Here is a 72,089-nt window from a genome sequence, read left to right on the forward strand (position 1 = left end):
AGCATAGAGACAACCCTTAAAAAATGTTGGATGAACATGTGGATTGAAACTAACTTTGAGGCAGCAACGATAACTTTTGAAACTGGAGATGTTCCTTGGATGCTGCAACCTAGATGGATAACATGCACAGAGAGACTACATAGGTGGAAAATTACAACCATCTGGAGGGAATGAAACTTCACGGCAGATTTGCTTGCCAAACAGGGTGTAACTTTGAATGAAAATGAATAGTGTATCACTGTTGGTAGGCCAATCTGGCTGCACAAATGGGAAGCTCCGTTCCAAATCTTTTTCAGATTTGTATGAGTTTGTAATAGAGTATGATACATCCATGACTTGTATAAAAGGAAATAAGGGGGTCGTATGTCGCCCACCCTATACAACACCACTTTTTTACTTTTGTTAACGTTTTAATAAATTCAAACTTGCCAAAAAAAAATGATATTTTACATTATATTGGGGCATCTGTATATATATAAAAAAAATAAAAAATATCACATTATTTATAATATTTCTTGATATATCGTGATATATAATTTATATTAATTTTAAGGTGCCAACTAGCAAAGTTGGTAAAACCTTTTGGTGATAATACCAAAGGTCTGGATTCAAACCCCGCCGCATCAATGAGTTACTGATCTCATTTGAAAACAAGTTTTCCAATAAAAACAAAAAACAAAAAATGTAATGGTAAATAGTAAATTAAATTGTTACTATCAACCAAAACCAGTGATTATCATCAATATATCACCATATATCTTCAAATATCTCCAATGTCAAGATATTTGTGGATATACCCACGATATTCACCATATATTTTGTTTTCTAATTTCTCATCAGTGATATTTTGTTCTATGGTACAGGTGTTGGTCTTACTTTTGAAGTTCTTATGCACATATCTAAACAGAGATTACGACCCAAGAACAAAGCCCAATAATAATTTCGCAATAAGTCCACCTTGATTTTTCATTTCGCCATAAGTCCCAAACTGGGCTTACGTTAGGGGTGGAACTTTGGTCGAGCTAGCCCAAGCCCGATGGACTAAAACCCGACTTTTGTTGGTCCTGGGCTAACATGTCAGACCCGTGGTCCGGACTTGGTTTTGTAAAATAAAAACCCGACTCGGTTTTGTGTTGGGCTCGATCGAGTTAGAATATCAAAAAACCGAAAAACTCGAGCCTGTGTGCATATCTATATCTTAATATTAAAGCTCTCACAAGGGGTATTTTTCTAGCTCTCTTAAAATTCCACCTCATCAACTCCTATTAAAACGGGAATTCCTCTTCTATTGAAAAGATAAATTTTAGCACTTATAATTAAAACCAGAATCTTTCTCCTATTATAATGGAAATTCCTCCTCTATAGAAAAAGAAAAATTTAACACTTTTAATTAAAACGGAAATCATTCTCATATTAAAAACGGGAATCACACTTTTAAATTAAAACGAGATCCCTCCCCCAATTAAAAAATGGGTTTTTAAAACTTAATTAAACCAATTTGTTAGGAAATTAAAACGGGTTAGCGACAAAAATATGAATCATGATTTGTTAGAAAATTTATATATGTATAGTTATGATTATTGAGCAAATTTTTAAAAGAGCCGGTGCATATCACTACAACAGAAAGGCTCAATTGCATCGCCATCTGGTGTCGCTACAAGTATGAAACAAAGACGCCAATGATCGAGAGTAACGCCAAATGTGGGCGTCGCAAAGTTACTGCAAAAAAAAATTCACAAAAAACTAAATTAAGACGCAACAATTGGCGTCGCAAAAGCCTGAAGGTTATTGCAACACCTTGTTCCGTTGCTATTACTTTATTAGTGTTGCTAAAGTATTTTCCCAAACTAAAATAATTTTTAAAATATTTAAACTATTTGCAATAGTTGGCATTGCAAAAAGTTCATTTTAGCTGCACTTGCTAGCGTTGCAAAAGGGTTACTTTTAGTTGCACCCTTTGGCGTCACAAAAGAAGCAAAACATTAGCTGTAGCGGTCTTTGTCGCAAAAGGTTTAAACCATTAGTTGCACCGTCTTTGTCACAAAAGATTTAAACCATTAGCTGCACCAAGGGCGTTGCCAAAAGTGTGCTTTTAGCTGCCCCACTGCTGGTGGTTTTAGCCACACCAAATGTGTTGGTAATGTGTGCTTTTAGCTACCACACTGTTGGTGGTTTTAGCCGCACCAAATGTGTTAGTAATTGTTTAAAGACATTTGCAGCACTGATTCTTTTACAACGAGCTTGGCATTGCAAATGGGTTTACTCATATATATAATAGGTACTACACATTATTTGAATAATTTCAATTTTTATAAATTTGCCCAATACAATTTATGATTAAACTAAAAACCCCAATTAGAGATGTATTCATTCACAATAAATCATAGCAAAATATATTTCATTAATTAAGATCATCCAAAAAAACTATTTGAGCATCCACACAATTAGTCTCTACCAATATACCGAATTACATAATCTTCAAAGCCATCAACTAAATAAGATTAGTTCTTCAAAAAATAAGATTTTGGCCAAATTCCCATAATCTGCCGATTCGAACAATATCCGATCCTCCCAAGTTTTCCTTATCAATATATAGCCAACCAATTGACCAATCTGGTACAAACAACAAATTGGAAAATAAAAGTGACATTAGTATACTTATCCAAATTAAAAGAAGATTAAAGCAAAAATGCAAGTAAGCAATGCATGTGAAGAAGCACTCTTTCCACAAAATTCATGAAAATTGTATAATGTTCAACTGTCGGTGGGAAAGGTAACATATATACTTATTGAAGTAAAGAGAGTGTACCGAAGTCCAAAGATACGTCCACCTTGTCGATACTCGAGGTTTTCGAAGTGGTAGGCTTAGAGTCAGCAATAAAGCTAGAAAAGTATGCCGCGAGCGAGGTTGACCGGAGGGAAGGAAGTAAGAAACAGCCAATCCGCTTGGATATCTATTTCTGAAAACGGCTTCTGTCTATGTTGTTCTTACACTTGTACTCGACTACCCCTACTAGAGCTAGAACTACCACTACTTGAACTGGAGCCTATTATCGGTGTGGTTTTCTCTTATTTGTAATCGTAGAATAGAGATAGATCAGTAGCTAAGGTCTTAAGGACTAAAAACCAATGGAGAGCTGCACCTAAGAAGCGTTGGTATCGGTTGTACACTGGGCTTGTCGCTTACCCTTGATAAGTAAGCAAGGCTAACGCAACTGTTTAAAGACAGGTGGTTTCCAATTTATATGAACCTGAGATAGAGATTGTGGTTCTGCAATTGGTTCATTAGCCCTATGGACGTGAGGGGTAGGAAGCTATAGGATTCTAGGATCAAGATCTATACGGAGTTGAGGCCCTCTTAGAATCAGGGATCCAAAAGGAGAGCTACTTTGATTGGTTCACAGATGGGAACCATAAGACTAGTTTTATCTGACTAGACACTCAACTTTGACAATTGAGACTACATCACAATTTCTAGAGTGGGATTTATGGAACCAGTATATGAACAGTCCGTATGGGCGTTCCCATATTTGATGAATGACAATGCAAAATGACTTCCAACAATTTCATGCCGTATGGATCCGGTCGTATGGTATCTTCTTCGGCGATGGCATTAGATTAAAGTCTCGATGGTCAACCCTTGGGACAATGAGCAGTATCAAAGGTCGAACCCACGAATCTTGCGTCCGAAAGGGAAGCGCTAATAAAAGTGGATGTCTGAGAACCGGAGGCGAAACGGATGTACACCTAATTTCACAGCTGAATGCCGCAAGCCAATTTTCGCCCCCCTCTAACTATATTAGTTAGACCTTACTTTATGAGTTCCTAGAATACCTGGTCAAGAGCAAATCTGATCCAATTGATGTCAGTGACTTTATTAGCGGAAAATTTATTTCATTGAAAAAGAAGGTCTTTATGTTTATGAAATTATTCGACTAGAAGTACCTCTATTGAAAGAAGGGGAATCGGAATCGGTTAATATAAATAGGCTGGACAAGCGCTTTCAGTCCTTTCACTTTCCATTTCTTCTCTTACGATCTTATTAACTAATCATCAATAGGCAAGTCCTTTGCTCCCAATATTTTCCCAAAGGGGAAGAGGCTTGTAGGGGTGCTCTGAAGTGAAGCTGCCCCTAAGAATTTGGATCACTCACGTGAGATTTGCTTTGACCGTGTTCTCATCGATAGCACAAGATATGTCTCTGCCAGAATAAGGTGTTATCACATCAGCTTTTAATGCTAACTATTAACTATCCCCGGGTTACTGACTTGCCTAAAATCTACGGCCGATGGGAAAGGATCAAGACCAACCAACAACGAATCAAGCATGTACTTAACCGAAATGATAAATGATATATATAAGATAAGCTTTTCGATCTGAGTCCGCGACCGACATGATTGGCAAGAGAAGACCAGAAATGATGGGGAATGCACTATCGATCCGAGATTTTAGCTTGATACCCGGAGGGGTTCCCTATTTCAAATTGAGATTGTGGAGTATTTAGATATTAGCGTAGAAAAGAACGAAAAGGCTTTAGTTCTCCCTTCCCTTGGTTTTACAACCGGGACTTGCTATTCTATTCTTATTTTGTAGAGATAGAGAGCCCATAGCATAGGGCAAGCTATAGATCGAGACTATGAAAGGAATCGAGAACGCTAGCTATATGCTTACCACATCAAATTCCATTTTTCTTTTTTTCACCTTACTTAATCTGTAATATTCTATTATATAGCATAATACCAATGAAGCAAGCAACCACAGCGATCGCTAAAGCTTTGACTCCCACCCTAACATTGATCTTACTCCCATCCCCGAACCTACGTCTATATAACTTATATGCTACCTTATCGTACGTCTGTACCTCTCCGTAGTTAGTATCTATAAGAATCTTCCTTATTGTACATATGTACCTAAACCAGAACAAGAAGAGGTATCTCACTCTTACTATTCCCTAACGTACATCTGTACATTCCTCCTATGTCCACCCTTCAACTACGAGAGTCGAATAGTATGATTCATATAATCAAGTCTTTGCCAAAGGAGATGCGGGAGTAGCGGGAGTGGGATCGAATCCTAATCTAATCCTAAAGTAAAGCCTATTGGAAGCGAGTTCTGTACCTCAAGTCGGCTAAAAGTTTCATCAAAATTAGGCATTGTGAACTACCTTTTGGGCCTTTCTGTTAGGTAGGCCTATGAATTCTGAAAACTAGCTAATATTTGTTATTAGTTCGAGAACTCTACTCGAGCCATGCCTCTCTGACTTTTAGCGGATCATATATTTTGTAGGGAGTAAAGAGTCTCATAACCATCATCACTGTCTGAAACTAGGCTTTACTCTCTTTAGAGCAGCTAGACCTATATGCACTTCATAAAGAGTCACCATCTCTCGATACTGTCTATGCCAGAGGACTGCTTGCATGTATCATGTATGAAGAAGTATTCTTTTATGTAGGGAACCAATGACAGCACACTCTTAATAGCATTAACAATAGAGTTGCTACTTAAGTTTGATTCGCACAGGTGAGATAAATTCAACTAGTAAAAGCAGATCTAACTAAAACAAATGAGCATGTAATTTGGCCCCTTATCCTACTGATAAGTACATTATTAAAACAACTTACCAAGTACTAAGAGCTAGATTGATGGACTGACATTGTCTAGAATGAACTTACAATACCAAGACATCCCCCCTTATCTCATTTTCTTGTTTATTTTTCTTTTTCTCGTTAGTATCCTCCTCACCCTCTCTTCACTGCCTGGTAGTCCCTATCTCTCCCACTAACCAAGGCTTGTTAATAAGTAGGTGGTGTCAAGTTATTTCTGGTGAGTGGAAGACAGATTACGAGGTAATACAGAAAAAGTCCGAGGAAAAAAGATGCACATACAGTTCTCGCAAACAAGTATAAATCACACTCAAGATATGTCCAACTTCCCCTCTTCCCCATAAATCTATAAAGGACATTATTTGGGTCTGGAAATACTCATAGAAACAAAGCAATCATGTAACCAGCAAATCCAACAATATAACCCAGGCACTTGAAACTGTAATAACTTACCAAAGTTGTGACGACTAACACAAAATATCTCAAAAGGAGTTACTCTATCAGGCATGCAACCAATCAATTTAATACAAACAGTTCATAATGCACCAAGAAGAACCAAAGCATTGACTTGCAACATCCAAGCCTCAAACCTAGCTTGAAGAACCGCCATCTCCTCTATTTTACTTCTTTGAGATATCATTTCAACAGTGAGCTCCTCGTTACGCTTTTCAGCTTCCTCAGCCCTCCTCCTTTGCACTTCCTCCTCGTCCCTCCTCCTTTCCACTTCCTCCTCTAAATGAAGGGATGCTAGCCTTCTAGATGACTCTGGCAAGACCCCATCCCAAGGCCATTGGAGTATCCAGACCTTACACCCAATACTATAATAAAAATTTCATCCTCAGTCTTTGGCTCAGCACCTTCTACTTCAGACTCAACTTTAAGTTGTCGCATTCGGTCCTATAAGTTTAAATTGGGCATAAATATATCGAACTATAAGTACCATGGTAAAAGCTATGTACAAGTAAATTTACTTACATAGTTTTGTTCAGCAACGAGACTAGTCCATCCTTTACTACTGCTAAAGTGGGTTCGACGATAGAATTCGATCTTTCCAATAGGTTCCCTGAAGTCTCAGAGAGTCAATAAAAAGATTTGAAAACATATCCCTTTATAATTTACTTCAAATAATATCAAATTGCGAAAAAGCAACCCAATGTTTGTAAATAAAAAAAAGTTACAGATTCCTCCAAGTATCCTAGGAATGACTTTGAACCACCACAATGGTTTGTTTCGAGCTTTTGCCGATTATTTGAATTTTGCTTGCTAATTTTCTGCAATAAAATGAATAGAATATCAAAAGCAATGCCAACAAAAATGAATACATGAGTGATTAGTGATTAATGTATAAATGAAAGGTCACTATCTAACAATTGAACTCATTCAAAATCCAATAAATTAAGTACTCCCTACATCATCCAAATAGAAAGACATACCAAACTAAAACATAAAATTACAACGAGTATGTCATTTTTCTTTAAGAAGTCAACACAACCCTTAAGTATAATTCAATACATAGCAGTTTCCTAATTAGCACAATAAAGTATATTACCTTGAAATCTTCTCTTCTAAACCAATCACAACATGCATTCCATTTTTCTTGTGTCAAGCCACTATAAGGGTTTGATCGTGCGACTCCATTGATAAGTGCTCAAAAAGTGCAATTTAACCCTCGATTATGCCTCTTGTTTAGCCATCTTAGTGGACTAATAGTGTTTGTAAGTTATGTTTTAAGATTCTACAGGTGAGAAAGAGATTTTTGTAGAATATTAGAGAAAAAGGGATAAAATGGAGCAATTCGGAGCATTAAAGATCACATGGGAAGCCCGTGGACAATCATGGAGAACGTCAAGGAATTGAAGCTATTAAAGATGCGACTTGGACCTATTCTAAAGCCTATTTGGAAGCCCAAGGCCAAAGGACTCGTTGCTTGGACCAAAGCCCGCAAAAGAGGAAAGAAAAATGGACCAAAGGTGCAGTGGAAAAATAGAGTTTCGCGTTTGGGACGCGACTGTCGTGTGTCCAGACGCGACCCATGCATTTGGGACGCATAGATCGAGCTTCCAGACGCATTGATTAAGTCTGAGACGCATGGATAATGAGTCCAGACGCATGAATCGACACTGTAGCCAATTCCTTTTCAGTTTTGGACATGAAGTTGGACTCTGAAATAAGTCTATTTGTATTAGGAAACAAATGACGGTTTGGAATGCTTCTAGAGCTCATTGTAACCCCTATAAATAGAGGACCTAAGTGCCTCATGTAATGGGCCAATTCACTTATATTCTTGTCTCCAAAACTTGAGGCAGAGAGAGATTAATAATAAAAGATCGGTTTTAACTAGGAGTCTTAATAAATTAGTCTTTCTAGTCTTATGTTCTTCTTGACTCTTCTTCTTCTCGTTCTTCGTGTTCTTCCTTCTATATGGAAGGCTAATCTTCTCCTTCAAGGGAGGAGATGAAGCCGGTGCTTAAGGTTTAATGATTCTTCTGGTTTATGATGTTCTTCAATCAGGTTAGTTCTTTATGTTTTTAGTTATTAGTTCCATTGCCCACACCAGGGGATGGAAGTATAGATTAAGGTTTTTATTTATTACAATTGAATATCATGCTAGTTTAGGGTTTTATTTATTGCAATTGAATATTTGCTAGTAACATGCTTTTATTTATTACAATTGAATATAATACTAGAATAGAGTTTTATTTATTGTAATTGAATATTATACTATTATTCTCTACTTTTCTTCTAATTGTGTAGTGTTTTAGAGTAAGGAAAGTATTCCTTATGTTTGCCTTAGATGGTGATTCATTGAATAGCTGCCCAAGCTCACATAAAAAGAAAGAAGATACTAGTAACATGAATATAGGAACAACCTTAAGTAGAGTTAATTGTTTAACGATGTTTCATCCAAAAAGGCATCGGCACTCGCTCGATTGCCCGATTGTAGTCTACTTAGAGAACAACATGAAGCAAAAAGTCATTGAATCAAAAGCATTGGTGGATTTGAATCTCTTGAATCTATCTCTCATATTCTCTCCCTATTTCCAATTCTTAGCTTTAGTATAAGTTTAGTTAGTTTAGTTTAGTTTAGCATTAGAATCTAAAATCTCTACAATTATAGTTTTTAATCCCTCAAACCCCCTTTCCAGTCCTGTCCTTCATATAAACATACACTTAAAAGTTGAACGATACCCTACTCATCCTTTACTTATTTAGGGATAATTAGGTTTTGATACGCTTCTTTTTGTTCAACGACCATCATCAATCTACATCATCCATATACCACATCTCACACACAAAAAGAGGCAGGTTATCCATCATTTCTGAAACTCCTATAATGCTTGTGAAGATTACACCTAAATCCTCTTAAACGTGTCCCTAATATTGCGTCCACAGCGTACTTCACATGTGGAAGGTGCATATCCACATCCAATTTTTCCTACAAGAAATGTTGTTTAAAGTTACATAAAATAATTATGGTATATCATACACCTAAAACATAAAACTCCATTACCATAATACGGTCACGTAATGGTTTTCTCACTTCCTCTCCCACTTTACTCCAATCATGGCCAGTAAGAGGACCGTGTCGACGCGCAACTAGGCCAATCTCCCTGACAAATTGAGCATTCCACTTCCCCACAGGTCTAGTATTACCTGGTTGAATTTCTATCCTCTGTTTCTGACCAGTAACGTCATTGTAGTCTATGACTTTTTGATTCACAGCCTTGCCTCTTTTCTTCTTAAATGGAGCTGTTAAATAAAAAAGTATGAGCTTCCACGACATTTTATTTGAAGTAACCAATGAATTACACAAAACCATTAATTATAATCTTACCGACACTCGAACCATTCACCTTGTTAACCACAGACTGAGGTTGTGAAATAGATTGTGCCCTCGAGGGTCGATTTAGACCAGGTACCATAACTATAGAAACAGATATAGCATGAATATGAAAGAAAGAATTCATGAATGATAAAAATCAAGTTTAATATAGTATGCAACATATCCAAAAATGAAACACATGCTAGAAAAATAAGGTTTAATATAGTATTTCTACTCAATGGAAAAGAAGATAAAATCTAAGATAAAGCTCTCCATTCAATAACAAAATGGATAATGAAGTTACTAAAAAAATATTCAATCTTCGTCTATGTCATCATCACTCGATATGACAGCTTCTTCCTCTGAACAATAATCCATTAATGTATCATCATCCTCTTCATCAGTTTCCTCATCAACAATGGTATTGTCATGAAAGCAACTTTCCATATCAGTCACGACCTCATTGGCATCAACTTCATTTGGGTCCATATCGTCTCTATTTAGTTGTATCAGTGTTATAGGTTCATTTTGGATTCTGCTGCTACTAGCTTCATTTGTTTCATCATGTTGGACATTATCCAAATCCATCCCAATATGCTCCTCTTGTTGATATGCCTCATCAGTGCCTCCTGCTTCAATCTCTTCTTCCCTCTCTGGAACATCAAACACATTTCTAGGCTTTGTATTTTACACAACTTGCCAACTACTACCCAATTTGGTATCATCAACGTAAAAAACTTGACATGCTTGTGTGGCTAAGACAAACTGGTCATCTTTATACCACGTCTTGGAGGTATTAATACTAGTGAAAAAACCATCCGTTTGTATCTATGTCCTTCTATTACCAACATCATACCAATCACATCTAAAAAGATAAACTCTCTTCCCGAATAGATAACTGACTTCAAAAACATCGGTCAAAATACCGTAAAAGTCAGTCTCTTTTCCTTGGTGTTCTCCTTTTACAGTAACACCACTATTTTGGGTTCGAAGATTTTTCTCTCGATCTTTGGTGTGAAACCTAATCTCATTAACAATGCAACCACTATAACGTTTCACACGTGTATCAGGTCCACATGCCAATGAATACAATTCATCGGTAGCTTCAAAAGAGTTCTCACTGCGTAATATTTGCATCTATTCATAAAAATGTACACCAAATCAGTCAAGCATAATTAGCATATTATTCCGATTCATAACAATAACACTAAAATAAACAATACGAACACTTACACGTTTTTCAAACCAACTAGGAAACAACATTTCTTGTCTCTCAGGCAAGTTGCATGAGCTTTCCATTTGAAGCTCTGTCATGTGTTGACTACATGCATATCAAAGTAATCAAACACATAAGCTTAACAACTTAAAGTGGCTTAAGATGTATAAAACAGAATTAATAAGTTAAATGCAGTAGAACTTACTCTAAATAAGTTGATAACTCCTCTGTATTATTCAACACATAGTAATGAGCCTTGTCTCGATCCTTTGGTTCGAGAATGATATTTGTATAAGCTCCAAATGGCCGAACATTCTGTGTGAAAACATCAAATCCTGTCTTTTGATTCTCATTACCACCATCATAATTTCTTTCTTCATGATTGAACCGAGTTTCAATTCCTTGAAGATACATGGAGCAAAACGTGAGACATTCATTGTCAACGTATACTTCAGCAATTGAACCTTCGGGGCGAGCCTTATTTCAAACGTATTGTTTTAGCGTGTGTAGATACATGTTTACAAATCACACATATATAATTAATGTATAATAAAAAAATTAACTTTAAAATGCTAATTTCACATTAAATGAATTGCAAGTCATATGTCTTACCTTTCAATAGGATACATCCACCTATACTGCACCGGTCCTCCAAGTATCGCCTCACGGGGCAAGTGGACATCCAAATGAACCATTACATCGAAAAATGCAGGAGGAAATATTTTCTTGAGCTTACAAAGTATAACTGCAATGTCTTTTTCCATCTTCTCCAGTACTTCCAATTTTAGCGTCTTGCAACATAACTCTTTGAAGAACAGGCCCAACTCAACCAATGCAATGGCTACATCCTTCGACAAGAAACCACGTATTGCAATCGGGAGAAGTTGTTGCAAGAGCACATGACGACTTTTCATTCCTGTTATCTTACCATCTTTAGCATTTGCACATCGAGAAATGTTAGAAGCATAGCCATCAGGAAACTTCACCGACTTCAGCCACTCGCAAAAAGATTTTTTCTCTGAAGATGACAATGTGTAACATGTCAGGGGCATTACAAACTTATCACCTCTTGGGATTAGATGCAACTCTTTTCTTATACCAAATGCGGCCAAATCTAATCAAGCTTTTACTGAATCTTTTGTTTTGCTATCTAGGTCTAGCAATGTCCCCACAACATTGTCACAAATGTTCTTCTCAACATGCATAACATCAAGGTTGTGTCGCAGCTTAAGAGTACGCTTTCTCTTTTTTTTAGATTTTCCAAATTTTCTGAAGGGGTTCTACATAGTTCACTTGTGATAACAATTCATCCCTAGACAACTCTTTAAGTGGCAACCTGCTCTCCCTATTTCCATCAAATAATTGTTTGCCACGAATTCTCCAAGCATGCCTTAGCGGCAGAAAACGACGATTTGCCATATAACACAACTTTCGTCCATTCTTCAAATACATGGAAACTGTATCCTTGTTACAATTAGGGCAAGCTAGTTTGCCCTTGGTACTCCAACCAGATAAATTACCGTATGCGAGAAAATCATTTATAGTCCATAACATTGCAGCATGCAACCGAAATGTTTTCTTTGCCACTGCATCATAAGTCTCTACCCCATCTTTCCACAACTCTTTAAGTTCATCAATCAAAGGTCGTAAATAGACATTGATATCATTTCCAGGTGATGAAGGTCCTAGAATAAGTAACGTCATGAAGATGAACGGTTCTTTCATACACTTCCACGGTGGTAAATTATATGGTATCACCATTACAGGCCACATACTGTATTGACTACTCATATTGCCAAATGGGTTAAATCCATCAGTTGCAAGACCCAAGCGAATATTGCGAGGATCATTGGCAAACCACTCATGTTCCTTATCAAAATTGCCCCAAGCTTGAGAATCTGATGGGTGCCTGAGTATATTCTCCTCCCGATCATGTTTTTCTTTATGCCATCTCATATCTGCAGCAGTAACCCTCGACATAAACAACCTCTTGAGCCTTGGTTTAAGTGGAAAGTAGCACAACACTTTTTGTGGTATTTTTTTAGTCTTGCCTTCACAAACTTTATACCTTGGCTCCCCACATTCGAGACAATTTTGAAGACTGTCATTTTCTTTCCAAAACAACATGCAATCATTCTTGCATGCATGTATTGCGATATAACCAAGTCCCAAGTTACGCATTAATGACTTCGCCTCGTAATGAGACTTTGGTAGTGTCTCACCTTCAGGCAATCCAATTTTAATCAACTGGAGAATCATAGCGAACGATTTGTTACTCCAGCGATTGATTATCTTTAAGTGAAGCAATTTCACAAGATAATCTAACTTAGAAATCTTACAACTTGGATACAAAGGTTGGCGTGCTTCCCTCAAAAGGTCATCATATGGATCTACATTTCCTCCATTGTTGTTAAAGCCACATTCACCTTTTGTTGCATTCAATGCATCATCATCTCTGGATTCCCCATGTTCCACGTGAGGCTCCAAATTATCAATATGTGTTGAAGCTTGTAAATCTTCAATCATGTCATCTAACCCATCAAAATTTACCATTTGAACACCATTGCCATCATCATCGTCGTCGTTATCATCATCACTTAATTCCTCATATTCTTCTCCATGAAACACCTAACGAGTGTACTTCTTGTCCATGCCTAACCTCTCCAGATCATCATTTACCTCATTGATGTGTTTGTAATTCCTATTTTTGCACTCTTTGCATGGACACCTAGTCATGCCCGCACTGTCTACATGACCACGAGCAATATCAATAAAATCTCCAATTCCTTTTTTGTACGTTGGCCAAAACCTATTTGGCAATTGTATCCAACTCTTATCCATTTCCGTGTTTCCTACTATAAGATAATAATTGTACAATCAGTTTTGACATCAAAAACGAAAATAGTACTCATGCCACACCAACTTATCAGATTTGTTTATGAGAACTTAAACTTTCACTTATACAACAACTAATAAACTTTCAAACCCTTAAACTTATAGTGAAAGTCACTTAATGAAGGTTACTTTTGACATTCACTTCAAGAAAAGACAAACTGCAATATAAGACATCTCACTTTTAATTTGTCAACTTTACCCCTAATCTTTTACATAGTTTAATTAGCTGTTGTATGTGACGTCACAGAAAAACCTATAGACGTCATTACCTTTAATTAGCTACCAACAACTAATAAACTTTCAAGGTTGTATTACATTGCCTTTACTAGTTGTACTCCCCGTTCTACTAGGCAAGTTACGGCTTATGACCCTAAGATTTGGTACGTTAGTTAATTAGTAGGTTTATGCTTTTTGGTCTTATTGAATGTCTTTTATTTACTAAATTTGGTCTATTGAATTGTTCAACTAATGCTCAATGGACAGAGATGCTCAGAATGACATTGACATTGAATACTTTTTACATAGTCCTGCTGTTTTACACCCTATAATCAGTGTGTGATCAAATCATGCATTTTTCAAAAAAAAAAATAATAACAATGCAAAATCATGAGGAGCGAGTCTATATGAATAAGCAAGACCTATATATTCTTGTGGTGAGACAAAAACTATACTGTCCAAGCACTAGTTCATTTTTTAACCGATACAATGAAACTGACCGATACAATGAAACTGAAACAACATACTAATCCAAGTATAAAACCATATCTAGGCAAGGTAAAACAAACTCCTCTAAACAAAAGAAACAAACATTCAATCCATGTACGTATATAATATCATAAAGGCTTGTATATAGTGCTCATTAAGCCTGCAAAACAAATAAAAGAAACCAAGTTCTACCAATCCAAATAAGTCTCAAGAGACAAAACATCATGCAACTAATTATAAGTTTTCTCCTAAGTTAAGAAACTTAGTTTTGTAATATCGCTAAAGAAAGGCTACCACAAGCCTCCACCAGCCTCGAATGTTCGAAAAGCTTTACTGGAACTTAGCTGGTGAGTTATTCCAAAGACAGGGAATGCCTAGATTGGGTCTTGTTCAATTAAGATCTCCCGTAGAGAAACTACTAGAGAAATATATCAGGCCTTGCCTTTAGATAATCTACAACTACTAAAAAAAACTCGAGACCTTTCTTAAAGATAGCTATCAATTGTTCAAAAGTTCAATTCTAAAATATAGCTATCAATTGTTCAAAACTACTTAAATTGCATTACAGCAAACAAAAGTTCAATTTTAATCTAAAAAATATACAAGCTAGAGAACATGAAAAGGCTACCTAAAATAAGTTTACAGCTTCAACCTATTTTTCTTGTTGCAAGTGTTTAAGTTGAGGACCTGAACCAAGTTTTCAAACACACTCTATTAAATTACCGTCACTCTATTACATTAAGTTGCAAAGATCGAGGAACCAACAAAATTAGGCAAAATAAAAAAAGACAAAAACTACCATGTTTTAGGAGTATAAACACTTGTATGCACACCTGCAAACTCATATATAATATTGTCTAACAATAATAATAAAGAACTCCCTCAAACACATAAACCATTGTTGCATTCACTAAAGCAACAATAAAAACTACAATAATCTTGAAAACATTCAAAATCCTGGTTGACCTATCTACACTAAAACTGTCATAACTTTATTTGTATAACTCGGATTAATACAAGGTAAATTGGGTATGAAACTAAACTAAATTGTCTACAACTAACTTTCAGGCCATGAAAGGAGTTTCCTAACATAAAATGCACAGAACGCCACCAAACACAGAACTTCGTCAGAAAAATCCAGGCTGACCATTATGTACTAAAACAGTCGTAGCTTACTGTGCAGATATCGAAACAAGATGAATCCAATTTTATTGGAAAGCAGACTCGCAGATCTAAAAATCTTATTCAAGCCCCGAGACCAAATTCTCAAGCACGATTTTTCAAGAATCTTGTGAACCAACACCAGAAACTAAACCAAATATAGATCAATAAATGTGGTGGAACTTCCACTGATAGATGGTGAATCTTAGAGTTGGACCATAGAAGAACTTGACGAAGCTGGATAAAAATATGAAGGATCAGTTTGCGTGAAACAAGTCTGTGAAGTATCTACATACAATACATGACTTGAGATGACTCCAGGACTCCATGATAAGGTCAGATATTCCTAGCTTACTATTAGTTTGTGTCATCTTAAAATCTTGGAGGTGTGACCGAACCATCTTTGCAAATTAACTAGTGAAATCCATGCATAAATTAGTCATGTGTCATACTATCATTCGATTTGGTATTTATTTTTCTCAGCTCGTGAAAAATATTAATTGTAGATAACATTAAAAACTACCTATCTTTTTAGTTGCTAATGTAATCTAAAATCAGTGATAACTGATAAGCATACTCTCCACACGCATGCATAAAATAATTTTAGCACAACTTTATCATACGAAATAGAGATAACATTTAAAGATAGATACTCACAATTGTTCTTTCTAAACCAAGAAAAAAGCATATGTTTATTGTTTAATTCACCCACTACTGCTGCTGCTGATCTACAGTACTATTATATTTCCTTCTAGAGTTTAGAGAGAGATGAGTGCTTCAAGGTTCATAAAATGTGTAACAGTTGTAGATGGAGCAGTTGGAAAGACATGTATGCTCATTTCTTACACCAGTAACAGATTCCCAACTGATTATGTACCAACTGTGTTTGATAATTTCAGTGCTAATGTGTATGTGGATGGGAACATTGTCAATTTGGGATTATGGGATACTGCAGGACAAGAAGATTATAGCAGGTTGAGGCCACTAAGCTATAGAGGAGCAGACATATTTGTCTTGGCCTTTTCTTTACTCAGCAGGGCAAGCTATGAGAATGTTTTCAAGAAGTGGATGCCTGAACTTCACTAATTTGCGCCTAATGTGCCAATTGTTCTTGTTGGTACAAAGTTGGATCTTCGCGACAGCAAAGGATCTTTGGTTGATCAAATGATTTCTGGTGTTATAACATCTGCGCAAGTATATTTTTAACTTCCATCAATGTATTATTCTCCGGAGTCTTGTGTTATTTAGGTCTAAAGAAAACTAAATGCCTAATTAACTGATAGGAGTTTTGTCATATAGGGTGAGGAGTTGAGGAACCAAATTGGTGTTGCAGCTTATATTGAGTGCAGCTCAAAAACTCAGTAGGTGATCAGGAGTTAGAGAATATTTGGTTCTCGTTAACTATTGCACATATTATTTTCCTTCAATTTTGTCTCTCAGTCAATATGGACTGACTTTATCCGATCGTTGGTAGAATGTCAAGGCTGTTTTTGATACTACCATCAAAGTTGTTCTTCAACCACTAAGGAGGAAGGATATGATGATGAAGAAACGGCGGAGGTCGGGTTGCTCAGTGATGTAAGTGGTTTGACATCTATTGGTTGAATATCCCTAGTAAAGACGTAAAGGTTAAATTACATAAAAATAATGTTACAAGTACGGAATACCATCCTTGCTCTATGTCTCTATATGACCTTCTCTAGGCAAAGATACGACACCGTTGATAGTTGAAACTCTCAAGTGCTTTGTTGTTTGCTCTACTACGTTGCAGAGCCCCTATTATATTGAGCTCAGACGCGTGTAACTTTCACTCCAAAACAGTGATTTCAAGAAGCTTAAATTTATAGCTCTTGAAAATCACTTTTATTTGAGCAACCGCAACTTGCATGTCCTGCTTTTAATAATAGAGGTAGTGCAAGTTCAGAGTAGAAGGCGATAACACTAGGGAATTCCAAAGACGAAAAATCAAAGTTTACAAGATGGTGCTCGGGTAAGTCCGTAAGACCATCACCTTGGGATGGAACCAATAGTCCAAAACCATATCTCACAAAATTTAGTATTCATAACGACCTTGTGATTTACATAATTCCCTGAACGCGTCCATTTATGATGCACTAGTATAGGTAAGGTCATCTATACACTAGGGAATTCCAAAGACGAAAAATCAAAGTTTACAAGATAGTGCTCGGGTAAGTCCAGAAGACCATCCATCACCTTGGGACGGAACCAATAGTCCAAAACTATATCTCACAAAATTTAGTATTCATACGACCTTGTGATTTATATAATTCCCCTGAACGTCCATTTATGATGCACTAGTATAGGTAAGGTCATCTATACACTCTCGTTATACTCCCCACCCCACCCCACCCCACGTAAGCTCTGAATCTCGTTGCTAGCCGATGTAGTTGATGGATGATTTCATCTAAGGCTTTCTTGTAAATTTCGTTGTTAGATAGTATAGTTGAGCATCAATATTTTCACTGACTTAGGTCTACTTTCGTGTGTTAATATTTCGCAATACAAAAAGTTCTCTAATTTTCACCAGCTTGGGTCTATCTTTGCATTTTTACTATATCCTTACTACAAAGTGCTCTACTTCGTTTCATCTGGGATGACAACACATCTAACACATTTCATGTTACTAACTGCCAATATCTCTGTTTTCTCCCAGGAATGTAATGTGTGGAGGAGGATGTGTTACTTAGGAACGCGGTTGGGTTTGATGAATAGTCGGCAATCACTTCCAAATATGCTTCAGGGGTTCCTAGCAAGCTCCATGTTTCCAATTGCCTCTCTTTAATTGTCTATTGTGGTAGCGGTATTAGGGATTTCACCAGTAGTCCCTAAAATGGCAGAGGGAAATTTTCATTCCCTAAATGCTCTAGTACTAATTGTCTTTAGTCTTTCTTCTTGTGAAATTCACGATTTCCTTACTTTGTATGTTAAGTTTTAATCTCTCGAGTAATCTATGATCGGTACGTTTTAATTTTTAAAAAAAAATTTAAAGATAAAATATATTATTCTCAATTGACAAGCAGTGTATTACATTATTTACAATTGGCACTCAAAGGGTCGATGCTAGTTAGGCAAAAAAATAAAAGTTTTCATTGGCATTATGTTGAAATATAAAGATTTGTTCTTTATATCACAAATCAAAAACAAAAACAAAATACCCAAAATCAAAAGCAAAGCAATATATCTTACCCACTGTAGAGAACCCCAATTCGAAAGGGTTCTACACGCTCCACAAATCAATCGCAAAAGAATATCAAAAATCTCACTTTAAAGCTAAAACAATCAATCAAGACGAGAAAAGAAAAAAAAAACAAAAAAAGAAAAAAAAAAAACGATTTCAACTAGGGCAGGGAACAAAAAAACGAAGCTTTTGATTTTGTTGTAGCTTCAATGGCTTTTCAATTCTTCTCACCTCAGTAAAGTCAAAAACAGTGGAGGTTGAGGGTGGAGGAGAGATAAGCTTAGAAGATGTGGAGAGAAAGAGGATGAGTTTTGGAGATGGAGGAAAGAAGTTTCGGTTTAGATGGAGAGAGATGGCAATCTAGGGTTTTAATATGTGTTTTTTTTTATGGTATTTCTAATTCTATTATGACTTGCAGCGGGAACATGAAAACTGTAGCGCGAAAAATATTTGCAGCCAAAAAGAATATATCCGCCCAAACCAAAGCCCATTGGCAACACCGAAAACGTCGCAACAAGTCATACACATAGTCTATCCCAAAATTACCAGTGACGGCAAGGGGGTTGCAATAGATATTTAATCTATAGCAGCACCACACTCGTTGCCAACAACAAACATTTTCAATTTAATTATTTTTCTTATTTATTGTAAATTTAAGCGAATACTTTTGCAACGCTCAAGGCGTCGCTCTAGGTATTTCCCAAAATGAAAATTCTATTAAGACGGATGACCTTTAACAACGCCACACGGTGCTATAAAAGATGACTTGTTGCAACAAATTTTAGGCGTGACGAAAGAGTGAGTTGCAACAGACCCCTTTTGTTGTAGTGATATGCACGGGTTTACTTTCTAGTATGTACGTATATCTTTCAATCATTCTATTTTTGTAAAAAATAAAGTTGAGAATCTCTATTTTAGATAGAATAATGTAATCAACAATGTTAGTTTCATTTTCAATCAAATCTCTTTGATTTCATTAGAAAATTTTAATTTTAGTGTTTTTTATCTTATAATTCCAAAAAAACCCGACAAGTTTGACCAACCCGACCCAACCCGAATTGATCGGGTTAGGGCATGGGCTAAAAATTTAAAGACTGACTAGGGCTCGGGTTGAAGCATTTGAAACTCGGGTTGGGCTCAGGTTATGCCTCAACCCGACCCAACCCGCCCAAGTTCCACCCCTAGCTGACGTCATCATTTTTTACTTATAATTTTGGCTCAAGGATACATTTTTAATTTTATTTTCACCGTAAGTCCTATGAAAATATAAATTTACATAATTTCATTTTCATATGCAAATTTAAATTTGCGTATGACTTATGGCGAAATTAAAATTAAAGTGGACTTAGGGCGAAAATATTTAGGAAAATTAGGCTCTCACACCAATTACTTGATATCTAAATTCGTCCTAAATGTTAAGCCCAATCCAGCGAGGAATTTCTAGTCCTACCATTAGGGCTGCAAACGGATAGGTTCGGATTCGGATATGTCTCTATTCGAATCCGAATCCGAATCCGAAAATTTATACTGATATCCGAATCCGAAAATTTATAATGATATCCGAATCCGAAAGATATTAAAAGTTCTATCTGAATCCGATTTCGGATATCCGATTCGAAAATTAATATTAATTAAAATTTTATTTGTTTTGAATAATTCATTTTACCACTATAAAAACTAGTATATATATATAGTGTGTCATTTATTATTATAGTTTTGTTATTATTAGTTTATGATTTTATATAATAAAAAATGAATAAATTAATTATATATAATAACTATTAGTTTTTTAAATCGGATCGGATATTATCGGATGCGAATATGCCAGTATCCGTATCCGAAACCAGTTCGAACATAGAAAATTATCCAAATCCGAATCTAATATCCAAAATTTTCAGATAATATCCAATTTTTTGAATACAAATTCGAATCGGAATCGAATATTTGGATATCCACTTGCACCCCTACCCATAGTACAAAATATCAGGATATGGGTGTTTATCAATACTTAATTTCTTTATATGTATTGTGGATATATCCCCTTCTTTATTTGGAGATATTTTATATTGTTTGATATGCAAATATCGTGGATATATCTAAAACATCTAAAATATCATAGATATTGTAGATATTTCTTGATATATCACGATATATTATTTGTATTTATTTGAAATATAATAGTAAATATTAAATAAAATTGTTATCTAAACAAAATATCTCCAAATATCATAAATATCATCGAAATTTCACCGATATTTGCAAGTGTATATATTAGGGGGTGTGCAAAGATCCGACATAACTGATAAAACCGACGGACCTGACCCGAACCGAGACATATGGGTTGGTTATCTATTTAGTTCGGTTCGGATCAGCTTGATATCTTGCAAAACCAACTATGTCGGTTCAGATGTCGGTTTATATATGTAAAACCCGAGAATACCCAACCCGACACACTGTGTTGGATATACACATGTAATCTAATCCGATCAGTTTCAAAATTCAAACAGATCTACGATATCTCTAGATCTATAATGCCCCACATGTAGCAACCCTAATGACTAATCCTTATCACTTTTTTACTTCTTTGTAATAGCAGCCGCCACCCCACCCCCTGCCATAACCGGTCCTCCATTTTTTACCACCACCACCAATCCTCCACTACTCCAGTCATCATTTCTCATATATAATTTTTTTGTATTTCTTTGATTTCATATATATAAACATTATTTTTTTATTTTTATTTTTTTCTTTGTTTTGTATAGTTGGATCTGCCTTTCATCTTCTTTTTTTATTTTTATTTTTTCTTTGTTTTGTAACTGAAAAACCATCTTCTTCCCTTAAAACGATCCGATATTTTGGTTCGGTTTCGGATCAGTTTTTGCCTAATTTCGGTTCGGTTTCGGTTATGTATATGTGCAAACCAAGAACGTTGGTTCGATAGTTGGTTTGGCTTTAAAACCAACCCAAACCGACCTGTGCACACCTAGTATATATCTTTAAACTTATCGCGATATTTATATATGTTTTGCTGAAATCTTAATATTTATCACAAAATATCGCGATATTTTGTACTATGCCCCTACTAACCATGCCCAGAGCAAACAAAAGCTCAAAGCCTCAGTCGTGATTTCGAACGGAATTACGAAATTGCGACGGATATTTCAATTTTCTAGAAAACCAAAACGGAATCGAATCGAAACCTCACCTCCCGGTATGTACCACCAAGGGTATTTTGAGTAAATACATGGAATATCGTTGGAATTTCACGAAATTGTTGAAATGAGCGAAACTGCATCGGAATTGGAACAAAAAATTCAATAAATAATATTAGAAATCACTCAAAACCATAATTAAAGGTTATTAGAATTTTTTGTAGCCGCCATTAATGGCTTTTTCCGAGCTCTTTTTTCATTAATTTGTAATTTCAGTAACTTTAAAGAAGAACTAAAAAAGTGAATATGCATAAGAAAATTAAAAAAGGAAATGAGAAAATGAGAATTGGTAGGAGAGTTTGTAAAGATTTGGGGAGAAGAATGAAGGTGTTGGAGAAAGTGAGTGAAGATGTGTTTGAGAAGATGAGAGAAATGACAAGCTGGAGAAGTATTGTGTTTCTAACCATTAGATCTATATCTATGGTTAGGATTGAATTTCAAGGGTCTAGGTTAAAATGTTTTGGACCTTGCAAATTTCGACACGAATCCGGTATTCCGAACGGAATTCAGGTTTTTCAAGTAATCGGAATTCCGTCCATTTCGAAATCAGCATACAATTTTGGACATTAATCCTTCTAGCAATTATCTAAATTTATATGCTCTGTTTGGTTCAATGCAAGCAAGTGCAAATAGCAAATAGGTGCAATTACATCGTAATGTACAACAAGGAATTGCAATGACAATTCACTTCACCTGTTTGGTTAGAGTAGTGCAAAAGCACCCTACGTCATCTTTTATATGTTTTTATTTTTTAATTTTTAATTTTTTTTCATCTTCTTTTCAAATACATAACTAAATAACCATATGATTTTCTCCTCTCCATAATTCCAAATTCTAAATACTCACTTTAAGATTAAAACAAGTCTTTAAATACTTAACAGTTTATTTTCAAATCTCATCCATAAAAACTATCTAAAATCTTTTTTTTTCCTCAATTTTTTCCTTCAATTTTTTATCTAATTTCGACGGAGATTCAACAAAATTAGTTGATTTGAGTTGGTTTAAATCTTCATAGAAAGGAGATTAAGATTCAACAAAATTAGTTAATTTGAGATGGTTTATTCTTCATGGTGAGGAGAAATTGAGATGAAAAAACTAAACTTTTATTTTCCTTGCTGGTGGCAGCTACAAAAGAGGAGGAAGTTACCAAAAAAAGATAAGAGAGAGAGAGAGAGAGAGAGAGAGAGGAATTGCAAATAGTTACACTGCTTTTTTGGCTGCAACAAATTGTCTCCTAACCTATTTATATGGTGCACATGAATGCAACTTATTTGCATAACTCCCACTTTGCATTAGTGGACCAAACACCAGTAAATGGGTAGTTAGTAGGAAATGGGTGCAAATGCATCCCATTACAGTGAACCAAACAGAAACTCGTGCCCAACATCAGGCATCAGCCACCTAATACCTTAGCCCAAAAGTTCAATGTTCATCATTTTTACAACTATTTTAACTTGAGGTGGATTCATTCCTAAAAACTATCTATCCGTTTGAGCCTGGGCAAAACCATATATAGTATTACCGAAAGGAAAGAAAGAGATAGATATCACGGCCCCTCAGCTGAGTTGAGCTAACTTGCCCTAATCTAAGATCATCAGTTTTTCGTCAGCAATACACTAATTCTGTAACTCTTGTCCAAGAGCAAGTCCAATGGAGGGCTACTATAATGTGCTGCTAAAAGGTGCCACATAGGCCTTTTAGCAGCCCAAACTCCAAAAATCATTCCAATCACACTTTTTAGCAGCTGTTAAGTTCGGGAGATGGACGGCTGAAACACTGCCGTCCATATAAAGTTCTAACGGACAGCAGAAACTCTATCGTCTGTCTAGTCCAAACATCCCAACGACTAGTTTTTTTGAAATTGCAAATTTATAGCAACTACTTCACACAACTCTCTCACCATTTGCTCCCAATTCTCATAAAATTTGTCACACCCCGATTTTCAAAAAAATCAGAAAAAAAATCATATTTGTTTCCCGACTCTTCGATTTTCGAGGTGTGATGCACTCTCCACTTCTAAAAACCCATAACTTGTTTAACTATTCCAATAATTGGAAACCAATAAAAAAATTTAAATAAACAAAAGTCATCTTCATTACAAAAATTCACAAATATGATTAAGTTACAAATTTCCTTTCAACAACTCTTTAATTATAATTACAACTGAAAATACAAAATATTGTCTCAAGTAAAAATCTATTGCACCTTAAGAGAAAACAAAGCATATCCTGTAATGAGACACTAACGCAAACCACAAGCAGCCACCAACCTTCTTCAACACTAATTCTGTCAAGACTTATCAACTATGTTCATTTTATGAACACATCAGATCAGCAAACATGCAAATCGAGTCAGCATTATAAACAATTCTGATATGAGTAGCCCTAAAATATAAAATATACTTATACATATATATACACAATCCATAAGGCAGCAGTTCCTTCCTCCGAGGCTTTTAACTTCCAACGACTAATACAACATTCTTAATTACAATAATTAAGGCAGGTAGTTCCTCTACTGAGGCGCCTTAGCTTCTAATTCAATGATAATAAGGCATTTAGTTCCTCCACTGAGGCGTCTTAGCTTCAAACCGTACTAAATCAACTGCATCTAATAATAAAATAACAAAATTAAAACTTACTCTATACTTACACTGGTGTAAGCCTAATCACAGAGTAGGTCACACCTGCATAAATAATCAATTCAACACACCCTTCTGCAAAACCATTGTGAATGCAACATAACTTACAATAAATTATTTATTATAGATTTAACGTACACTTTGATATATCATCACAATTATTGTTTAAAGTTTCTTCAAGTGTCTCTAGAATCACGTCGTCTCTATGTCTTACCTAATTTCCCTGGCTACCACAATCGCTCCCCAACGCCGAACATGTACATCTACATGCCTCCCTTCACGTAATGAACCACTCTGTGCGTAATTATCCTAAGCAGGATATCGTATACCAAGTAACCCCCACACGAACGTCATTACGTGGGTACTGCCACTATTCGGCATAAAATATCGCGCATCTCGTTCTAATTTTGCGAACGAGATGATCAAGTCATTATTCAGCTACGATTGCCTTACACATGGGTCAATCAACATCTCATACACCATATACAAGGGCCAATCATATCACATACACCCTACACATGGGCCAATCACATGAGTTGTGGTAGCTAAGTTCTAAAATTTTCGTTACGTAATTTATTCAGTTATCATACCTTTATATCTCATAACCATTTCACTTTATCATGTGCAAGTCAAATACATTATTGCACTAAGCCACAATATTTAGAAATATCTCGATACATCTCATAACGACTTTCATTCTTTCACGTGCCAAATAAATTATTACACTAAGCCACAATCCCTTGGAAAATATCCACAATTATTATACTACCTCATAGTAACATCTCACAGACATAATAATGGAGCGGTTACATTTATTTCTCAAAAAAATATTGCATTTAATATATATCCTAACATATCATATCATTTAACAAAACAACAATTTCAACATGCCACATAGTGTCACAATTACTCCAAACGTACCGCATAACATTTTTATAGCGTTTTAGGAATATTATGTCTCCTAAAATTTTCAATCTCGTCACGTGTCAAAAATTTCACAATATCAACGTCAAATCTTTCTTAGATAATGACAAACCATTTTATACAGTCTTCCACAACATTCTACCATTTGATTAGCCCATAAAATTTAATATATAAAAATGTAACACAATAAACAATCAACAATCAACAGTCAACAGTCAACGGCCAACGGTCAACAGTCAAAGGGCCAAACCCAACAGTCATCTGTCCCCAAACCAGTGTTCGTCTATACGGGTCCTGACGCAAGCTCGTATGTACAACACTTCAACCCCTGGTCCTAATCCAACTAAACAAAACAAAACCCCAAAACCAAGGCCCAAAAGTCTAAACAACTAAAGACTCAGCTTGACCCATTTTAAGTCTTATGGACCCAGCCCAAACAAAATAGAAACTGGCCCAAAGAACTAATAAGTTTTGGCCCAACCAAACAAAACTAAGATTTCGGCCCAAAGCCCAACTAAGGCCCAACTAAACTTAGAGGTCGTCTTCCTCACCAGCAGCTCTCCTCCACCACCAGCCACCACAAGTTCCACCCACCGGCACTCCTAAGCTAACCAAAGTTAATCCAAATCAAAACCCCTACAACTTTAATTAACACAAAAATCGATTTGCTTCCATCACTCACTCTTTCCCCAAATTGGATCGCGCCGCCATTAACGAGTCTTCGAAGCTTCAACAGCACCTCTGCCAACCACCAACCACCACCAATCGGTTTGTTTTTTGTCTCCATCAAAAACCAAACCTTTGGGTATAAACAAAAACCCAAACTCCTCACTCCTCACAAATCGTGTTCGACGCCATTACAGCCTTTGTCAAAGCTTCAACAACCCCCACCCAATCCAGCACTCAATCACCCCACTATCACCAATCCTAATCCAACCAAAACAACAACATAATCTAACCAAAACAACCAAAATAACAACATAATAAAGGTTCAAATAAAATCCAGTACGATTCCTGGGGCTTGCGCCGCCACTAACTTCTTTAGAGTTCCAACAGTTCAATAATTTCAATAATTAAGAAAAACAAACAATATATAACAGTAACCAGTTTAACAATTCGGCAAGTTTAACACTTCAACGCGATAAGAAAAATATCGAAAGAAGAATAAGGGCAGCATAAAGAAACATAATGGAAAAACTCTAACAGTACAGTTTTTTCTTCGTACCCGTAGGTTGGGTGAAACAGAAAAAAAAAATATATAACTACTCACATCTCGTATCGCCGAAACAGAGTATATAGAAAAGGTAAGGGTTTTTTAGACTTTGGTCCTACGAATAGTTAGTTTATTAGACTTTGGTCCAGAAAAACTTGAATATTAGACTTTAGTCCTAGTTCTGTTTATTCACCATTAGTCAACTGAGTTGACTAACAGTCAACGTGGTCAATCTGCTTACATACGACTGAGTTGACTAACGGTGAACAAACAGAACTAGAACTAAAGTCTAATATTTAAGCTTTTTTGGACCAAAGTCTAATAAACCAACTATGCGTAGGACCAAAGTATCAAAAACCCTATAGAAAATTACGCGAGAAAACCAATCCCAGGCTAGCTTGCACAATCCACTCTGTCTCCTTTCTTCTTTGTTTTTGGTTGTTTAGTTTTAAAAACTTATTTTTCTGAAAACCCTTCATTTTTTATAAATCCTTCCATTCTAAAGAATTTATATTCTCCTTAACATTTTTGAAACTTCTTATTTTACCAACTATCTCTATTCCTAATTATAGAATATTCTTCTATACTATAAGTAATATATTTATTATATGCCTTATATAAATATATCTTTTGAAAACTTTCCAAATACTAAAAATCTCTACACAACATTCAAAATTCAAAATACTAATTCTCCCTCCTTTCTTTTTTCTATCAAAAAGTCAAGTCCATATTTACTAGTCCGTTGACCAAGAAATAAATATCAAATTCCAAAATACTAAATATTGTTACGAAATAATGTAAAAATAATTTGGGGTCTTACAAAATTTCTATCAACTCCAACTATAACAATCACTACTCTAAGTACAATAATGGATCCAAATGAACATCCAACCACATCAAAAGGAAAGAAATCTACAAGGTCTGCCAATTTTTCAATTCAAGAAGACGAGACTCTTTGCAAAGCGTGGATGTATGTTAATGAAGATCCAATTGTTGGTGCGGGGCAACGAGTCACACACTATTAGGAGAGAATATTAGATAAATTTCGAGAGAGAGTTAGCGAAAACAACAAGAGAAGCAAGGATTCGATGTCCACTCAATTTGGACATATCCAAAAAGCTTGCAACCGTTGGGCGAGAATTATCCACTCTTCGAAGAGGACCGCAGGAAGTGGCACAACGATCCAAGATCGGTTAGCCGAGGCAAAAACAACATATATGTTGGCTCATAACACACACTTTCAATTTGAGCATTGTTGGGTCCTCTTCAAGGATAGCCCAAAATGGAATGAAGAATTGGAGAGCCGGTACACAACTACATCGAGAAGACAAACCAACGTCATCGAGGAGTCATGCCTTCAACACCTACAACGCCGTCAACAACTCTTGGTGGCGTTCCAATTGATCCATTTCCTACACAAGTTGGGGATGGAAATTGTGGTGGAGGTGGAGGTGGAGGTGGAAGTGGAAGTGGAAATAAGAAAAAATGACCACCGGGAACAAGGGGTGAGAAAGAAAGGTTGAAGAAAGGATGAGAGAATTACAAGATGATGGAGAAGTATTTGGCACAAATGACGAATGCCGCCGCCGATAGGGTGAAGATGATGGAGCTCAAGAAGTGGAAAGAAGACAACAAAATATTAGCGCAAGATACTTCCACTCTTGAGCCGAAAGTTGTCGAATATTTCAATACGATGAAAATGGAGATAATTAGCCAAAGGAGAGAGAGTGGACCGTTTGGAACTCCAAGTGGTGCTTCTACTACTTAGATTAATTTCAATGTTGTTTTAGTAGTTCTTTCATTTCCATTGTTGTTGTTAGTTCATTTCCAATATTGTAATTTTAATTTGAATTTGAATTGTCTTGAAACAACATAAAGTCAAACATAGATGATACTCAAACTATAGAACAAACATAGAAATACTCAAACTACAAACACGAATAATACTCATCTACATTCCTTGATCCGCACGAAATTGCCAAAGGTGATTGATGAGATCAACTCTTATTTGAACATTAGTTTCTCTGCTCTGAATGTGACAAAGTGTACGTGTTGAGTCTTCTTGCAATTTTCTCATTTCGATTCCCAGCAACATGCAATGTGACTGGTGGCTCCCAATCCATGTCAATTTGTCAATCTTCAATATCAATCTCTCATTCATCATCAAAAATCATATTATGTAAAATTATACACGTCTTCATTGTCCTATTAATGTCATCCCTACTCCACATTCGAGTCGGCCTCTTGATTATCCCCCACCTAGCTTGTAAGATACCAAATGCACGCTCCATATTTTTGCGACACGCTTTTTGCATCTTAGCAAAGAATTCCTCTATTTGAGTTATTGGGTGATGGATTGTTTGTACAAATGTAGCCCATTTAGGATAAATCTCATCGGCTAGATAGTAACCCATTTTGTATGGGCGATATAACACCCCGTGTTTTTTTATACGTATTTTTCTATTTAATTAATTAATTTAATTGTTTATTTTAAAAATTCGTCGGATTGGACTCGGGATACGTGGGCTTGGTTTTGGGCCCGAGTCGGTGTTGGGCTTGGGTTTCGGACCCAAGTATATAAACACATTGTTCTAGATAATAGGGTTTTTGGAAGAGAATAAAATATAAAAATGGAGGCAGAGAAAAAAGCTGGTTTGCTGGAGAGGTGGAGCACGACGATTCGGGCTAGGAAAATTCGTCGAGCTGTTAGTTAAGGTGAGTAGCTATTTTTGCTATTTCACCGAAGTTATAGTTTTCGTGTATCGGTGTATAGATTTCTGTTTTTATACTGCTCATTATCTGGATTTATTCTGCGTCGTGTTCGTCGTGTTGTTAAAACTTAAAACTCTAGAATTAGATATTGAACTGTCGGAACTGTTGGGACTCGGAAGTCGTCAATGGTGGCGTCGCGAGTCCAACAACAAGGAATCGTCCAGTATTTTCATTTGAACACTTATGATTATATTTACTGTGATACTGTAGAGTATGGATATATTGTTTGTAACTGTTATTTGGTGTTTTTGGTTGGTTGATGTTGTCGGGGCTGTTGAAGCTTGGAATCCGGCGTCAATGGCGTCGCATGTGCTGTTTTTTTTATTGAACTCGTTGTTGTGGGGTTTTCTAAGTTGTTGGTTGATAGCGGAGGAGTTAGGGATGGAATACGGTGGGTTAATGGTTTGGGGTGTTGTTGAAACTTGAATGGCTTGACAGTAGGGCGGATTAGAGCTTGGAACAAGCTTTAATGGTGGCCGAAATTCTCTCCAGATCTAGTTTTGGTGAAATCTAGATTTAAGCATTTGAGGTTTTTGTGTTAATTAAAGGTGTTGGGTTTTCCAATAGGAGTCGAACCGACTTGATGAAGAGGTGAGATTGTGGCGGCGCAATTTGGTGGCCGGTGGAGGAGAGAATCAAAGGAAGAAGATGACAACATTCTTTGTTAATGCGGGCTTGGGCTTGGGTCAAGACCAAGTGGGTCGGTTTTGTTTAGGCCCGATTCTAGTTTGTTTAGTTGTTGGGCCAAGTTTTGTTTTAATTTGTGGACCAGTTAAATTTTAAGTTGTTGGGCTGAAATGTTTTATTGGCTTGGCCGAAATTTCAATGGTAGTTGGACCGAAATTTCGGTTTAGTGTTAGTTGTGGGGGCGAAGTTCTATTCGGATTTGGGGCCAAACTAATTAGTTGTTGTGGGCGATTCGGTTTCAGTTTTGGGCCTAAACACTAGTTAGTTATTGGGCGGATTAATCCTTTGTTTCGACCGGTTTCATATTAAGTTGTGGACCCGGTTTTAAGTTAAGTTTTGGGGACGCTTTTCTTTGTTTATTTTCGGGCGAACTTCGGTTGTGTTTTGGGCGGTTTTTAATATTGTTTGGGGCCAGTCCATAGGACTTAATATAGATCCCAATTGGGTCAGGTGGAATAAATAAGTTGGTTTTAGACATTCGGGTTCTAAGGTTTGGGCTTGGCCAGTTGGGTCCGAACCATTACTTTAGTCATGAGCCCATGAGCCATGCACATTGACCTTAGCCATGAACCATGGTTATGACCCCGAACCGGTTGAACATAGAAACGACAGTTTGACTTCGACCATGATGGTTGACTTTGACTTTGACCAGGGTTGACTTTGACCAGAGTTGACTATTGACCAGGGTTGACTTTGACCAGTTGACCCAATTTGACCTTTTAACTCGGATTATGATTTGGGTTATTAAGATAGGTCTAGGGCTATTAGCATGCTTGGCTTTAGGCTAAGACCTCTATATATACGTGTGTATGTGTATTAACTACTATGTGATTTTGCAGTATTTTATGATATGCAACGTTATGACACTAAGACATCCCTGAAATTAATAACGCGTAAATAAAAAAATACATGAATCAAGATACTACTTCGTTCTCGGAAATAATACATGCAATCAAGTTCAATAATCGTAAACAAAAATTACCCCTTTTTTAAACTCTCCACGCCTAAAAATTTCATAATTGAGTTTTATGACTGTTGATGTCATATGTTAGGTGGGCATTTATTGAATGTGTCATAAATGGCCCATTAGCGTTATCTATGGGTATTCATTGAATGTGCCATGAATGACCCTGGTATTCATTGAATGTGCCATGAATGACCAGATTGTTTGGACTACCCTAGAGAGGAACTAAGGTATTCGCCTTGCAAGTTAGTTGTATTCCTTGAGTGTACGGGAATGTAAGGTTGGGTATTCCTTGAATGTGGCGGGAATGACCTAAGGTACATAGGTTGTGAAATATGTGTATAAGAAAAGTAATTGATTAATTAATAAGATAAATTAATTTGATTATGCGAGTGTATTTGGGCTTGCATTGGAATACCTATAGGATATCTACACCTCTTATATAAAATTGCTAACTTTCTTTTGCAGGAGGGTAGGACTTAATTAATAATTTTTTTGTGGGGGATCGCGGTCCTACCCTTATAAATGATATCGGTAAGTTTTAAATTCAATGGTTTAGATATTAAAACGAGTTATTATAATGAGTTATATAATGGAAGTTTTGCTTGGGAAGAAGCTATGCCGGTTGAAATGACAGAACTAACTGTCTTCCAAGCTATGAATGATTAGGTTATGATAGAGTTAAAGTGTTAGTGGGATAAGAAAAGTTTTGAATGTTTATATGTGGTTAGTCTACTCATACCAGCAAATTCCATTTTGCTGACCCATGTTTGCTTTGTTTTGGCAACGTGGGTGTGTTCTTGGGAACATAGGTGGAAGGCAGTGGAACCATGGCGTGTGATTTGGATTCTCGCCTGGAGCAGTCTGGGAGTTTAGTTTATTAGGTCTGATCTTTGGAATGATGTAATAACGTAGGTTACATTTTTATATGACATGAGAATACGATGTTGGAAATTTTTATTCTTAAAGTTTGTTTATGTTTGTATTGGGATGGAAGAAAGTTCTGAATAAAGTGATAGTTGAGGAATTTGGAGATTTTTGTTGTTAAGTTGATCCTGTTGTGATGTGGGTTTTAGGTTTTGACATATGTTGTATCACCCCGTCATAGTCTGGGTTTTTAGACAATTGAACATAATGATGTTTGAGATATTTATATTTCAAATATTCATTATTTTTAATTGTTTAGAAAATCGGGCTGTGACAGGCGACCATTCACAGTGTAATTGCAACAAGGAGCATCATCACGCATCAGATTGTCAAAGAGGTGAGAACGTTGAAGCACGTTGACATCGTTATTTGAACCCACCATACTAAAAGAAAACGTGCCAAATCTACAAGTCTTGATCGACAATGGCTTCGCGATTGTAGTTTTCTTCTTATGTCGTACATGTATACCTTGTCATGTCGTAGAACACATTTCCCATTGCCAATGCATACAATCCAAACTTCTAAGCATACTCGGAAAGCCATGATTTTCATCTTGTGCAAATAGACGTTGAATGTCTTCTTCGTTTGGAGCCCTCAAATATTCTTCCTCGAAAACCGCCAACATGGCACCACAAAAATACCTCAAGCTTTCAAAAAGGGTGCTCTTTGCGATTTGAATGTATTCATCCCACGCATCCGCACCACAACTATATGCAAGCAAACGACTGCAAGCAACCATCTTTTGCATGCCCGTCAAACATGGCTTTCCAATCCAATCAAACTTGTATGTGAAGTACTTGTCATGGTCGGAAACAGCTTTCAAGATTCGAAGGAAGAGATGGTGTTGCATCCTAAACCTCCTACGGAAGACATCAAAGGGATACTTCGGGGTTTGCACGAAGTAATCTCTCATAATCCTATTGTGAGTCTCAATTCGATCACAATAAATGTACTTTCTACTAGAGATCGAGCCTCGATAATCACGAGTAGCTTCATGCATGTCTTGCAACAACGAGAAAATAGGTACGAACATGTTCTCATCGTCATTCACCATGTTCTCATCTTCAGATGATAAGCTTGATTCAGCATAGCGAGAATAAAAAGCCATTTTGAATGTGAGAAGAAATGTTGCAAAGTTGAGAATAGTAATGCAAAAAGTGTGAGTGAAGGCAAAGTTGAGAAATTTGTGGTATATAAAGTTGACACAAGAAATGGTATAAATGAAGTTGGTTGAGGAGTTGAGGGTTGAGACTTTGATGACAAATAAATATATGTGAGTGAAAAATTGGTTGAATTTGGCTAAGTCAAAATCGTGTTGAGTGTCTAAAATGTACGGACGGCACATTGTCTGCCATCCGTCCATTTAATTAAAATGGGAGACAAACGGCATAGTCTGTCTACAAATTACCAACAGACGGCAGAAACTATGTCGTCAATCTCCCGACAACTTATTATGGCACCTGCTAGTAGGGCTGTCAATGGGTTTCAATAATCTGATAACCACCCCGAACCAAACCGATAAAAAACGGTTTGTATTTTGATAATTTGATTTGCCCTCCACCGACCCGAAATCGAACCGAACCGACCCAAAATCGAACTGAACCGATAAGATATTGGTTTGGTTTCGAATTTGTCCTCTACCGAACCGATATGAACCCGAACCGATAAGATATCATTTTAGTAATATTTATGATTAATTTTGTATATGTTTATCAATTGTGTGGTTGAAATTAATTAATTTAATTTAAGATTTAATTAATTTTATCATTTTCAATTCGGGTCGGTTCGGGTTTGGTTTGCAATATACCTTTTTGGTTCGGTTTGGTTTCGGATTAAATGTAATATTATCAGTTTGGTTCGGTTTCGAGTTCCCAATTTTTTTATCGGTTTAGGTTTGGATTTTCCAAAACCCAACCCAAACCAATCCATTGACAGCCCTAGCTACTAGCGAAGGTCTTAACTTTGGTTGGGTTTTTTACTCTTTCCAAATTTAAAACCCATTTAGCAGCCCCATTGAAATGACATTTTTGTGGTTGGGGTGCTATATGGCCCTGCCCTAGCTACTAGCGAAGGTCTTAACTTTGGTTGGGTTTTTTACTCTTTCCAAATTTAAAACCCATTTAGCAACCCCATTAAAATGACATTTTTGTGGTTAGGGTGCTATATGGCCCTTTAACAGCCGATTGGACTTGCTCCAACAACCAAGAAGGCGAGAACGTGTGCTATTTGCTAGTATCATTTTGTCTTACCAGTGACAATCATTCAACTTGCCATCAGATTGGCTAAGGCCACTGAGCCTAAGAATTTTGTCATTTGTTGGTGCATGCCCATGGATTTCATCTATGGCACGTAATTTTAGTTTTTTTTTCAAGCAATGGGCCTCACCTCCCTCTATCCGGATCCGTTCCACTTATCCTCCCTCAAGTCTCCATTCTCCAATACACACTTAATTAACCCCCCCTCCGTTTAAGCCGTCAAAAAAAAAAACTTGTTTTCATAAAGTAACAAAATAAATATTTATTTCCGCATGGGATTTTATTTCTTTTTATACCCTTTCACTTTTTAGAACCACATTCACCACGAAAGAAAGCAATTTTTTATTTTTTGTTTTGAATATGAAGAAGGACAACAAACACCATAAATAACAACACTATAACTCACCATGTATTTAAGTTTTCTTTTTGTGATTTGAGCTTGTCGCTCTCTCAATCACTATTGATTTCTCCTTCAATCCTCTTTAATTCCACTCAAAAATTAGTTTCGATAGATTTGGTTTGAGTTCAATTTTGATTTGCATAGATGAGCTTCTATATTGAAATTGAATGTTTGAACTTGTGTTCTTCAATTGATTATATTCCTGTGTTTTTTTGTTTCTTTATTTCTCAATGCTTAATTGGTAATATTTGTTGTGTGTGTGTTTTTTTTTTCTTTTTGTCTAAAAATCAGTGTGTAAATAAATTTATTTTTACATAGAAATTCCACTAGGTAAGTGTATTTTTTTCATACAAATTTGACTATGTAAATATATTTTACTATAGGAAATGCAAATCTTGTTTGGTTCTTCAGTCAACTCTTAGATCTAGTTTTCTTGCTTTGCAAAATAACTTTTTTCAAGTTCTACTATGCAAATTTACTTTTTGCATATGAATTATGCTATGTAAACGTATTTTTTCATTGAACTTAAACTATGTAAATTTTTACATAGAAATTCCACTGTGTAAATGCATATTTTCATAGAAATTGTACTATGCAAACATATTGTTTGCTTTTTCAATCAACTTTTAGACTCAGCTTTTTTGCTTTGGAAAATGTTTTTCTTTTAAAAAAAAAATCAAAGATTTTTCGATAAATTATGTTTAGATGTCTTTTTTTCTAAGAACCAAACTTGTTTTTCGATATTCTCGGTGATTTTTTGGAAGATCTTGATTTCTCATATCTCAAAAATAACAGGTCTCTCGTATCTAGAAATGGATAAATGAAGGTGACAATGATAGAGGTATTTTGCTCATTTGTAGATTTATTTTTTGGTTTTGAGAAAATAGAGAGGTTTTGTGGGTTGGTCCGCAACGAGGGGCTTTTTATGTAACCAAATTATATAACTTTAAGGGAGGCTATTATTATTACTTTTAAGTGGGGGATAATTAAATAATTTCAGTGACTAGGGGTTTTTCTAAATTATTAATAAAGTGGTAGGTTGTTCTAATTTTAGTGAGGGAGGTGTTTCTAAATTAGATAAATAAGGAGATCATAAATTGCCTATTCGAAAGTGAGGTCATATAGTGTAGAGATCAATTGGAGAAGAACAAATTTCAAATTTCATTTTACATCATGGGAGGGGTTCTAGGGACATATTTTATCTTGACACGTAAACAAACTCAAAATCGCTATGACATTTATAAGTTTTTTATTATGCTAATTTTTTGTAAATATAATCTCATAACTATTCTAAATATTGTCACAAATAATAAAAAAAATCAAAATTTTCTAAATTTGCCAAATATAATATCAAAAATGGTGAAAATGAACGGTCTACAATTAACCAAATTTTGTAAATTGTTAACTACATTTGGCAAGTTTGAAATTTTTTGATTTTTTTTATTATTTGTGATAATGTTTATAATAAAATTTAAAATGTCCACAATATGAGATCATATCTACAAAAATTTAACATTTTAATCCAAAATTTATAAAACTGTCCTAAATTATTTCGATTCAAACAAATTTATTACCTTTCTTCTAATTTAAAAGTTTTTTTTGTATATGGAAATGAAAATAAAATATTTGTTACAAATGTCCCTATAACCCCTCCTTATAGAGATCATATCCAATCTAAATGATGAAGTAAAAAATAATTTGATCTTTAAAAGTATCCACTAAATCTATTGAATTGAAATTTCAATGAAAAAAAGTTCTATGTGTGCACTGTGCAGGCAGGATATGTCCAATTTGAGCTTGGTCCATTATACATTTTAACAGCAATATCAAACAATATGTGCAATACTAAGACAAATATTTCGTTTGCTTGTGGCTAGTACGAGTCTATGACTATTTGATATCCTACAAAATGAAAAGTTTACCTCTTCGCTTCGTGCAAAGGTCGGGTCGTCAGGCAGACGAACACCAGACGTCAACTTTCACTATCCAATTCCTTCATTTCACACATCTCGAGCCTCGAGGATATTGTAACCAACAAACCGATTTACTGGGTCAATGATGGAACGGAATCTAGTCAAACCGGAATCTGTCAGTCAACTTGTGTCCGAGAAAAGATCTTGTCGTTGCAGAAAATAATGTACGGAAACCGAAATTAAACTCAAAATTATATTCTGCATGAAAATGTCATTCGAATCCGATTCGGTGTAGCCAGTTGATAACTTGACACTGAAAACCCACTTGCCTTCTCTGCTACGTCACGTTCTTTTTATGCCTAATTCACGCTACAACTGTCAGCGCTACCACATGCGGTTCCGAACGTGGTCAAGTTGTCTATCATTTAATGCGCGTTGGCTGCGCTTTATAGCACATACGTGTCAGACATGGGTCCCTTTTGCTTCGTTTCCCGTTGTTGTTAACGGGGGTCCACCGGTATTCTGTCTCTCTAATAGTCTAATATATACTGTCTTAGTGAATAAAAACCCAGCAGTGGGAATAGGCCCTTCATCATAAACTGCCCAAATCCCATGTGCCTCCTCAAAAGGCAAATTAAGAAAAATAAAAAGGAAAGGAAAAAATGGGATAGCATAAAGCAAAAATTTCTGTCTTCTCCATATTCTCTCTATATGTAGTGTCAAATTGTCAATATTGAAATAAAGTTAAGTGATATTTGTATTTAGAACACGACTAATGATATCGATCTAGTACATAAATTGTTGGCCAACTTTATTTAAAAATATTGATGTTTGAATAGTTGAATTACATTTGTGTCACCAAGACATTGTCAAAGTCAATCCCAAATTTTTAGCAATATCAAACAAGTTCAGTTCCATTTTGAGAATAAAACAAATAAAAAATTATTATATTAATATGTAAAAAAATTATTTTGAAAATCACTTTAAAATAAAATAAAATAAAACTTTGGACGGCACAAGTTTTAATGTCTCATTTTTAGAATTAAAATAAAGTGAAATTGGGTATAACAATTGCATTTTTTGATGGTTTTAAATGCAGGCATGTCCAAATTTTTAAGCAAATGCGTTGATGATGCTCTCATTGATTCTTACTTCAAAAGTATAAGAAAACACATACCTGATAAAGAGAGATCATTCTCTCCACAACATTGAGAGATCGGGCCAAATAGCCGTTAGATAAGATAAGTAGCATTTGAGTTGGAAGTTGTCTGATTAGGCATTTGAGTTATCTGTAGCCATTAATAAATGAATTTTTCAAAATATGTGTAATTTTTAAATAGTTAGATGCATTTCTTATGAAATCGGAAATATCTATATGAAGTTTAGGACAACATGTAATCATTGTCGAGTTTAAACTGTACGGAACTTTCAGGGAGGGGCTCAAACTATAAAGTACGAAATGAATATATGAAAAATAATTTTGAAATAATAAAGAAAAAAAAAACTATAAAGTAAATTATGAGACATTGGCATATATGACACATTAGATCTAGTTGCAATTATGCCAATATCACTGCCATAGTACAAAATATCATGCGAGGTCAATATTTTGGTATTGTTAATTTATGATATTTATGGTATATACCACCTATTTAGGGTTGGTAAAATGAGGTTTGGAATGGGCGAATGTTGGCAAATCGTCTTATTTATTGTGATATATCTAAATGTTTCGGTGATAAGAGGAGGTTAAATTAGAAAATCAGAAACAATTTTATAAAATTTCAAATTTTTCGATAATATTAACTTAATAATTTTTTTGAATTCAATAGTTCATAAAAGGGTGATCTTAGACACACTCATAAAAACACTCCTATATCCCAACTTTAAAATAAATAAATAAATTTGTTTTAGGCACATTTATATTCATAAATTACTATTTATTTTATTAGGCGTACTCATGACAAAACAATTTATTTATTATAATATATTAAGGACCCAATACTAAGTTTTTCACTTGTAACTGAAAAAGAACAAGAACATGTTATTCTTATTCTATTAAAAAAAACGATGTTGATTTCTTCTTTAGTAACCTCTTATTTAACAACATTTCTCTCACTAATAAACATGCAAACACCTACTTTTGATTTGAATCAACCATACCAAAGTAATGAAAATGAATACCAACCTAATGAGGATGAAGAAAAAAAAAATCAAAATCAAATTTTGATGAATGGGGAAATAAGAAGATTATTGAAAAAAAGGCATGCGTTGTTTTTTGTTTTGTTTTTTTGCCCTTATTGGAAATACCCCAAATTAATTTGGATATGATTATTGGATTGAGGCGGTTGTTGGGGTATGACAACAACTTTTGTTAGTTATGGAGTATATGAGTGTTTTTATGGGTGTGTGAGTGTGTGCAAAATCACCTTTCATAAAATCTGTTAAAGGGCACTGGGGGGCAAGCAAAATTACGCTAATTAAACACATATTATTCAAATTCCACATTTGCAAAAAACAATAAAATAATTACCACTTATTTATGAAAAAAAACAGAAAAAAAAAATCGAGATATAAATTCCAATTTAAGGAAATTATAAATATTTGGAAATGGGAAAAAGAAACATATTACCGAATTAAAAATTCAAGAAAAAAAGGAAAAAGATAGAAGAAGAAGAAGATTAGGGAGAGATTACAGTTCAGCACTCCCACACATTTCTCACATTTTTTGTGGTATTCTTGGTAAATTTCGGACAAAATCAAAACTTTTACAATTTGCTGTGAAATTTGACCGGTAGGAGGATTTCCCATGCCAGGCATTAAATTGTAATAATTCGATATCGGTCAGCCGGTCAGGTCAAACAAAGATATATTTCGCGGCATTTCGTAGTGTGATCACTTCATATATAACGTGGTTCTATGCATTATGGTTAGTTCCAAACTTCCAAAAACTATGGACACAACAATACACGTAGGGTTAAAGATCTTAATCAAGTGCTTAATTTGGATATATTACTTTGTAGTTGTCGACTTGTCGGTGACTCGGTATCAGAATCTCACTATTGTGACAAAGATTTATACTTTACAATCTAATCACTATTTAAGTACGCAGAACGGCAGAAGTGACGTTGAAGATAAAGCTAACTGTCAGTTAGCACTCTTAAACTTTTTTTACGTAGATTGACAGTTAAAAATATCGTTAGCAGTTAGTCTGACCGTCTGACAAACAAGAGCATCTCCAAATGTTGTAATTACTCCGATGCTTGCATGCTTCGATGAAGGGTGATAATCATACGCCACTTAATTTTACACTCTTTTAACTGTTATCAACCGTTGCTTTGATTGATCTGATGTTCTTACGCGATCTTCTTGTCTGATCTCTTTTCAGAGCACGTGATTTTTGTTCTTTTTAAATGTGTTCAAGTGTTCAACTATTCATTAACGTGCTGATCCAGTGATCCCGTGACCCCAACGTGCGCAAATCTAGTGGTGGTGTTACTGCAGGTTCGCTTATATAGTTGTATAGATAATAGATGTACCAGTAAGCCCTGCTAGCATGTGCAAATGTGCAATTAGCCCATTCTCTGCTTGGCTCAATGTGCCATTAGGAAGTAATTGACCCACTAAAATGTGTGTCAAGAATTTTTTGTTCTTAATTTTTAGTTTGATGTTATAATAGATTGGATAATAATTTCCATATTATCAATGGTAAAAGTAGATTGAAACCAAAATCAAACATATCAATGTGGCAGGCACGAAAACGTGGGAGAGCCATGAAGCAAGCAGAAGCCATAAGACACGCGTATGTGCTCGCAGACCCACTCCCCCCAAGCCTGACTGCTAGCCATGTGAACCCCTCCCCCCACTCAGAGTGCACTTAACAAGTTAACATGCAGGCATCACTACACCCATTTGGTACTGATAAAGGGTTGCTGATTCAGATACTAGCGAGATTCTATCTTCAAAATTTTGGACCATCTTCCATTAGATTCCTCTTATACGACTCAAATATTGAATGAAAACAAGCCAAATTTGGTCAAATCATAACTAAACCAATTAAAAATGATTATATTAAAGATAAATTCGCAACTCCACCAATTAGAATCGGTTAAATTACAAATGTGATAGGGTCGAACTTTTTTTAAAATGATTTAAATTGGCATTGACAAGTGCACGTTTTCCCACCTTTTTATATCAATCTTGATTATTATCTATTATCCCTGAGTTTTTAAGCATTGTGTAGGTTCGGAGATTTGAGAAAAGAGTTGGCTTCCACCATCCAATGTCGAGCTAGTTTCTGATAATTTCATCATTTTCTTTTTTCACTGTCCTCTCTTGCTTATCCCCTCCCATCTTATTTAATTAATTTTCGAGCGAAGAAAAGATTGTTTCATATGTTTCTCTAAAACTACCACACCTTAATTAACCTGATGATAAGCGAAACTTCGTGTGTTTTGACTTATATTGCTTTGGTGAAAGTCCTAATCACAATTTAGTCTAACCCTCTTGGAGATTAAGTTAATAGTTGAAAAGCAGCAATTGGATGAATAGAAGTATAGAACTATAGAAGCATTGAGAGGCACCTTCATTACCATGAAATAGGGGTGGGAATTTGGCCCTAACGACCCTAACCCGGTCCTGACCGACCCGACTCTAAATCATATAAAGCCCTTACAACTAAAGCCCTCACAGAGTTTAGGGCAGGGCGGACCCCTACTTAATGTCTTCTAAGGTCGTCGCTAAGGTTCAAACATAAAGGCCGACCCTAACTAAGCCCTAGTTATAATTTCACTATAAAATACACAACTAAAACTATCCAACTCCTTGTTACATATTTTCAATTAAAATAACACCGCCCTTTTCAGAATTTATCACTTACAGGTATGGGTTTCTAATAACTTGTCTTATATCATAAAAACTTGTAAACCTAATTGTTTTATCTCACAACTCACGTCTTACCTCACAACTCCCCCCGCCTAACCTAAAAACGAATAATAATGAAAGCACTCCGCACTAGCCTAATGAAAAAAAGATTGACGTCAAGAAAAACTCATTCCATACTCTTATTTGTTTTGTGTTCTTCAATGTTAAATGTAATTTTGGTGAGATTTGAAAGTCTAAAATAACGGATTTATGTTAGTAAAAGCTCATTCCAAAATGTGTCTTGTGCATTTTAATTGTAATTTTGAAATATAAATATGAGTCTCTATATCTTCAGTTTTATTAGATTGTGGATATGATTTTAAATTGTTGAACTTATCGAAATTATTACTAAATTGGTTGTTATTCAAATTTCAAAGTGGTGGACTTTGAGTTTGCAAATCTTTGAATTTTTTTTAATATAAATGAGTTTTAAAACCGATGCAAGAAAAGAAGAAAATATATATAGGCGACCCGACCCTAAAAAACCGATAAAAGAAGGCTTAGGGTAGGGTCAGAACTTGAAATTTAGACTTATGACCCGGCCCGACCTGGCCCTATGGGGACTTTAGGGCAGGACTAGCCGGGCTTTAATAACCCGGCCCATTGCCTACCCCTACGGCCCTACCATGAAATTCTATTTACATGCTTTATGAGGTTACGACTATAGTAATTTATATATTTTCCTCTTTCCACAAGTACAACCAAGTAATAAGAAAAGGTATGTAAAAAGAAGCTCGACGTACTTATTGCGGTACTTAGCAAGACAAGGATGTATCCCGTGATTATTGGAGGTATGATGAAGAAAACGAATCATTACGTGTTTAAACCTGAGAAGAAGTGTATCTTATATAAGTCGAGGATCTATTTTTTTGCATATTACTTGTGTACCTACTTACTCATTCAGTCAAAGCTCTATAATAACGAATCGAGCTTGTGTACCTACTTTCTAGTGAAAGATAGTCACTTTGTAGTGTAGTTCAAGATTTTGGAATCTATGGAATTTCGACAAATCTAAAAATTGGAATTCCAATTTTTATTTCGCTATATTTCAAATACATTATGAAATTTATGTTTTTCCAATTCTTGATATGGAATTCCAAATTTCTCAAAAATTAAAATATTGGATGGAATTTCAAGAATTCCATCGAAATCACAAACTAGTGTAGTGCTTAAAATATACATTGGAATTAGGGCTGGCAATGGGTCAGATAAGAATCGATACTCGATCCGGTTCGAACCAATAAAAATGGGTCTAGGACAGGTAGTTAGCATATTGGACCGGTTTTGGGTCTTGAAAATCAGAACCAGACTCTTATTGTATTGGTTTTGAATTAAGTATGTACCGAACCGTTATGGGCCTGATCTGATTAAATTTTTTAGTCTTATTCTTCATAATTTTCCTTCACCATATATTTCTATTATATTTTATGCAACATTGCAATATTTAAAGTTTCAAAATAAGATATGCAAAATACATATGTAATATTACGATATTTTTTTATTACATAATAAAAATATGGTTTATATCTAAAGGAATATTCTCCCTTACAAATTTGGATTTCAAATTATTCATTATGCCTTTTGGATTTGCTTACCTCGTTTTTGTGTTTAGCAAAAAAAAAAATTATTTAATATTTATATAACGAAAATTATGATCCAATTATAAAAAATTCGGTTCACCGGGTTGAAATTGAATTTATTAGCTCGGAACGGATTGGATCCGGAATAAAAAAAAAAAATTCGGTTCGGTTTTTGGATATGTATTGTTGAAAAGTGCGTCGGTTTTGGATTTGCATATATCCAGACCCGGACCGATCCAACCCATTACCAGCCCTAATTGGAATGAACTAATGAAGGCCATGAGATGATCATGATTTTCTTTTAGTCTGGAAGATGATTTCAAAAGATTTACAATTTCTACAGTAATTACGTAAGCGAGCGTTTATAATATAAAAAAGAATGTGAATATATGGGTGGGATAGGGATATCCAATAACTATTAATAATTTTTATTTTTATTTAGTAACTAAATTATTTAAATAAAACTGCTATAATTTTGATAGGGTAAATCGGCGTGAGGATAATATGAATTGAATACTTGCGATTTGGATTTCCTCAAATGCAAATGGATGGAAAGATTGTATTATTTCAAGGAGATATTAGAAATATTGATAGAAGGACCTAAAAGTATGAGATTTAAATTTGGAAATTTTGATATTGATGACTACTTACTAGTCCAAAGAAAAGCGTGTAGGCATCAGTTGCTTGACACAAAGTACCCTATGATCACTACGTCCTCTATTTTATTGGTGTGTATGTAAACACCAATGTTCATTATCATTGGTTCATTAGTTGATGTGAGAAGAACAAAACTTGGTTTTCCACAGTTTACGAAAGATTCTACTCAGACTTCTATAAGCCACACTCCTAAAGCGTGATGTTGATTTGTATAGAAATACAAACGTGCCAAATATATTTCTACAGAATTAGTTAACACTTTTAATACGAGATCTAGAATAGTTAACAAACATAGAGAAGTACAGAATCTTCTACATTAATTACGGGATTCTCAAACAGTGAAATTTAGCGGAACGGGAAAGTAAAGAAAAGATTCAACAGAATCATTCATTCACAGTTGTAGTCAAGGGGGCTGTCACTAAAATGCGCAGTGAGAAAATGAATCACCCACACAGAGAGAGAGCATATAAGGACTTGTTTGGAAACTCATTTAACACGCAGAAAGCGAGACTTCCTTAATAATAATAAAAAAAAGCACACCAAGCGAGAAGAGAAGAAGAAGAAGAAGAGAGAAAACTCTGTTACTTTCTTCTTGTTGTACTACTGTTTTCAGAATCTACAGAGAGTTTTCTTTTTATAAGTTTCTTTAACAAACAGAGAGACTAGTCAGTGGTTAAGGAAACTTTATTTGTTTTGTTTCGTGAGAAGCAAGGAATTTTATTTTATAATGGGTATGCCTCTTTTCTTCTCGTTTCCAATTTTTTTTCAACTGGTTGTTTTAAAAGGGTTTTCTAGTTCATTTCTTGTTGAATTAGTCACTTCTGGGGTGGTCTTGTTTTGGTTGATGGGTTTTCTTCAATTAATTTTGGTATGTGATATCCAATCCTGGGTCTAATTAACTGTAAACATGATTATTAAATTTTCAGAGTATGACATCAGTTGTTCATGGGATCCAGAAGATGAATATGAGAAATTCATAAGAAGAATGAATCCACCCAGGTACAAAAATTTACTTTTTCTTTTTTCCATGTAGTTATAAAGTCACTTTTAAGACAACCCAGAATAATGAGTTGTATGAAAACTTATTATGTTCTCTTTGTACTTTTCAGGGTTGTAATTGACAATGAAGCTAGCAAGACTGCAACAGTTATTAGAGTAAGCCTTGTTTTATTTCCCTTTTTATGAATCTGGGTGTTTGTATCTGGTTGGCATTTTCATGATTTTTGTTTACTTTGTAATCAAGGTTGATAGTGCAAACAAACATGGTATTCTTCTTGAAGTTGTACAAGTTCTTACTGATATGAACCTTATTGTTACCAAAGCTTATATTTCTTCAGATGGAGGCTGGTTTATGGACGGTAAGGTTTCTTTTTAATATTGATAATGTACATTATTTTCTCTAGAACTTCTTTTTTATGTTAGTGTGTGTGTATAAATGATTCGTTCTTTGGTTTCGGAATGGGTACTGATATTGCGTGTCTTCACAGTATTTAACGTCACAGACAGAGATGGGAACAAGATTTTTGATGAAGTTGTTCTAGACTATATTAAGAAGGTTGGTCGGTTAATTAGTTCTGTTTTGTTTGTATATACCTCGCTGTACTTGTTGTGAGCATACCCATTGATTTCTAGATTTGTGTTACAGTCTCTTGGAGCTGATTCCAGCTTTGTGCCACCGCCAAGAAGGTCTGTGGGAGTTGAACCATCAAAGGACCATACATCAATTGAGTTAACCGGCACGGACCGGCCAGGATTACTCTCTGAAATTAGTGCTGTCCTTACTGATCTTAAATGCAATGTAGTGAACGCCGAAATCTGGACCCACAACACAAGGGCTGCAGCTGTAATGCATGTAACCGATGAGGCCACTGGGTCTGCTATTTTGGATCCGGAGAGGCTATCTAAGATTAAGAAACTTCTTTGCAATGTACTCAAGGGTAACAACAAAACTAGGGGAGCTAAGACTGTGGTTGCTCTTGGAGTCACTCACACTGAGAGAAGGCTTCATCAGATGATGTTTGCTGATCGAGACTATGAAAGATGTGATGATGATACCTTGGATGAAAAGCACAGACCAAATGTTACTATGGTTAATTGGTATGATAAGGACTATTCCATAGTCACTATTCGGTGTAAGGATAGGCCGAAGCTTCTCTATGATACAGTCTGCACTTTAACAGACATGCAATATGTAGTTTTCCATGCAAATATTGACGCGGAAGGACCAGAAGCTTATCAGGTATGGCTCCTGTTTCTTTTTTAATTGGGTTGTGTATTCATATGGGTATATGTCAATTGTTTGACATTGTTTTCTCAATGTTGTAGGAATACTATATTAGGCATGTAGATGGATCTCCTGTAAACTCAGAAGGAGAGAAAGAAAGAATGATTCAATGTCTTGAAGCAGCTATAGAGAGAAGAGTATCTGATGTAAGACTACAGACTAGTTTACCCTTTTATTTTTAAAAGTTCGATCTATATAGAAATGATGGCTCGACTCTTAACTCGTCTTCTGAATGATAGTTATAGTTAAATGCTAAGTTTGTACATGCTTCTACTTGCTTAAGGGATTAGGATGGCTGATTCTTTTATTACCTGTTCTTGTATGTATCATCAATTTATTTACCTTTTAGTAGTATTGAACTCTTTATTATTTTTCTTACCATGAAAATGTTGAAATATCACAATGTTTAGAAGAAGTAGCAACGGTAGTTTTTATGAAGTACTAGGAAGTAGTAACTGTGCGATAAGGCGGAACGAATCATGTCATTATACAACTGTCAGTCCTCGCACTTCAATATGTATGTTTTATATTGTGCTTGCAAGTCCTTAAAGATTGACTTAGTTATTATGAGCAAAGCGTGGAAAGCCCTTGCGTTTCACCATCATTGCTGTGTTTTGTGCATTGCTACCAGAGTACCAGGGTTCGAGTAGTTATTAGTTTATTTCTAGTAGAAGCTGATTTGGATCTTATTTTTGAGGCAGAATCAGATGGAATAAAGGATGGGTTTCCATGTGATTTGATGCCAACTTAAATTATCGAGGACGCAGGAGCCTTCCCATCGAACAAGTCCTGTGGTTTACTTGTTTGATCAAAGTTAGTCACTGGACAGAAAAGAAATGATTCCCCAATTTTGATTCCATATATAAATGAAGTGTGGCACCTTTATGAGTATTAAAGATCCATCTTAAGTACAATCATCAGTGACGAGTAATTGTAGATCTAGTCAATCATATTTCTATTTTGCTTTTTGTGTGGAATGTGGATGCACGTATTCAATTGGAGCTCTCTTTGAAAGCAGTTTTGTCTTTTATAATGTTGCCTGTGACAATTTTATTCATTTCTTCTTTTTTCACAGGGTTTGAAGCTTGAGTTGTGCACAAGCGATAGAGTTGGATTGCTATCTGATGTGACTCGCATCTTCCGAGAGAACAGTTTGTCTGTTACAAGGGCGGAAGTGACAACAAGAGCAGGGAAAGCCATTAACACTTTCTATGTTCGTGATGCAGCTGGAAATCCTGTTGATGCTAGGATTATAGATAGTATTAGGCAGGAAATTGGTCAAACAGTTCTCCAGGTGAAAGGGAGCTCTGAGTACTGTAAATCCGCTCCTCAAGAGTCCCCGACTAGGTTCCTCTTCGGTGGTCTCTTCAAGTCCAGGTCACTTTGTAACTTTGGGTTGGTTAAACCCTACTCCTAAAGGCAACCAACACTCCCAAGTTATCCAATGTACATAGAAACCCACTACTCAGACCCCTCAAAAATCTCAAACCATGCTAGTGAAGTTGTGAATGAAGTAGAAACACAGTTGTTTGTCAGTTGATAGATACAATCTAGAGTGCCTGTAGATATAGCCGTCTTGTTTGTATTCTACACTGAGGGATACACCACACCCCATTCCTTTCTATTACTAGGACTGGCCAAGCGATGTAAATACGTGCCTAGGTAAAATGAGCACTTCTGTATATGCTCTGTTCAAATCTTTGTACATAATTTCATAGTAATTTTCCAATCATCTTGTTGGAAACTTTTCAATTGTTTTTATGCCTTTGAATCTTTGACCCATTTTATTTCTGATGTAAATAAGCTGTACGGTTATTGTGTTTTGAGTTTTTGACTGCCCAGTGTGCAGGTATCCCACAGGCAACCTTCTTACCTACCTTAAACCGTCTTATCCAACTAGATCCCATTAGAAGGATCCAATCACTAATAATGTCAAGTAGTAAACAAACACGATTAATATTAAAACTTGTGTAATCATTTGACCACCGAGATAGTTGGTAGTAGGAATTGCCAACAACTCTCCATGAGTAGATGGATTATGAAGGGTTGACCCTAAGTCTGCTGGTGGGAAGGCGGGCGCATGCTTCTTGCTGTGGTGGCTTCAATTATTAGGTTTTAGTCCTAACAATAATCTTATAATTTTCAATGTCCTAATCAGATGGGGACATATCCAAGGAGAAGGGATACAAAATGTTGCATCAGAATCCAAGTATTATATTTTCAGGTTGGATCATCCACACCAAAGTTCAAGGATTCAACATGCCATCCTTTTTTAATGAGATCACAAAACACTAGCTTTTGATGTCATACTGGTGACATTGTTCGTTGTGTTAAAATTGTAAAATGTACCAGATGGTATGTTAGGATTTCAACATCCAATTTAGTGATTTACCAATATGAATCCAGTACTCGGGTATAATATGAACTGTGAATCTTATACAGGGCCCTAGTCGGTTTAAGCAAACATTCTGCATAAATGTCATTGCCTACTGCGGACCAAGGGGGCTTGGTACCGAATAATACAGACCAATGCATCAAATTTTCTTAGGCCTAGGATTGTAAAATACATCTGTAATATAAAATTGCTTTCAGCTTTCAGCTTTCAGCTTCAGGACCCATACTGATTCAAATTCCAACCCTACTGGAAATATAGAATTGGACCACCCAATCTCTTTATATACCAAACATGAGAGAATAAGCCTATGATCATAGAGTTGTATATACAAGGTAATTGCAACTTGCAACCAAACATCAGGCAACCCTTTAATCTTATCTTTTCTTCTGATTGAATTGAATCAGTCCAAACTTTGAAGATCTTGTTGAGATACGGAGGACAAGTACTTTCAAGGGTTCACACCTAATTGGAAAGCGAAACAACATCCTTTTGAACTGTAAATGATAGAAAGATTGCCATTGAAGGGCCACACAAACTTCCACAGAAAGTTGTAAAGGATTTCCTTTTCAAATACCATCATATTCTTTACCACCTATGTTATTTGTCCCCTATCATTATTGATTGGTTTCTGTATAATGTAAGTTAGATTGGAGTGATGGGGATTTGCCACGTGGCTTCTTAATGCCACTACAGCTTTACCTTCTTAAAGTAAAAAAACAAGAGAGCGGTTCCTCTATAACCGGGTACAGAGATCAATCTCTGTACCACACACACCCATCTCGTATCTCGACGCATACACACACATCTCAGAGTACACACAGGTATCGAGGCACACACACATCTCGAATTTGAATGAACGGCGAGATTACACGGTTACAGAGATGATCTCTGTACCCGGTTGTAGAGATCTCGAGTCCAAAAAACAAAAGGGACCTCATTGGAGAAAATATCTAGAGATCTGAGATATTAATAAATTGCACGTTTTAGGCGTGTGGTGAACAGTGAACTCACTGTGTCAAATTTTGTGAGATTATGTTGGTCGACAATTTCAGCCAATTAAGTATAGTTGAAAAAATAAAAGGACAAGGAGCCTTATGCATCTTGATTTCTTTGTCAATGACTTGAAATTAGTTGCTGAAGTGCAAAAGACACCTTACCTTATTTTCCTTTGAGGCTTTGACTATTATCTTATTCACGCCAGTCTATATTGTTGTCTAAAAACATGGTTAGAAGAAATACCAAATTCCAAGGTATATAATTCCATTTTCACAACTTACATATTAGAAGAAGAAATGTCTTCAGGATTTTGAACAACGACAAATGAGGCTCGAGCTTCCTAATACTATTGAACTAGACTATAACGAATCCGAATCCGAATCAGCTTGTTTGCAATTTGCTTAACTCAAAATACGAAACTTCAATGATACTGATCAGGCTTATTTGAACTCATAGCCAAAGAGATGATTAAACTTACGAACTCACCATATTAAGTCAATGAGAATGAAAGTCTATACAGCTATCACAGATGCATTATGGAGCTATAAGTGTTTTATATGGATCACTTGGCTAATAGTATATATTTATTTGTCGGTTTGTCTTAATCAGGTATCAACGTCTATCTTAGTATTTCCAAATGCTCACACTAGAAATAAGATTATGTTTGATCGGTCGATAAATCTAGAATGAGTGCTAATCCACGTGAATAATTTAAAACCTCAGCCCAAATACTCTGGGCCTCATTAAATCGAAACTTCGTCTGAGATTGATGATCTCCATAACGTCATTACATCTTGTCGTGGCCGAATTAAGTCACGTTTGTATATAAATTTTGAAATGAACTGATTTCGTTTGTATTATCGTCATCACAAAAAAATAAAGGCAAAAATTACGACCTAGTTCCAAGTCATCTATTTCATATAAGCGTTTATTGGACGCTAAATAAAATGACTAAGTTCAGATTGGCATGAAAGTATATTGGTTAATTAATTAATATACTAAACAAAGATCTGTGATAAGAATCACAATGCATTCAATGCTTGCTTCAGTATTTTCATGATCGACTTCAATTCGGCTCACCGATCATGTGCTTCCTGTCTTTCTGTCACTGCTTAAAATGTTTCTTATGGTCACTGATATCTCTCTCACGTGAAACTTGCAAATTTCTTACACATACGACATACCACCTCCCGATCACATGTCTAGTTACCATAGACAAATTTATATTAGCCAAAAGCCCAAAACTATAGTATCAATGTTGTCGTTCTCAAGTCATAAATCATGGGGAATAATAAGATGTAACAATCTATGTTTGTTTGACTGAGGCTTTGCATCTCACATTCTCACCCATGTGAAGCACATAAAAGGCATAAAAAAATTAGGTAACAAGGAGTGAAGGACACAACATGCATGACAGTGTAGGTTGCAAAAGCAAGCACCTACTCCTTTGCAATTAAGGCCTCCGGCAACACTTTAAAATTTGTATTGACAGTAAAGTTCAAGTGGATCTAGTTGGTAAGGGCGGAATTTGAGCACAGCGGCTCCGGCTCAGCTCGTTTAAGCTCGACTTGAGTGTGGTCATTTAGTTAAATGAGCCAAGCTTGAACCTATATTATAGCAAAGCTCGATAAGCTCAAATTAAATAGCATCTTTGTAGTGTATAATAACCGAGCTATTCAAGTTCGGCTCGAACTCGTTCATATAAAATATGAGCCGAGTTTGAGCTTATTTCAAAGCTCGCTAAATGAGCCAAACTTGAGCATAATAAAGCTCGACTTGATTAGTTCGAATTCCATCCTTACTAGTTGGGGACAATATGGAATATCCTCCATCGTCATTGACTTTGTCATCATCATCATCATCGACGTTCCATTGTAGTAAAATTCATATTCGTTTGCTTTCTCCTCTTATCTTCTGCCCATTAATTACCAATGTCATAAAATATCCATATTGTTACTTTACTTTGATACTTTGCTGAGCATATTTAATTTCTTGTTAATCTTTATTGCAATCATAGATGGATATAGGGAGGCGCGTGTGGGGGCAGTCGCACCTCCTGAGATTAGAAAAGCTCTACTACCACATAACTAATTACTTAGAAAAATCTTCAAACTATAAGGACTCATACCCTCTAATTTTTTTTCCAAATTTCTACTACTGCACCTCCAAAATTTTCACAACTATAGTGAGAATATAATAAAAAAAAATTGTATGAAAAAAAAAGTTAATAAAAAACATTCAAATAAACCAACATTTTTTTTATTTTTATTTTTTGTCTTTACAAAATTATTATTTATTATTTATTTTGAGTCCAAAACCATTAAAGAGGGACAAATGTGTTTTTGAATATTTGATAGGTTAATGAGACTAAAACAAATAGCCAAAGACCCAAAGCCCAACCGATCAGTTTGTATAATTCTAATCACCCATAACAAACCCGTAACCTCACCCTCTTTTCTTTTACTCTCAATTCTTAAACAAGTGTCAGATCTCAACCAAAAACAAAAAACAATTTCAGAAAAGACTTGCGGCGCAGCTTGTTAAGTTGCACACTTGTCCTAATTATTTGTAAAACTCGTTATCATTATCAATAAAATTTTCACTTAAAAAAAAACAATGTGAGTTTTTACTTTTATTGTTAAATTTTTATAGTTTTCTCCACATGATAGAAGAGTTATATAAACTTATAATATTATACGAAATTAACAATTTGTTGAATTGTTGTAGATCGACTTGTGAACTAAATTATGTAGATATATATAGATGACATAGTAGTATTAATTAATGGTTTAAATGCTTAAGTAGTTAACTTTGTCAGTCTATATTAAATTATTAATAGTCAACGCACTTTAGTTTTGTGAATTGAAATAAATACATAATTTTGTTAATCTTTATTGTTTAGAAAAAAAATAAAAAATAAAAATTGCATTTTTTTTTTTTTTTTTGGAATAAGGTGGGGTGTGCACATAATCTTGCACCTTGGTTTAGAATCTTGACTTTGTCATTGATTGCAATTGTAGCATGACATGGCATAATGTTAGCAACTTTGCACATAAGCCCGTAGTTGCGTCTCGTGATGACCATGCACTTTTTAGTTGGATTAGAGTATTAGACTCAATACTTGATGATGTTAGAAACAAAGGGTCAATGTTCGAGAAGGTATTACGAAATTTGGTAGTGTACATTGTTGATTTTCATTTTCATAGGTGTTTTTTTGATGATTTTTTTTTTATTGAATCCATTCATTTTCGAAGTTGATATTAGATATTTAGATGGACTCAATTTCTTATGAATGAAAGTTTGTTGTGGCATGTGTCTAGAGCAAAGTGAAAACTATGTGTAATGGCATGTGCCCTGTGTGAAACTCAATGAAAATGGACCGGACAATGCATTTGGACCCCGCAATCGTTGAATTAATGAATAGACTTAACCTTGTCAGGTCCAATTGTAGTCACCGTTCTTGAAAGTTGAAACCAAGGCCCAAAATATTGACTATATATCTAATATATTATCGATATATCTTGGTAAATTGGTACACTAATATTGATATTTTCGATATATATTTATTGAATATTAAACTTTTTTTTCTGATATATATCGAAATTTCTGATGTAAAATTTTATATCACTGATATAATCGCTATATCCAATATTTACGATATATATAGGTTGATTTTTTGACCATTTTTTAATATAAATCTGATATTTCTAATATATTTTTGATATATTTCCAATATTTTTGATATTTTAAATAGTTAGGACTGGTCACCAAAAAAATTGAATATATCCGATATATCTGATATATATCGATTTTTGAGTACACCAATATATTTATCGATATTGATATTTTGAGCCCTGCTTGAAACAAAGGCAAATGCCCACGAGCAGGGATGATAAGAAGTCCCAACGGGGAATGCTTTGGGAGTTGGGACTAAATTGCCCGGTTTGGTTTTATCTGAAATACCAATAGAAATGAAAGAGATCGCATGGCCACGTGGTTCACAAGTCTTCTGATAAACAAATTTCAATCGTGCAATCAACAAGATTGTAGATGTATTTGGGATGATTAAAGCACCCATGACCTCCAAAAAGCCGACTGTGAAAAGTATTTTCAATCTCCACACTAATAAAAAGTACAAGACCTTCTACAAGGTGGCAAGGCCTACCATTTAAACGATTGATGAACCCCACATTCCAAGCTTAACTAAGAGCAATTTGAGATAAGCCTTTATCAAAATCCTAGTGGAGAGAGAGGTAATATTATGGTTACTATTGTCCATTTTTCCTTTTTTTTTTTTTGTGGTTATTTAGGAATTGGTCCTACTTATTTAGGGGCATTTAGGGAAAAATTCTAAAATTATCGATTATTAGGCTTTAGTCCTACTTTTATCGATTGACCTTGAGTCCACTCAGTTGACCGTGGTCAACCCATTTTACAATAATATAATTTTTATTTTTTTATGAAAATGTCCAAACTACCTTTCGTATACATTTAACGGGTGCGAAATCTAGTACATAAACAAAAGTCTAAAAAAAATAATCCACCTCACACATACGTGTCACATTCACAATCCTCAACTAAACACATAAAAACTTACTCCCACAAACCACCAGATAAAAAAAAAAAAAAAAAAAAAAACTCAAAGCCACTCAAAGTCCAAAAAAAAAAATGAGAAAAAAAATCCCCTCTCCAAATTATTAAAAAGAAAAAAAAAATATTCGATCAAGGATGCAGAATACTCACGGGGGGATCTAGATCGACAGATCTCACATTTAATGGAATGTAAACCGTTAGCAGAAGGTGATGTGAAAGGATTATGTGAACATGCACGTGCTATATTAGTTGAAGAATGGAATGTTCAACCGGTTAAATGTCCGGTTACCGTTTGTGGAGATATACATGGTCAGTTTCATGATTTGATTGAGTTGTTTAGGATTGGTGGGAATGCTCTTGATACTAAATGTTTATGGCGATTTTGTTCCTGATTTGATGTTTCAATGTGATTGGTTAAGTTGTTGTTTAAGTGTTGTTGGAGGTGTCAATTTGGTGCTGGTATGTCCAGATTGGGTTGTGGAAAATATGGGTAGAAAAGATGATCAATGGGTCGGTTAGAACCCAGTTCAGATCTTGGTTAAGTGGGCCTTAACTTTTCTAATAGATGTGGACTGATGGCATGTGAGCTTTAAATCTTTCAATTAGAGAGAATTAGTTTTTTAAGATTTAACCCCTCCTGTAGTTGAGTTAATTAGGTTTTGGTCCTATTTTTCTGCCATTAAATAAGAGTTTGAATTTAAGTTCGTGAAATACCTTGGATCAATGTTTCTAATTTTGGCCATTGGATCAATGCTTTAGATTTTTGACACGTGTCTATTGTTTAACTTGGTGTTCCAACGGTCCAATATAAAGTCACATGTGAAGCACATTGAAGGGTAGTTTGGACATTTTCATAAAAAATGAAAATTATATTATTATAAAATGGGTTGACCACGGTCAACTGAGTAGACTCAAGGTCAATCGATAAAAGTAGGACTAAAGCCTAATAATCGATAATTTTAGGACCTATCCCTAAATACCCTTAAATAAGTAGGACCAATCCCTAAATAACCCTTTTTTTTGGGTGGTGGGGTGTTTTGTGAATCCACAGTCCAATATCAGAATTCTGTCCACTATTCGTAAGATTCTAAAAAATCAAAATTTCATAATTATTAGATTCCTCTCCATATTAATATCTTCCTTCTTTAAAGAAAACAGAGGGTATAACAGTAATATAATCACGTCATTAATTATTTTTCCTTTTTTGCCCTCACTTGATGGTTGGAATTACATTTTTATCCCCTTTAAAGCCAAAAAAAAAACAAAAAACAAAAAAAAACAAAAGTGGGACCAATCCATTAATGTTTTGGTCAATATTTCTTAATAAGAAAATTGTTTTAAGCCGGTCGGTTAAGAATTGATTGGACTCCAAAATCAGAAGAGGCATAATATTTTTAGTTTCTACACCAATACCATGATTTGTCACATGTTAACCCATTTTCGAAAGCAATTGACAAAAATACCATCTTTTGATTATTTGCACCTACTAAACAACTATATTTTCTCTCCTATAATCTCTAAAAATTTCATAAATTTTAAAAGAGTAATTTTGGACATACCCAACAAAACACTCTCATACCCCAACTTTAAAATAAATAAATAAAAAAATGGTTTTAGACATATTTAGTTTCCTAAATTACCATTCTTTTTTATTAGATGTACTCAAGATATTTATTGACTAAAATAAGTCATTTAATCTACGTGATTCAGTTTTTTTTTCCCCCTCCAATAATGGTGCACCTTGCAGTTCAAAACATACAAATAACAACTATTAAAGGAACTTAATTGTTCTTGTTTCTTCAATCCTCCTCCCTTATCGTTCTCCATCACATACAGACGCACACGTTTTGTATTTCCTTCGCTGTTCTTCACATACAGACGCACATGTTTTGTATTTCTTTTATTGTCTTCAGTTCAAGGCCGGACTTTGTACCTGACTTAATCTAATGCACTGCACGTTCTTCTCCAGTTGAGTGCATGAAGACCGAATGGCAATATTTCAATAGATGTTCACACAGTAGGTGACACAAACGCGACTCACTTGGCAAAGATATATTGTTCATCAAGACTTAACTTGCATTCGCAACAACAGAATCTAAGCAGTGTAACAAATTTTATGAAGTTAAACTTTATGTCCACTATTTGTATGTACTCGTTCGTAATGTTGACAACAACAACTCACAGATCTGAACCAATGCAAATATCAATAAAACTGAATTGTACATCTTGAGGCTGATTTCTGTTACATTAGTATCCATGACTCCATGCACCAATGCACAGACACAACAACATACATACACGTTCATGTCTTATTTAAACTCAGAGCTTGAAAAAGCCAAGGTGGTCGTTGCAAGCCTTCCCTATCAAATGCCGCCACCGCAAGACGCGCTTGTGCAAAGCCGTTTGTTCGATTATTTGTATTGATCTCCCCACGATCATCGATCGATTGATAGAGATCGATCCAACTCCCTTTCTTTCATAATTGTTTGGTTTAGAAGCGACCTAATTACGGACTCGAATGTGCTTTGCAGTTTTTGAATTCTTTTTATTAGTGCCAAATCCAATGCTCAATGTCGGCTCCACCTCGTTTTCTCCATCATTGTAGAAGCATGGATCACAGGAGCTGGTGATGTTCATCTTATCTTTTGAGGACTTCAAGGAGTTAGGCTAAGCTTTGTCTTCAATAGCACTGATGTCGTTGGAGATGTCCGCTTCAGTGAGTCGCTTAAGATAAAATCCCCTAGGCATTTTAGAAGTGTCCATGGAGCAGCTACTACTCTATTCTTGGAGGCGTGGATCGGCTCTCATGCTAATCGGTGTATTAAAATTATATCCAGAGTTGGTCTGGTTGGATAAGCTGTGGTTCCAACTACTAAAAGGGGAATGGTTAGTTTCGGATATAGTCGCAGATAGTCCGTAATCCAGTTTGGTTATCCGTTACGATGCATTTCCCTCCAATCCTTCTTGTTTGCGAACTTAGAATGGTTAGAGAGTGGAGATGTGGTTCATTATTTCTGAACTCAGCCATCAACAACTTTTGAACTTTGTAAATCCTATGGAGTTCCCGTACCAGCAAGTTCCATCAACTAGAATTAGTCTCAACATTATTATAAGAACAATTATAATTGGCATTCTAGGGAAGAGCATGTGATTTGAAACCAGTGACCTAGAGAGAGATTTGCGAGTCTACTGGCTCGAGGTATATCGAAAATGCCCAAAAGATCTGAAAAAAAAAACAAGTTATATCAAAACACCACAAAATGACTTGCTGGGAAAAATTGGAAAGATGTTTACATAGAAATTAGAAAGGAATATTGTATATGACTTGAAACAGCAAATACATTTCTTCTACAAGATCATCCACGAGTTCTTTTAAAGTCTAGCTTCTCAGAGAAACTCTGGGTTTATGAAGAAGAAGAGTGTGAAAAGAAACTTTCACTCAAAACAAGCGGGTACCAAAAAGAGGTGGTCGTTATTTTTATTTATTTTTATTTTATTTTGTGCCTCTATTGGAAATACCCCAAATTAATTTGGGAGATATTATTGGATTTAGGCAGTTATTGGATATGACAAAAATTTATGTTAGTTATGGGGTATGGGTAGGGGTGGCAATGGGTCGTGTTGGGTCGGGTTCATGTCGTGTCATACTCGGGTCACGTGTTAGGAGAGCAAACCCAAACCCGACCCAATTACTAATCGTGTCAAGTTTGTCAAACCCAAACCCAACCCGCATATGTAACGGGTTACCCAACGGGTGACCCGCTAAGCCAACGGGTCAATTTTGGATCGGGTTAACAGATAACCCGTAAGTTCTATTTTTTTTTTGGATAAAGAATATTTATTAATCTAAATAATAAAAGAACTTGCAAAAGTACGCAGAGTTGTTGAAGCACATGTATCTGCTGAACGCCTGAACCAAACAAGTGAAACAACCCCAATAGCCAAACAAAAAATATAACGAAACTAGAAACAACAACCATGCATGTCCAGTTTATCCACTTTGCTACCTCGTGGGCAAACCTATTATTAAATAAATGCAAATATTATTGTGACTTTGACGGCTTCATTGTTCTCTTTATATAATTGAGACTAGGGTAAGGGTTCAATGTTAATGTACGTGATAATATATTTTATTGACTGAATCTATAATATTCTATATGCTGGATTGCCGGCTTATCCTTCTAAATCTAGTTGATCATTTTTTGTTTAGTATTTTCTTTTAGGTAATTAATTGGGATTACGAGATTTAATAAAATTCGGAAACATATATGTTTAAGGACTTAAAACAGGTCATACAGGTCACGGGTTGATGACCCGACCCATTGAACCCGGGAACTAATCGGGTATATTAACGGGTTATTTGGGTTAACATGTGTGACCCTAACCCAACCCATTTATTTGACGGGTTTGGCAGGTCAACCCTTAAATGACCCAAAAGCCTTTTTTTCCAACCCAAACCCGCTAATTTCGTGTCGGATTCGTGTCGAGTTAGCGGGTCGTGTACAAAACTGCCACCCCTAGGTATGGGAGTGTTTTGTTGGGTATATCAATGCATTTGAAAGTAAACATTTAATATTGCACTTTAACTTAATTAACATTTTAAAATTCATTAAATTATTTTGATCTTAATGTTTTACAATGCATTTTAAAATGTTAGAATTCAATTATAACCAACTACCTATTTTGCTTTTTAAAATGCATATGGTGTATAACAAATTAAATTTGTCGACATTAGACCCTAAGCCTAAACTCTAAACCCCTATAAACTAGACCCTAAGCTTGAACCATAAAAATCTTTAGACACTAAACCCTAAGTGCGTAAACCTTAAAACTCAAGACACCGAATCCTAAACCCCTATAAACTATACCCTAAATCCAAACCCTAAACCTCTAGACACTAATGCATTAGTATTTTAAAATAAGTTTACTACGTTGGTAATTTATATTTATGCATATGCATTTAAAAATACAAAATATGTGGTTATAATTGAATTATATTGTTTTTAGTGAAAATATTTAATTTGGTAGTTATATAAGGGTAAAAAAGAGATTAAAATGGTTACAAATCTCAATAACTAAATTGTCCACTTCCAAAAAAATCCAAAAAAACGTGGATAGTTAGATAACACATTTGAATATTGTTTTTTTTTCCCTTTACAAATAGTTTTCACTATATAAAAGAGGTAAATAGTAATAAATCTATAAAATAATATTCCTCGATATTTTAAGTGTAACCTTTTCTAACTTAACCTAGACTCCCTGACCAAATTTCTTGATTTCGTAATGCAATCATGTCATTAATTTGTTTTTCCAAAAACGCCCCTACCATCTCGCACAATTTACACAAGTTTATACAATGGTATGATGTAATTCTATCTTGGTAGAAAACTTTTGTCTTTTCAAGAAGAGTCAGTAGAATTGGGTGCTTTTGGTCCCACATGACAAAACATTATGTTCCTCCTTTGCGCCATAAATATTGATTAGAGATGGTTTGTTATCTCATAAATCAAGATTGAAGGCTTTATATTAACTATTATTTTCTATTTTTTTAATTTTATTTTTCTAACCAATGCGAATTTGAAAATATATTAAAAATGTAGAAAATTCTGCATAAATAAATCATAAATTGAAACTCAATCTTATCTCATCTTAATTTTCTAATAGATAAAATTACTTCATTTTGTTTTTTCTTGAATTTGTTATTTACCCACCACAAGCATGCGTATAACAAAATCTCATTTTTTTTAAAGAAAAATTAAATATTGGTTTAAGTGTTTAACAGTAAAATTTAAATAGATAAAACAATAATACATTATAGAAGTTTGGAAAATTACTCAATTTTTAGAAAAAAATTATCATATGCACACACACGCACACGCTGTGTAAGTAACATGATCATGCACAAATGTTAGTCAAGAAATAAGCCAAAAGGCCCACTTTCCAATTTTAATCATAGTCTAGGACAGTCAGGTTTTGAAACCATTTATAATGAATTTTTTTGGCTTATAACTACTGGAAAAACTATATTTCATGTTTTAATTATTAATAAGGACCAATTTGACCATTCTATGCTTGGTATGCACAAACGTATGTGCATACACCTACACTTGTGCATAGCGGGGTACTACTGTCTTTTCAGACAAGAGTCAACTATTGCCTTGAGAGTGTTTTTGAAATGAGGGTGGTTTCTTGGGTTCATTATTTCCTTATCAGTTTTGTCCATATTAATATTTTGATGCCGTTGTTTTCAAAAAACGAGGCATTTGTCGAAATTTGGAATTTTGTTTTAAAGTCCATGCCATCAGACATTTGTTTTTTTCCCACAGGTTAGACCGCCAACCCAGTGACCTACATCCCTTGCCAAGTTAAAGTCCATGCCAAGTCTGATAACTATGCTATGAAGTCTGATGTTTTGAACCCGGCCCCTTTTGTAATGCGCCAATGCCAAATTAGTAGGATAGTTACTACTTGTAATTTGACATTTTTGTATTTCAAGTTGCGAATTCTAAAAACAAGAAAAGAGTCTAGATGACCAATTTCAGGAAAAAGTAACTCTAGAGGACGTTGTTTTATTTTTAGTAACTCATAGGGACAAATTCCAGCATTAAGTAACCCACGAACACACAATTTCAATTTTAGTAACCCTCGAGGACAAAATAAACTGGCCCGACCTTTTTACTTTTGTTAAAATACCAGTTTTACCTATTTGTGTTATGTTTTATAAAGCAAAGAAATTTGATGATTGTTTGTACCCAAATAGGTGAACATACCTCATAACACTATGTTGTTGTATGAATAATGACCAAATATGTATGAACATTGATTGTTCATACTCCAATAGGTGTTCTCACTAATTATACATTATGTTGAGGTATAAACAATGATTGTGCATAGCTTATTGTAGAGGTTTGGTGTTTAAGGGACAACGATATGAAGTTTTGTTTGATAGGGAATGACTGCACTCTTCTTGGGTTAAGAGTTGCCTACGTATCAAGTTTTTTGGGGTTAACTTAAATCAAGCCTTACGTAGTTAATCTCTCTCTACTTATAGATGTTTGAGCTGACTTTCCTTATTTGCTCCAGGCTGTTATGAAGTGTAGATCCACTTTGTGTGCTATCTTGATGATTCACCATTACTCTGATGTTACAATGTAAATGTCTCTTTGATTGTTGCGTTGACTGAGCTCCAGGATTGTGCTAGTTGATTTGTTTCCATAAATGGCTGTAACTGATGCTGGGGACGACCTGAGTTTAGGTCGTTGGTACGCTCTGATGGATAGGTACGAGCTGATGGATTGGTACGACCTGGTGTGTGGACACATGTACTGTAGTACAGAACATAAGGTACTTACACAGCCCCCTTTATTTTATCCATTATTTGGACAGCTGTGGTGTGAAAAAGGAAGGGTAAAATAAAGCTTTAAAACATGTGTCGGACAGCTGGTTGGTTTAATTGGCTTTTAAAAGATGTGCGGAAACTGTTAGGCTGGATTCGTGGGCCCAAAATTGTAGTAGTTTGTAGGCGAGTTATCATTGTATTTGTAGGGATACGAAAAGGTTTGTTTTTCTCGAGGTTTGCGTAGCCAAAGAGTTTTCGTGTGGGAAAGGCCTTTCAGTTCTTCATTCTACCAATTCACGCGAAGAAAAAAGTAGAGAGAAAAAAAAAAGGAAAACAAACAAACCTTTCTTGTCCTTTTGTTTTTCAGGTGGGTTTCTTTGAAAAACTTGATCTTTGTTTCTTTTTGATTTCATAATGTCTATGACCAGTGATAGTTTGAGTGGGGAAGTGGAGTAGATCAGTGGAGAGAGAGAACGGTAAGTGATGGGGATAATGAGGCTAGAGTTCGTAGTGGACTTGGGGCTTCATCGTCTTATTCAATGGAGGCGATGATTGATGAGTTGGGGCCTAGGTCGCTTTATGCTGATCTGAAGGAAGAGTTTGGTTGGGTAGATGCCGACCTGGCCATGTATGACCTGAGTGGAGAGAGGAGTTGTATAACAGTGAATATGTTCCTCCGGATGGGGAGTGGTGGTTTGTTATGGGCAGTTGAAGGCTGGTATGAGGTTGCCGTTTTCCCATCTTACTGTTGAGGTTTTGAATTTCTGTGAAAAAGCCCCTTGTCAGTTCATAAGGAATAGTTTGAGGGTATTCCATGTGTTGGATTTGTTGAATGAGAGGGGTTATAACATCCACTTAGGAGATGTGTTGGAGCATTTCTCTGTGAAGAGATCGTCTGCACTGAACTTTAGTTTGCAGGTCGTGAGGGAGAAGTCTGCTGTGATTATGGGTGTGAGTAAGGAGGAATGGGGGCGTAGGCCGTTGTTGGTTGTGGGTAATTACACCTCCTCTGGGTGTGAGCTTAATATCCGCTCTGTAAAGTGGGCTGGTAGGTAGTTATGTTGTAGGTCGTATATAAGTATTGTGTTTGATATGTTGTATGTTATGATATTTTGTTTCCTTTTGTGCAAAGGTTTACATTCGGGGTCGTCAACAGCTTGACGTTATAGAAAAGTTTGTTTGTTTGAGTTGGGAGGAGAAACGAGCTGTCTTGGGGGAGGTTGCCCACTACTTTAAGAAGCATGGAGGGAAGAAGATCAACCGGAAGAAGGTGGAGCAAAAGAAGAGGGCTCGTAAGCTCGTTTTTGACATCTCTGATTCTAGCTCTAACGTTGAGATGGAGAGGGAGAGCCAGAATATATGACCTATTTCTGGAGTGAGAACGGCTGGAGGAGCTGCTGATAGCCGTTCTGCTCCTAAATGTTCTAAGGGAGGTGATGGTGGTCGTGCTGGTAGAAGTGGTGGGGGAGTTGGTGATGCTCCTATGCCTTTCCGGAGGCCTCAGCCAAAGAGGCACTCTGAGGTAGCTGAGCTTGAGGGGGTGAAGAGGTCTCGAACTGAGTCTAAGGAACGACCTAGTGCTAGGGAAGGTCATACTTCTTCAAGTTAGGCTCCTTTAAAGAGGATGAATCTGAAGGAGCTGGAGGTTGATGTGGGGGTAGCTGATGCTTGGGGCAAGAAGAAAGCTAGTGATACTGAGCCAGTTGCCCAGAAGTGCAAGGGGTCAGGGAGTGCGACCCCAAGTGACAAGAGTGGTGATGACGTCCTGGATAAGTTTGTCACATATGAGGACCCGATGAGTGGGCTGAGGAAGTTTGTGAAGAATAGAAATTGTAGTTTTAAGTCCTCCTTGGTTGCTGCAGGGCTGCTGGAGAGCATTGCCTTGGATAGAGATAGGCACCAGCTGGAGACTGGGAAGGACTTAGGGGTGAACCTGAGAGATATGGATCGCTCCCTTTTCTTTGTTACTGCTTTCTGATTTATTTGTTGTCAGGTCCTGACTATGTATAGGAAGCTGAAATAGATGACCATTATCTCCGACCTATACAAGAAGGAGCTGGATGCTACCAAGGAGGCCTATGATAAGCTTTTGGCTGTGCAACAGATGGAGAGGGCTGAAGTTGTAGGGTTAAGGGCTCAGGTGCACGAGCTGGTTGGGAATGTGGCCCTATTGCAACCATCTCTTGATGCTTTAAAGCTGGAGGTTCAGCATTGGGTCGGCGAATGCAAGAAAGCGCAAGGCGTTGCTAAACGATCCCAAGCTGAATATAACGACCTGGTTGACTTAGTAGAGAGTGGGAATACTTATGTTCTGGTGGATGACTTCTTGGAGCTAGAACGTAAGTACAAAACCCTGAAGAGGTCGGTCAAAAGTGGGGCTGCAACAGTAGCTGTGGATAGTACTATTGTAGATGCTAGTAGACGACCTGATCTACCATTCGACCTTGGTGTTGCTCCAACCATTCAGCCAACTGAAGAGGTTTCCACAGAAGTTGTAAATGCAAGTGGTGATCCAGCTGGTGGCCCTGTTAGTAAAGAGGGTGGACCACTGGAGCCCTTGAATGTGGAGAATCTTTCTTGTCTTAATTGAGCCTCTTGTCTTTGTCAGCCGTTTTGATGATGGATGAAATGTTTGAACAATATTCTATTTCTTGATGTAATTGATATTAATACTGATATTGATGACTTTTGATTTTTGATGGGGGTATTGAGGTCATTTTCTCAAGATAACCTGGAGGCATTAGCATCTAACCAAATTGTGTTAGTAGTAAAATATTTAAATTACTTACCTGTTTCTTCATTAATATTGTCTTTGAATTTTTTTTGAATGTGATTGTATGAATGTGACTGTATGACAACCTGTGTTGCATAGTAGCAGTCTTGACGATTTGTTGGACTATGATAGATCGTCTAATGTTCGAAGGTCATAATCGTTTGGTTCACAACCTGACTAGATGAGCTTAGTCGTCACCTAGGTCTTCTTGTGTGTGTTGATTGGGTCGTTCCTTTTGGGGAAACTCCTATTGACTCATAACTAGCCTTTGATTGGTGGTTATAGTTGAGCCAAGCTTAACCCTTTTTAAAAATGTCTTAAGTTAGCCTTGAGTCCTTTTGGAGGTCCCATATGTTTGAATTTGACTGATAATTGCGTGGAATTTTCAGTTGAATCATGCTTAACCCTGGCGTTTGTGTTAAGTTGATTTAGGGTCCTTTTGGGGGACCTAGGGTTGGATTTGATTGGTAATTGACCACTGCGTGGTAATTGTAGTTATGTCGTTCTTAACTCCGTCTTTGGTGTACGACCTGACATTGTGATGTCCTAGGTCGAGTTGCTATTGCAAGATGCGTGGTACTCATGTAATGCAAAAGATGACATTTGTACTTGAAATGCTAGTAAAATTTTATTCATATTAATTGATACATCTTGAGAAAGGTTATTGATAAAATCGCTTGAGGAGAGCTGTGTTCCAAGGTCGGGGAAGCACATCACCGAGCTGAGTTTTAATTTAGTATGCTCAATTTCTAACGACTTCGTCAATAATGTAGGGGCCTTCCCATGTTGGGTCGAGCTTGGCTGGAGCTAGTGTCTTTTTGAGGACTAGGTCGCCGGCTTGGAAAGATCTTGGGACGACCTTATTGTTGTAAGATCGTTGGATTGTTTGGTGATACCGAGTTAGGAATATTGCAGCTATTTCCCTTCGCTCTTCTAGGAGATCGACCTCTTTTGCCAAGATGTTGTCATTTTCTCCTAATTTGACGATGTCAAAATGTGTGGATGTGATTGTGAGTTCTGATGGTATGATTGCTTCTGTTCCGAAGTAAAGTGTGAAAAGAGATTCATTGGTACTGGCTCTGGCTGTTGTTCTGTATGCCCATAGAATGTTCCCGAGTTATTCTGGCCATTGGCTTTTCTTGCTATCCAACTTCTTTTGGAGATTTTCCTTGATTGCCTTGTTGGTAGCCTTTGCTTGACCATTGCTTTGTGCATATCTAGGTGTAGAAAATGCTTGAATGATGTGCCATTTTTGTAGAAATGCCTTGATTTGTGAGCTAGCAAATTGAGTTCCGTTGTCCATGACAAGTGTGTGGGGTAGACCTAATCTTATGATGATATTGGTCCATATGAAGTTGATGACGTGGACTTCTTTGACTTGGACTAGTGGGATTGCTTCAACCCATTTGGTGAAGTAATCTGTGGTTGTTAGGGCCTATTTGAGTCCTATTTTCTTTTGTGGGATGAATGGTCCCATGATGTTTAGCCCCCACATATGAAATGGCCATGAACTGGCTATGTTGATCAGCTCTCGTGCTGGACTTAAATGGTTGTGTCCAAATGTTTGACATTGGTGGCATCTGAGAACATACTTCTTTACCTTAATGTGCATGCTTGGCCAATAATATCTTTGGGCAATTACTTTGTGAGCCAGAGATTTTGCTCCTGCATGGTTGCCACATTCGCTTTTGTGAATCTCGTCAAAGATGAGTTGGCTTTCGCGTGAAGTTATGCATCTTAGGTGAGGTCCTCCTGCGGATTTACAGAACAATCGACCGTTGATTACGGTATATCTAGGAGCTCTGCATTTTATGGCACGATTGTTCTTTGTGTCTGCTGGGAGCTCCCCATGTAAGAGAAATTTCATAAATGGGCCTATCCAAGATTGGGTGATCTCTTCTTCGAATGAGGGCTGAAAATCTGTGAGGTTGTAGACACTTTCTTCGAATGAAAATCTGAAAATCTGTTGGTATGCGGGCCTTCTAGGATGTCAATGTTGACTATGGTTGGACATGTCTCTTGTGTCTTCGAGGCTAAGAAAGTCAGGCTGTCTACATGTCTGTTATCCTTTCGAGGAATGTGTTTCAAGGAGAATATTTTGAACGAGCTGATGATGTCATTGACGACCTGAGCGCATTTGGTCAGGTTTGCTTCGTTTGTTACATATTCTTTGATGATTTGCTTGACAATTAGCTATGAGTCACTGTGAGCTTTGAGTTTTGGACTTGTAGCTGTTGCGAAGGCCTGTGATTAATGCTTCATATTCTGCTTTGTTGTTGGATGTTGCGAAATCGACCTTGATTAACTTTTGTAGTTGTGTTCCTTCTGGTGAAGTTAACACAACCCCTAATCTACCACCGCTATTGTTGCATGCTCCATCTACATAGAGGTGCCATGTGTCTGAGGTTGATGGTTGATGAAATGAAGTGATTGGCTTGGGTTTCCAGTTGATATCTTCGACGGGGAAGTCTGCCAAAAAATCAGCGATGACTTGACCTTTGCGAGATGTTATGGGAATGACGTCTATGTGATGCTCTCTGAGTTCTTCAGCTTATTTGGCCACGCGGGCTGTTTTGTTGCTAGAACTTAAGACCTGTTTGATGGGTACATCTGTGATGACCTTGATCTTGTGAACTTGGAAGTAATGTCGGAACTTTCTAGTAGAGTATAGCAAAGATAACATCATTTTCTTTATCGGATAGTAATGCTTTTCTGAATCTGCCAATGTCTTGCTGGTGAAGTAGACTTGTTTTTTGATTCCCTCGTTCTCACGAAAGAGAACCGAGCTGATAGCAAAGTCGGTGGTTGCATGGTAAAGCCCCAATGTCTCTCCTTCAGTTGGTTTGGACAAGACGGGCGGAGTTGATAGGTAAGCTTTCAGGTCGTTGAAAGCTTTGTGACATTCGTCTGTCCATGTGAATGTTGCACATTTTTTTAATATTTGCAGGAATGTTCTGCACTTGTCAGATGCACGTGAGATGAATATGTTGAGGGCTGAAACCATGTCAGATAACTTGTAGATTTGTTGCTTGGAAGTTGGTTCTGGCATCTCAAGGAGAGCTCATATCTGTTATGGGTTTTCTTTGATGTGCCTTTGTGAAATGAGGTAGCCTAGGAATTTCCCTGAAGGTACCCCAAATACACATTTTGCTGGGTTGAGTTTCATTTTGTTTTGGCGCAGTCTTTCAAAGGCTTCTTGTAGGTGAGAAATGTGATCTTTAGCCTTTTCACTTTTGACTACCATGTCGTCTATGTAGATTTCCATAGTGTCGCCCAACAAGTCTTTGAACATCTTTGTGACAATTCCTTGGTAGGTTGCGCCTGCGTTCTTCAAGCCGAATGGTAGGACGTTGTAGCAAAACGTTCCTTGTTCGGTTATGAAGGACGTCTTTTCTTGGTTTTCCTCTGCAAGTGGTATTTGATTGTACCCACTATATGCATCCATGAACAATAGGAGTTCGTGTTTGCAAGTTTGACCTACTAGTATGTCAATTCTTGGTAGGGGGAAGCTATCTTTGGGGAAATGTATGTTGACGTTTGTGAAGTCTATGCAGAGTCTTACCTGACCGTTCTTCTTAGGAACGGCTACGATGTTAGCTAGTCAGGTTGGGTACTCGATTTCTCTGATGAATCCCACATTTTTGAGCTTTTCTATCTCTTCATTAATGACTTTTTGAAATTTGAGAGCCAGTTTTCGAGGACATTGTTTGATAGGCTTTACATTTGGATTGACATTTAACTTGTGGCAAGCAACCTATGGGTTGATTCTAGGTATATCAATATACGACCAAGCAAAAACATCTTTATTGAGAGATAGAAATCTGACAAGTTGCTCCTTGAGCTTGGGGTCTAAATCGGCCCCTACATAGACAAACTTTGGGTCATCATTTGTGCCCAAATTGACTTTTTCTCCTGGTTCTATTTGTGCTTGCTTCCCCTTGAGCTTGCCTGCTTCTGATGTTGGAGGGCTGGAAGCTTGAGGATCTTGCAGCTTTGGGCTTTCTTTTGCTTGGGCGACTGAGGAGGTTTGGCGCCGGTTGTTGTTGTGTTGACTTGATTGCATCTATGAGCCTCTAGTTGGTTGCTTCTGAGCTCCATGATGCCTCGGGGTCCGGGGAACTGCAACACTTGGTGCAAGGTGGATGGAACTGCTTGGATCTTGTGGATCCACCTGCGCCCTAGGATGGTAATGTAGGATGACTTGACATCAATCACACTGAAATGTGTTGAGGTTTTGACCATGTCCTCTTTTTCTCCAATGGAGACTGGTAGATGACATCTCCAATGGCATCTGTGCGTTCTCCATTGAACCCATAGAGTGGTGCATTTGATTCTATCAAAATCGAGTCTGGCATGTGCATGTCTTTGTATGTTTGATAGAAAAGGATGTCGCAGGAGCTGCCTGGATCGATGATAACTCTTTTAACTGTCCACCCATTGATTTTGACGTGCACTACCAAGGCATCATTGTGGGGTAGGCACACCTTGTCTACATCGTCCTCCGTGAATGCTATGGAGGTTGTTGACTGAGAGCTGATAGGAGTGATGACTTCAGCTTTGTGGGAGAGGTGGTAGATTTCTTGTAGCACACCTACCCGTTTGTGCTTTTCCCGACCTGAGGTTTTGTCATTGGAGGTATCTGTAATCATGTTGATTACCTTTTTCTCGTCGTGGTCGGAGGAGTGCTAGCTGTCTCCTGTTGTGCCTCGACTGACCTGGGGATTTAGATCGTCGGGCTGTTATGCTCCTGCTACTATTGTTAGCAGGTCGTTCATGGCTTCGGTTCCTGCTTCTGTGGCAATTGACATTCAGCTTATGCCTGAAGTCACTTTCCGACAGGAACTCTTTTAGTTTTTCCTCCTCGACTAAGTCTTGGAGGTAGTGCTTGAGGCTCCAACACTCATATGTTTAATGGTGTTGGAGTTTGTGGGCAGTATGGACGTCCTTGGATTGCTATTACTTTGTTGATGTTGGGCTTGAAGTACGGTGTTGTATAAATCTTCTTCAGGATCTGGCTTGGCGTCCTGGAGAAGTTGGAGAATTTCCATTTTGTGTAGGAGGGCTTATGGGAGCTGGAGCCCTTGTTGTTGTTGTTGCCTGAGTAGTGATTGCTTTCTTTTGGTCCTCGTTTGTCGCTTACTGTGAGGACTTCTTTGCCCTTGCGTTTGGCCAACCATTCTTCGTACTTGATGTACTTGTCTATTCTGTGGTACAGGTTGTCTAAGCGTTCTGGCTTGTTGCACATTAGAGACCCTGCTAGGTCAGAGTTGTTTAGGAGGGCGTTGGTGAATGCAGAAGTGGCAAAACTGTCTTTTAGGTCTGGCTCCATTGATAGGAGTTCCTTCTTGAAACATCCTAGGAAAGCGTGAATCATTTCGCCATGTGCTTGCTTGAGTTTAAACAAGGAGTCCAGATCGGCTTGTTTCTTCCTGTTGTGGATGAACTCTGCTGCGAACGTCTCAGCTAGCTTGTCGAAGTTGCTGATTGAATCAGGAGTGAGCTTGTAGAACCATTCCAAGGCTTCGTCCGTCAGGCTGGTTGAAAAAAGTTTGCACTTCATGTAGTCGTACTCTGGAATGCTGTATAGTGTGAGGATCTGGGTGAAACAAGCTACGTGCTGGCCTGGACACGAGCTATTGTCGTACATTGGAAACTTTGGTTGGATGACTTCTGAAGGAGGCTGCTTATTCCTGATTTCAGTGGTGAATGGTGATGCCTTGTACGTCTGGAGTATCTTCTGAGTGATCTGGATCGCATTGGCTTTGTCGTTTGACTTCTCCAACCTTTGGGCGAAGTCTTCTAGTATTTGATTGGTGGTGGTGGTGAGGGCTGTGACAGCGTTGTTCTCCACTGCGTCTAGAGTGCCGTTGTTGGCGTTGGAGGTAGCTTGCTCGCGCATTGTTTGATTTTCTTGTTGCAATGTGATGAAGGCCTCCTGGAACGTCTTCATCTGATCTGCTAACATTTGAAGTGAGGGGTCCATGGTGGTTTTTCTGACCAACTTCATGGGCTTGAGAAAAGAGTGTGTGTTCTTTTCTTAAGAAAATGAACTGGCAGACGATGCCAATGTAGAGGTTTGGTGTTTAAGGGACAACGACTAGAAGTTCTGTTTGATAGGGAATGGCTGCACTCTTCTTCGGTTAAGAGTTGTCTACGTATCAAGTTTCTTGGGGTAAACTTGAATCAAGCCTTACGTAGTTCATCTCTCTCTACTTATAGATGTTTGAGCTGACTTTCCTTATTTACTCCAGGCCGTTATGAAGTGTAGATCCACCTTGTGTGCTATATTGATGATTCGTCATTATTCTGATATTACAAAAGTAAATGTCTCCTTGATTGTTACGTTGACTGAGCTCCAGGATTGCGCTAGTTGATTTGTTTTCAAAAATGGCTGTAACTGATGCTGGGGACGACCTGAAGTTTGGATCGTTGGTACGCTCTGATGGATAGGTACGAGCTGATGGATTGGTACGACCTGGTGTGTAGACACCTGTATTGTAGTGCAGAACGGAGGATATTTACACTCATATTGAGATATAAACAATCACTGTTCGTATGAACAATCATTGTTCATACTTCAATATGAGCTATGCATAATCACTGTTCATGCTCAACATGAGTTATGAACAATCATTGTAATGTATAATCAGTAAGAACACCTATTTGGAGTATGAACAATGTTGATATATGGACAATGATTGTTCGTTGTTGATACTCCAAATATATATTCTTACTGATCATACATTACGTTGAAGTATGGACAATGATTGTTCGTTGTTCATACTCCAAATATGTATTCTTACTGATCATACATTACGTTGAAGTATGAACAATGATTGTTCATAATTCATGTTGAGGTAATACCCAAAATAAATATGAAATATATACACTAAGTCGTTTCGGTTGGACTGCACCGTTTATTATATTTCATCAAACATCAAGAGTATACTTGTTAAAAAAAAAAAAAAAAAAAAAATCCCCTGACTGTCCTGTTCTAAAAATTTAAACAACCCGGGAGATTGAAATTGATTACGAGCCATTTTCAAAAACGTGTGGGCCTTGCGGGCCATATGCTTATTCGACCGATTTTGAGTTTTTTTACCAAGAAACCGAAAAAGTAAAAACCCACCAACTAGAAAAACAAAGAACGTTAGCAGTTTTTCTTTATATATTCATTTCCTTATTTCTCGTCTTCTTAACTCGTGCCCGCTTTCTTTGTTTCCCACACACAAATAGATTTCCAAGGGGAAAGAAAGCTAAACGAAGGTAAGTTTGTCTCGTTTTATTTCTATTCCACCTCTCAATTTCGCATCTTTATGCTCAATTTTTTTTACAATTGTTTGTTTGACCTAGAATTATGGATTTATTTTAATTATGATGTGTTTTGTTATTTCAGTGGCTTTGTTAACAGTTTCATGTATCGTTAAACAATTGTAAATAATTTGCAAATTTTCAGCTGTGGGGTGGTTAAAGGGGAAATAAACATGAGGAATTAGGATTGGTAATTTATTCCGCTGTTGCTGTTGAGTTGTTCTTGATACCCATTATTTGTTAGCCAACACTAGCAAAAAAACTCCACTTGAGAATGAGTGGAAAGTTTATTGATTTAGGTAGGATTGGGATATTAATGATTTATTTCAGTTCAAGTAGAAGTGGGCGTTTTGGGTAGTTTTTGGGTGAAGGACATATTGAGGTCACATGTGGATGCTAATAGGAAAATTTTGGAGCTATGTCTTGAATATAAGTACTTGTAAAGAATTTAGGAAATGAGCTATGATTTTACATGTTCTTGGATCCTTAAGCTAATGAAATTAGGTACAATAGTTTAAATATATCTTAACAATGCAGTCTTTGCAGAAGATTTAAGGAAGGTTGTTTTGTTTTATACGTTTTTTTTTTTTTTGTTTCAATGGTGTCTGTGTGTCAGATGGTTTTGGTAATTTATTTTAAGTGTGAGATTAGTTGTTATAATGCCAGTAATGATTGTTGTTTCATTACATTTTGTTACAGGATCCTTTACTAAATAATTTGTGAGGTATTTA

The 72,089-nt window shown here is 36.3% G+C and overlaps 4 protein-coding genes, 1 long non-coding RNA gene and 1 pseudogene across 8 annotated transcripts in view; 4 read left to right on the forward strand and 2 right to left on the reverse strand.

The window, feature by feature from the left end:
* Positions 1-11,893: 11,893 nt before the first annotated feature.
* Positions 11,894-13,483, reverse strand: LOC147521825 (uncharacterized). Its single transcript, XM_086566389.1, has 2 exons — positions 13,322-13,483; positions 11,894-13,270 (listed from the first exon to the last, which is right to left on the reverse strand). Exons 1-2 carry the CDS (start codon positions 13,481-13,483, stop codon positions 11,894-11,896), a joined length of 1,539 nt encoding a protein of 512 aa, XP_086422515.1.
* A 2,623-nt stretch (positions 13,484-16,106) lies between these two features.
* On the forward strand, positions 16,107-18,251 carry LOC147521826 (rac-like GTP-binding protein ARAC7; annotated as a pseudogene). The gene is made up of 4 exons (XR_015194562.1): positions 16,107-16,597; positions 16,703-16,768; positions 16,878-16,981; positions 18,078-18,251. The product of XR_015194562.1 is annotated as a rac-like GTP-binding protein ARAC7 (transcript).
* A 10,976-nt stretch (positions 18,252-29,227) lies between these two features.
* Positions 29,228-32,066, forward strand: LOC147521827 (uncharacterized). Its single transcript, XR_015194569.1, has 2 exons — positions 29,228-29,307; positions 31,828-32,066. It is a non-coding gene; the product is annotated as an uncharacterized LOC147521827 (long non-coding RNA).
* A 348-nt stretch (positions 32,067-32,414) lies between these two features.
* On the reverse strand, positions 32,415-33,050 carry LOC147521828 (uncharacterized). The gene has a single exon (XM_086566395.1). The coding sequence runs from the start codon at positions 33,048-33,050 to the stop codon at positions 32,415-32,417; it is 636 nt and encodes a 211-aa protein (XP_086422521.1).
* Positions 33,051-44,060: 11,010 nt separating this feature from the next.
* On the forward strand, positions 44,061-47,705 carry LOC147521829 (ACT domain-containing protein ACR4-like). Its single transcript, XM_086588751.1, has 8 exons — positions 44,061-44,398; positions 44,594-44,666; positions 44,777-44,822; positions 44,911-45,025; positions 45,155-45,222; positions 45,313-45,906; positions 45,993-46,097; positions 47,027-47,705. The coding sequence occupies exons 1-8, from the start codon at positions 44,395-44,397 to the stop codon at positions 47,366-47,368; spliced, it is 1,347 nt and encodes a 448-aa protein (XP_086444877.1). The 5' UTR covers positions 44,061-44,394; the 3' UTR covers positions 47,369-47,705.
* Positions 47,706-71,160: 23,455 nt separating this feature from the next.
* Positions 71,161-72,089, forward strand: part of LOC147521830 (uncharacterized) — a 5,607-nt gene continuing 4,678 nt past the window's right edge. For 2 of the 3 annotated variants that reach the window (XM_086588761.1, XM_086588765.1), the window contains exons 1-2: positions 71,162-71,313; positions 72,058-72,089. The exon at positions 72,058-72,089 is cut by the window's right edge. The gene's annotated coding sequence lies outside the window, so the exon portion shown is untranslated. Of the gene's footprint in view, positions 71,314-72,057 lie in introns of all 3 variants that reach the window. The other variant, XR_015210939.1, reaches the window with a different exon arrangement.

Source organism: Coptis chinensis, chromosome 1 (genome assembly GCF_015680905.1).
Source record: "Coptis chinensis isolate HL-2020 chromosome 1, ASM1568090v1, whole genome shotgun sequence".
In the NCBI taxonomy this organism is placed as follows: Eukaryota; Viridiplantae; Streptophyta; class Magnoliopsida; order Ranunculales; family Ranunculaceae; genus Coptis; species Coptis chinensis.

What these genes read in the sequence shown, in the direction of transcription:
- LOC147521825 (XM_086566389.1), bottom strand. Translation starts at nt 13,483, where the DNA reads ATGGATAAGAGTTGGATACAATTGCCAAATAGGTTTTGGCCAACGTAC. An exon ending in ATTACAAACACATCAATGAG is followed by an intron (nt 13,271 to 13,321) that starts GTAAATGATGAT and finishes TACACTCGTTAG; the next exon opens with GTGTTTCATGGAGAAGAATA.
- LOC147521828 (XM_086566395.1), bottom strand. Translation starts at nt 33,050, where the DNA reads ATGGCTTTTTATTCTCGCTATGCTGAATCAAGCTTATCATCTGAAGAT.
- LOC147521829 (XM_086588751.1), top strand. An exon ending in TTCTAGACTATATTAAGAAG is followed by an intron (nt 45,223 to 45,312) that starts GTTGGTCGGTTA and finishes TTTGTGTTACAG; the next exon opens with TCTCTTGGAGCTGATTCCAG. An exon ending in AAGGACCAGAAGCTTATCAG is followed by an intron (nt 45,907 to 45,992) that starts GTATGGCTCCTG and finishes TCAATGTTGTAG; the next exon opens with GAATACTATATTAGGCATGT.